Here is a 66074-nt window from a genome sequence, read left to right as displayed (position 1 = left end):
ATCATGGTTTTGATGTTCATTTCTCTAGTGGTTAGTGATGCTGAGCACATTTCATGTACCTGTTGGCCATTTGAACACATGCTTTGGAAAAGTGCCGATTCATGTCCTTTGCTCATCTTTTAAATGGATTATTTGATTTTTTTATTTTTGCTATTGAGCTGTATGAGTTCCTTATATATTTTGGATATTAACCCCTTATCAGATGTGTGATTTGAAAATATTTTCTCCCGTTCTGTGGGTTGTCTTTTACTTTGTTGATCATTACCTTTGTTGTGAAGAAGCTTTTTCGTTTGATGGAGTCCCACTTGTTTATTTGTTATTTTATGCTTGTGTGTTAGGTGTCTTTCCACAAAATCATTGCCGAGACGTATGTGAAGATGCTTTCTCCTCACATTTTGTTTTAAGAGGTCTATGGTTTCAAGTTTTACATTTAAATCTTTGATTTCAAGTTATTTTTTGAATCATGTAGCTTAATTTTTTTAACGTGATTTGAAGAGGCTGTCTTTTTTCCATGTAAAATATTAGTTGACAGTACATGCATGAACTTATTTCTGGGCTCTTGATTCTGTTCCATTGGTTTCAGTGCCTGTTTTTATGCCACTACCATACTGTTTTGATTGCTATAGTTTGAAAATGTAGTTTAAAATCAGAAAGTGTGAGACTTCCAGCATTTTTCTTTCTCAGCATTACCTTGGTTGTTTGGGGTCTTTTGTAGCATCATGCAAATTTTGAAATTGTTTTTTCTGTTTTATTTTTTAATGCCATTGGCAATTAGAATATTACCCTTTTGCAACCCTTGGTGGATTAATGTATCTAGGCATTGAGTATCAACAGTAACCAAAACACAAAAAAGAGAAACAACTGGATAGTATGAGCCTCCTGATGAAAAGACACAGGAAAACCTATAGTCCTGCTAAAGGGGTTGAACTGGAGTCTGATCAAGCCTCTCAATCCAGCTGCCAGTTTTCAGAACATATGAGCACAGAGCTGCGAGTCAGACTGTACCATGAGCGGGTGCACAGTCAGGAAACTCCGGGTTCAGGGTGCTTCTGCAGGTACAGCGTCCTCAGTTCTTCAACAGATAAATGGTCAAGGAGCATGAGGGAGAACAGGTGGAGAAAGAGAGGCCGAAAAGGTCTATCAAATGAAAATGGGCAGGATGAAACTTCAGCTTATGAGGGTGCACAATGGGTGATAAAAGGGTGAAGAGATTTACGGACATGATTCCAGTAGAAGTCAGTGGGGGTAACCTGGAGAGAATGACTGGGGTGGAGGAGCATGGAGGGTGACTGCAGAGTGTAATTTCGTGACCTTGGTGGTGTTTACTACGGGGTTAACCTTACAATAATGCGTGAAGCTCCACATTTGTTCTGTGTGTTTTTTGTATATGTACGATATATTTTATTTTATGTATTTCTTTTTTAAGGTCACGCACATATACTTTATTTGTTTTAAAGAGTTTCATTTTATTATTATTATTATTTTTAAATTTTATTTATTTATCTTTAGAGGGGAAGGGAAGGAGAGGGGGAGAGAAATACCAATGTATGGTTACCTCTTGTGTATCCCATGCTGGGAACTGGCCTGCAACCCAGGGATGTGCCCCGACTGGGAATCAAACTGTGATCCTTTGGTTCTCAGGCCCGTGCTCAATCCACTGAGCCACATCAGCCAGGCTTTGTTATTATTTTTGAATGTTATTTCAGAAATTTTCTACGTATCCTCATTTTCATTTATTTTTATTTTATTTTATTTTTTAAAAATATTTTATTTATTTTTCGAGAGAGGGGAAGGGAAGGAGAAAGAGTGGGAGAGAAATATCAATGTATGCCTCTCATGTGTCCTCTGCTGGGAACTGGCCTGCAACCCAGGCACGTGCCCTGACTGGGAATCGAACCGTGATACTCTGGTTTTCAGGCCTGGGCTCAATCCACTGAGCTACGCCAGCCAGGGCTATTTTTATTTTTAATTGTAGTTTACATTCAATATTATTCTGTATTACTTTCAGATGCACAGCATAGTAGTTAGACAATTGGGTACTTTACTGAGTGGCCCTCCTAGGATTTTAGGTACCCGCCTGGTCCCACACATAGTCATTACAATGTTGTTGACTGTATTCCCTATGTTGTAATTTACTCTGTGACTCTTCTGTGACATATGTTTTACTATAAAGTTATGTGTATGTATGTGTTTATATATATATATATATATATATATATATATATATATATATATACATATATATATATAATTGATTTATTTTTAGAGAGAGGGAAGGGAGGGAAAAGATGGAGAGAAACGCCGATGCGTGAGACACATCGATCAGTTGCTTCTCGCACGCCCCTCAACTGGGGACCTGGTCTGCAACCCAGGCATTCACCTTGACTGGGAATTGAACCCGTGACCTTTTGGTTCACAGGCCTATGCTCAATCCACTGAGCCACACCAGACAGGGCAAACTTTATATACATATTTTAAAGAGGAGACTACTGACAAAGCAATGTGCCTTGTAAGAAGGGCAAAGCCAGACGCATGCAGAGGAAGACACTGTGACGACACAGGGAGAACAGCACCTACAAGCCGTGGCATTCCCGAGGCCACCAGAGGCCAGGAGACAGGACAAATCCTTCCCTCGCAGCCGCCAGAAGGAAGCAACTTTTCAGACACCTTGCCTCCAGCACTGTGGGACAATACACTTCTGTTTTTTTCAAGCTGCCCAGTTTGTAGTATTTTATTATGGCAGCCTTAGGGAACTAATACAGTGTCCAAGAAAAAAAATTGGATTTGATTAATATATGATTCACATGAGTCAAGTGGAGGAAGCAAATATTAAATCAAGAAAAACAAACACAGGGGCATAGAATTCTAATATATGCTAATAATGAAGAAAGGGTCCTGTAAGAGAAATGAACAAGGGGGAATATAGTTTAAGTGGGAAGCGATCAAGAAAATTCACACTGGGGAAGCGGTGGAAACCAAGTGTTTGACTGAGCCAGCGTTAAGGGAAGGCAGGTGGAGGGTGATGCAGGTTTTCAGGATGTGCACACCCCGTGTGTAAAAGCTCTGGGGTGGGCGTGTTTGAGGAACGTAATCAAGTAGCGTGAAACCCTGAGAGGGAGGGGACTGATGAGAAGAGCTGGGCTGGGAGAGGCAACCAGGTGCCCGAGGGGGCTGAGCCTTGTCACCCAAATAAGCAGGTCTTCATGTTAGTCCAGTAGGAAGCCAGTGAAAGGTTTTACGAAGGACAAATGCATGACCCAAGTTTATTTATTTATTTTTAGAGAAAGGGGAAGGGAGGGGGAAAGAAAGGGAGAGAAACATTGATGTGTGAGCGATACATCAATTGGTTGCCTCTTGCATGCCCCCAACTGGGGATCTGGCCTGCAATCCAGGCATGTGCTCAGACTGGGAATTGAACCTGTGACCTTTCAGTTCACAGGCCGGCAGTCAGTCTACTGGGCCACACTAGTCAGGGCCCCAGTTTATTTTATAAAGGTCATTGCGGGTACTGCATGAAGGATGAATGGCAAATATGTAAAAATGATGTAGGAGATGAGTTAGAAAGTCATTTAATTAATGACAGATGGTGACGCCTTGCATTGCATGGTGACAGTGGAGATGAGACATGCATGAGCTGTGTGTAGCAGGCAGAACTGGTAAGATTTAATGGTCAATTCAGTGTGGTTGGGGTGAGGGAAAGGAGGTGTTGGGATCATGTCTGGTGTTGTTCTGGAAACAGCATGGAGATTGGTAAATGCTGCTTGCCTGCCCCATGGTTTTTGGAAGCAGTATTCTCAGAGGCGAACTCAGCATTCCACCAGGACACGGAGGTAGAAAAGTTTGTTTGGGGGAGAATATGAAGTCCAAGGAACTGGGGTTCTGAAGACACAGTGGAACGAGCAGATTCGGAGGCCAGGGAGGTTCACTGGAGGAGAGGGTCCCGAGCCAGAGCGGGTGAGAGAATTCAGGTCTGGCTGTACTTAACACTCCAGCGTAGAGAGTGTCCCTCAGGGCCACTTGGTACATTTGTACTCACTTGACCGTTTCCCTTCTGGGTCTTCCAAACTCATGTCTTCCATTCTTTTTTTTTTTAGGGACTTTTTTTTTTTTTTTTTTTGCTCTGAGCTTCTCATATGAGTCTTTCTTTCCATACTTGTAATCTTGGTCACATCACAGATTTCCTGAAGCTAGAAAACCAGTTTCCACCAAGGTAATTGAGTTATACCTAAGTACATATACTGTTATCTATGCAGTTAATGTGGTGAAAAACACACAGGACGGAGTGATGGAAGAGTTGGTTCCTGCTCTAGCCCTTCCACTCTCTACCTGGAGCACTGTCTCTGCCATCTCCAGTTTTAAATTCCTTCTCCTGTTATATGGGTCTGATGGCCGCTTAACTGTACATTTTTTAAAAGGCTGGTTATAAGAATTGCCTTATTTGGCCTCACAACAAGCCTCGGTGATAGGTAGCACTGAAGATGCACAACCAGTTTTACAGGAGAGAGAGCTGATACCTGGAGAAGTGAAGTAAGTGCCTCGCAGAAAGCCCATCAAGCTGAGCCCCGATCAGAAGTCAGGTTGTCTGATTCTGGGTTCTGTTGATATAGTCTTCATATGATATCAGACGGGGCTTTTATGAAGCTTAAAACAGTTTGTAAAGTGTCAAACTGTTGATCTTTGGTTCCTCAAAACAAGAGGTCTGTCATAAATTCCTGGTACATCCCACATTACCTGGCAAGCAGCATGCGTTCCATGCGGATCTGTACCAGGCTTACGTGGTGGTGTTACAGGGGTTTCCCATGCTCCGTGGGGAGCTCTTTTTTTCCCTGGATAGATTGTAGCTACACTGGAATGGGGCTGGGCCGTCCTTTACCTCTGTACTCAGGAGTTAGGCAAACGTGCGTGTAAGGCATGCTGCTGCCGTTTACAATTCATGGCAACTTGGGAAAAGTCATTGCTTTCACCCGAGCTTCATGTTCTTTGCTTTTCAAATGGGAGGATAATATCTACCTGTGCTTTTTAAAAAAATGTTTCTGTGTGAGATTGAAAACAACTATTGAAAACACTTTGTCAACTCTATAAGGTAGCCTCACGGTTCCTTGTACACTATATGCATTTGTTAAATGGATGTACAGTGAAGATGCAAAGACAGCTACACAGTATCCTATTAGGGCTTAGAATAGGGCTGTTGACTCAGTGTGGGTTCAGTTGCTAGCATAGAAGTGGCACTCAGAAAGTGTGTTTTGATGGAAAGATGTCATGTTCAAAGTCAGACCTTTACTTTATTGAACTGCTCAGTGAAGCAAGCAGATGTTCTTGTTCTTGAAGGGTTCACTAACCAGGCATGTCCCCCACCCAACTGCCAACTCTTGGAGCTACATATAGAGTGACTCTCCTTTGTCTCTCAGCTGTCTCTTTGCCGATTGGCTCAACCATGAGGAGCTTATTCTTGGTCTTTGCGGTCCTTGTCTTGCTCTCCCATGTTCCACCAGGTAAAATGCAATCGTCTCCCTGTGGAATTCTAAAGAGTGACGGGAAAGAGGATGTGAGGTTCTAGAAGAATCAGAAGAAAGCAGGATTTGGATGAGAAAAGCAGGAACAGGGAGAGATGGATGCTCTGGGCTGTTCCGAGGAAGGAAGAGAAGGTGATGAGGACACATACTAGGAGGTGGCTCTCTTCAGAGAAGAAATGGTTCTGGATTTGGTCTGGGGACTTTGTAAAGTTTTGGGGGGAAGTTGGACTGATGGTATTGGCAGAGGTGGAGCAGAGCGAAAGCATGAGACCTTTAGAGCACAGGTAGGATTGGCCGGGGCAGGGGGGAAGGAAGCTGTTCCTTTAGGATGCACAGAACTGATGCTCCCATGTCAATTTCCTGTATGATTTCTCACAGATTTAGAAAGAAGACAAATATGATGCTGAGCAGAACCAGCATGCAGAGCTGGTTGTTCAAATATACTCACTCACAGCATCATGGTACCCTATGGAACATCAGTTTGAGGGCTCAGAATTTTCATTTTCTGCACAGAAAGCCAGTGACTTGATAATCTATGTAAGTCACTGAAGTGGAAGGCCTCAGAGCTGCTTTGCTTCTGGTTTGCGGGGGTCTGAAGAAAGCTTTTGCCCTTGGCCCTTAACCTCTATAGTAAAAAGGTGACACTTAAGGGCCAAGTGTGATGTGTATTCCAAAGACAGGCACAGATGAGGGTGGCATTGAGACTGCAGCTGCTGTGCTGTATGGCAGGACCTCTGGACACTTAGGGTTGTGTCTCCACTGGTCTCCTTTGTCCCCAGAGTGGCGTCCCAGGGCTTGTTGCAAATTTGCTTGCCAGTGGCTTTTGGTCATACCACACTGATTATCCTCACACCCAGAAGATGGTCCCCTGGACCAGCTGGGTGGAGAGACTGGTAGGGCTTAGCATGCAGAATGGATGACTCAGTAGGATGACTCTGAGCCACCCAGACCTTCTTAAACTGTCTTCCTTGCCTTCCTCCCCTGCCCCTCAGCTCCAGAGGCACCCACATCTTAAGTTTAGGAAAAATACTAGCAATAGATTTAGATCTGTGCTTTAGCTATTCAAACCACTTCATACTCACTATCCATGGGGACACGTTCACTGGTACCCCAAGATTAAGCCAAGGCAAACAGTAAAGCACTTGGCGAAAAGTCACCAAGAGTGTTACTGGGAATGCAGGGCCAGGAACCCCGACTTGTAACCTAGGTCAGTGATCATTCCTTCTTCAGGCAAACACTGTGACAGTCTCATACTGCCTTGACTGTCCCAGGCTCTGCGTGTCTCCTGGAATGGGGCCTCTGAAGACGCCTGGGAGAACTCTCAGGCCTAAATGATCTTTCCACTGCAAATTGTCACAAACAGGGTCCACCGCTGGGCCCTGTGACCTATACGTGTAGGTGTGGGCCATGAGAACTAAAGATATATAATAGGGTCTCTTAAAATAACTTAAAAGCAACTGAAAAAACAGAATCCAGCCATAACATGGCTGGGATGACTTAATCCTATGCAATTTAACATTAAAAAGTTCTAAAGGACAGCTTTTATTTTACAATCTAATTTCCCCGTGAGACCGTGACCCTAGAGGATACCATGCATTTACGTTTCTTTCTGTTGGCAGTTAGAAGTGGAGCGAATGCCGTCATAAGGAAATACTTTTCTACATGCTGGCGAACGAAAGGTGTTTGCAGGAAATCTTGTTTAAAAAAAGAAATGTTTTATCTTTTGTGTGACGGCATAAATCTGTGCTGCGTAACCAAGGTCTATTTACCTGAAATGGTATAGTGGTGTCTGAGGCTCCGGTCGCTTTCCTCTGGGGATCCAGATCCTTCTCAGAGCACCACCCCATTAAAACAACGGCTTTAGCTCCGTTTCTGTGTCTGCTGCATTTCTCTTAAGGTCACTCATTGCGTCTCTGATGGAAGTGGTCTCTTAGTTAAAGTCCCTGTCTGCTGTAATTTTTTTCATTGCTTAGGCATGCAAACAGCGCTGTGCATGGTCTCAGGTCCCACAGAGTCGGTTATGAGGACCATATCTACTGCTGCCTCCTCTGCCATCTTTCTTCGCACGGAAACTCAGGCAGATGCTCACATGGTCAGAAAGAGAAGAGATAACGTTTGGTGGAGTCCATATTCCTCTCTCCTTCCAGGAATTTTTTTTTAAAGATTTTATTTATTTATCTTTAGAGGGAAAGGGAAGGAGAAAGGGAGAGAAACATCAATGTATGGTTGCTTTTTGTGTGTCCCCTGCTGGGAATTAGCCTGCAGGGAATTGGCCTGCAACCCAGGAATGTGCCCTGACCGGGAATCGAACTGCGATTGTCTGGTTCACAGGCCCGTGCTCAATCTACTGAGCTACACCAGCCAGGGCTCCTTCCAGGAATTTTTGCAAAAATCGTCCTCCTTAAGTCCATCCCCTTCTTCACATACAATTGAACTTATGCCAGTAGATTAAGACCAGTATCAGCTCTGCAACCCAGACAAAGAGCTCAGTGGTGTGGGTGCAAAAAATAGGTATGCCACATTCCACCTGCCTGTTTGGATGCATTTCAAGGTAAGATACAAACATCAGTATGCTTGTTCCCAAATGCTTCAAAATGATATTATTGACACTACTTAGGGTTTAATAGTACTTTTAATATATATTTTTAAATAAAATTTACATACAATGAAATGCAAAAGATCTTAGGTGGACTATCCTAAGAGCTTTGACAAATGCATATACCTACGCAGTTTAAACCTTATCAAGATCTCAGACGTTTACATCACTCCAGAAGTTCCCTAATTCCCCTTCCTACTTGATATCTGCCACCAACTTTGTATTTTCTGAGCAGCAACTACTGTTATGTTTTATATTAACCATGTTTAAGTTTGCCTATTCTAGACCTTTATATGTATGATATCACTAAGGTACATACTCTCTTGTGTAAGGATTTTACCTTCACTTAGATAATATTTTTGTGTTTTCCATGATGTTGCTTATACCTTGAGCCCACCCCATTTTATTGCTGTGTAGTATTCTATTATACGATTTCACTGCAGTTTGTTTATTCTCCTCTTGAGGCACATCTGAGACATTTCCACATTTTTGGCTATTGCAATAAAGCTGCAATGAACATTCTTGTGCAAATAACTTTGTAAAAATAAGCTTTTATTTCTCTTGGGTCAATACCTATGAGTGGAACTTCTCAGACATAGGTTAGTTGTATGTTCTCTTTTTAAGCAGCTTTACTGAGCTATAATTCACAATCTATAATTCCATAAAATCCATGCCCTTAAAGTGTCTAATTCAGTGGTTTTTAGGTTTACAGAATTGTGCAAACATCACTACGATCGACTTTAGAATTTTTTAAATCACTCCCCAAACAAACTCTAGCAATTACTCCCTGTATTAATGCGCCAGGGCTGCCATAACACAGTAGCACAAACCAGGGGGCTTAAACAATGGAAATCTATTGTACTATTGTTCTGATGGCTATAAAGTGCAAGAGCAAGATGTCAGCAGAGTTGGCTCTTTCTGAAGGCTGTGGGGGAGAATGTGTTTCATGCATCTCACACAGCTTCTGGTGGTTTTCTGGCCTTCCTTGGTTTATGGGAGCACCACCCCAATATATAGCATTACCTTCACATGGTGTTCTCCTAGTTTGCATGTGCCTGTGTCCAGTTTTCCCTTCCTATAAGGACATCAGTCATATTGGATCAGGGGCCATCTTAATGACCTCATCTTAACATCTGCAACAACGCTGTTCTTAAGTAAGCTCACATTTCTGAGAAACTGGGGTTGAAATGTCAACATACATTTTGTGGGATCACACAACCCAGTCCACATCAGTCTGCCTTATAGTCTTCTGCAATTCAGGGTGTTCTCGCAGGTAAAAATGTTCATCTCCTCCCAATGTACTCCAAAGCCATTATTCATTTCAGCACTAACTTTTTAAGTCAGAAATTGCATCTAAATACCACCTGCAGTGAGGACAGGTGAGACTTGCAGTGTAGTTTGTCCTGAGGCAAAATTTTTCTCCAGCTGTGAACTTGTGAAGCTAGACAACAAGTTATCTGCTTCCCCAATACAATGGTGTACAGGTAAGTGAGAGACAAAGAGGGAAATTAAAAGGAGAGGAGTCATGGGAGGTGAAGGAGAGCCCGTCTCATGGCCGCCCAGCACAACAAGAACGGCAAGGTCAGACTCAGGCAAGACTCCAGACTGGCCCTGACTGGTGTGGCTCAGGCGGTTGGAGCATCGTCCCACAAAGTGAAAGGTTACTAGCTCGATTCCTGGTCAGGGCACATGGCTGCACTGCAGGTTCTGTCCCTGGTTGGGGCCGTGTAAGAGAGGCGATCGATGAATGTTTCTCTCTCACATCGGTGTTTCTCTCCCCTGTTCCCTTCCCCTCTGTCTAAAAATAAAAGAAATAAAATATTAAAAAAAAAACACTGAAGCCATACTTCCTAAGGCAGTTAAGCCTTGCCTATGGGTTAATGAGAGAGATATACCAGGTCATCAGAGGGCCAGGGCAGATCTGTTCCTCTGCGTGTGGGAGGCTCAAAGGAAAGGTAAGTGGGGAGCTGAAGGGATGGTAAAGCCTAGGTATATAAAATGGCTTTATAATTTGAAGCCTCTATGAATAATTACAGACGTCTTTTCTATGAATATAGAGGTAAATAGGCTGAGGAGAGCACAGATATCACTTTGAGGTGAGAAAATGTATTCTAAGTTGTTTTTAGGAGAAGCAGCTTAGCTACCTGTTTTTTTAAAATTTTATTTTAATTGTCGTTCAAGTACAGTTTTCTGCCCTTTACCCCCATCCCAGCCCACCCCTCCAGCCCTCTCCACCTCCCTCCTGTTTCCACCCCCCTTGTTATTTTCCATGTGTTCTTTATACTCGTTTCTTCAAACTCTTCCCCCCCTTCCCCTGAAATTCCCTCCCCCTCCCCTCTGGTCACTGTCCACTGCTTAGCTGTTTTTTTTTTAAAGATTTTATTTATTTATCTTTAGAGCAGAAGGGAAGGAGAGAGGGAGAGAAATATCAATGTATGGTTGTCTCTTGTGCGTCCCCTGCTGGGAACTAGCCTGCAACTCAGGTATGTGCCCTGACTGGGAATTAAACAGTGATCCTTTGGTTCACAGGCCCGTGCTCAATCCACTGAGCTACACCAGCCAGGACTGCTTAGCTGTTTTTAAGAAGGCTGCAGCCCAGCCTTTAAAATCCAAAATCAGAAGACTCCAAAGACTTATAAAAATGCTAAAAACCAACAGTTTGGTTTGGGCACATCACAGCACCAGAGTTTAATCTAAATTCCTTGGCTGTGTGAAAGATGATGGGGGCTGGTCAAGGACTTCCAAGTTCATTGGCATTCCCCGGCTTCTCACGTCAGGGCTCAGGATTTCCTTTGACACAGCACTCCAGCTGAAACATACAGTAAGCAACTAACATTTCACTTCCGTAGCACTCAAGTCTGCAGGTGCCATTTCCATAGCATTTCTTGTACATTTCTGATGATAGTGGATTCAAGCCTGGAAAGAAAGTGAATGGAGAGATAAGTCAACACAGGCCTTTTTAGACTATAAAAGGATGAATTCCTCCATTTTTTAGAATATCACACCGGATTCCAAGGAGACTAGGTAAAAATGATTGCTTCTAATTGATTCTGATTGAAAAAAATGAACTTGAGCTATGGATTGAATTGCAGCAACCCCCACCCCTGTCCCCCTGACTCTGCCAGTTCGTATGTGAAACCTTGATCCTTAGTGTGACTGTGTTTGGGGATAGGGACTTTAGCAGATAATTAAAGTTAAATGAGGTCATAAGGGTGAGGCCCTAAGGCATTAGGATTGGTGGCCTTATTGGTGGAAGACACGGAAAGAGGACCACCGTCTGTAAGCCAGAGATGTAACTCTCATCGGAAGCCAAGTCAACCTGCACTGACTGGATCTTGGACTTTCTAGCCTCTAGAACTGTGAGAAAATAGATGTTATTTAAGCCATGCAGTGTGCGGTATTTTGTTATGGCAGTCTGAGCTGACACACAATTGGTGATTTGGAAACTTTTCCAAACTGGTCAATTAATATACTAGAGAAAATTAAGTTTTTATAAAACCAGGTACTATTGGACTGAAGATTTGAGTGTGATATGGAACTTAGTCTCAGAAATGCTCAGTGGATTGAGTGCCAGCCTGTGAACCAAAGGGTCGCCAGTTTGATTCCCAGTCAGGGCACATGCCTGGGTTGCGGGCTGGGTCCCCAATGGGGGCCACGTGAGAGGCAATCACACACTGATGTTTCTCTCCCTCTCTTTCTCCCTCCCTTTCCCTCTCTCTAAAAATGAATAAATAAATTCTTAAAAAAAAAGAATTTTTAGTCTAGATAAAAAGAGAAGAAACACAAAATACCTGCTCGAGAGGAGAAAATATGTCAAGTCCAGTGAAACATTTGCAACCTGGAATGGTGTTGTGAGTTCAGAGATAGATACAATCAGGTTTGAAGATTTGGGGTTTCTTATTAGAGCCCAAGGCATTTGAACTGAGCTTACAGTCTTGCAGACGCGTGACTTCACAGAATCATCAAGACAGGAATGTTTCTTTATGTTCATAGAAGAGGGTGTTAAGAGGATGTTAAAGGGACCAGAGTGCCAGTGTTGGCCATTTGTGGATATTTTGAGCCAGCACATACCCTACCTAAGTCATCATGCTCTGGAGCATAATTGTCCTGTAGGGAAAAAGCAGGGATCAGGGTTACTTAGCTGGCAAGAGGGAAGCCCAAGAAGAGGAAGTGTAATGGTCTACATATGAGACAAGACTAAGTATGGGGTTGTGTAAGCCCCTAAACAGAATGTTGTAGACTATATGCAATTGCTGACTGTTTAGCGACCATAACCCATTGCTATAAACCATAGTGCAATTGGTGTCATCAACACCTCTAGGAGGCCTGGATCCTGTGGATTCTTAAATGTAGTCTGTTGAGTCACATGATCTGAAAATGTGGTGCACTTGCCTACAGATTATTTTAGGAAGGGTGAGAAATTAAGTGGGACCCTATAGCATATGGATTTGAATTGATTCAATAACATCGAGTGAAGAGAGTATTCAGGATGAGACCACAGAGTCAGAACATGAGGTTCGTCAGTGTTTTCCCTCCTGTCTCTCTAGCTGTTACCTCATCTAATCAGACATTTCTTGTGTCAAATAGAGCCCATTCATCCTCTTGAAACAGTGAGGTCCAAATCTGTTCCCCTATGTACCTAAGGAATCTACAAATAATAACACTGTTTGCAGGTTTTGGTTAGTATGACTAGATATGTTCCCGAATTAGAGACAAAAGAGTGGCAAAACAGAATGGGTACTGCTAATAACAAATATAATGATGCTTCTCACAAGTAAGGTGCTGTAGATATTATGTATAGACACATTCTATACATTATCTCATTTAATTCTTGCAAGACTCAAAGGTCAGCTGTATTATTTATGTATTGTAAACGAAGAGACCAAGATTCAGAGAAGCTGAGACTTTTGACTACAGCGGTATAGCTAATCAGTTGGAGAGCCAAGGTTCAAGCTCAGACCTTGCTGACATCAAAGCAGCTTGATGCTTTTTCCACTTTGAAAATTAAAGGGTCAGGACATCCGGTCAAGATGAAGGTGTAGGTAGATACACTGTGCCTCCTTGCACAACCAAAATAAGGACAACAACAATTTAAAAGAAAATAACAAGCAGAACTGACAGAAAATTAAACTGCATGGAAGTCCGACAACCAAGGAGTTAAAATAAGACACATTCATCCAGACGAGTAGGAGGGGTGGAGTCCCGTGGCTGGGCGGAGAGGGGTTGCTGCAAAAAAGAGCGGTGGTACCTGGCGTGCGAGGCAGCAATTGACAAACCCCAGACACACAAGTTGGCAGACCCTGAGGCGGTGGCTGGTAGACCCCAGGCGCGGGATGGCAATGGGCAGACCCAGTGAGGCGGCGATTGTGAAGCAGGCCACTGCTCGCAAGGCAGCTGGCTGACCAGGGGTCCCATATTTGCATGCAGATAAACCAGGAAAAACTGGGGAGTGCAACCCAGTACAGGGAAATGAAGCCTCAAACCACTGAGTGAAAACATCTGTGGGAGTCGAGGTGCCAGGAGAGACTCCCAGCCTCATGGGAGAGTTTGTTGGAGAGACCTAATAGGTCCTAGAATGTACACAAGTCCACCCACATGGGAATCAGCACCAGAAAGGCTCAGTTTGCTTGGGGGAAGCAGGGGAAGTGACTGAAATTTGAGGGAGAGCGGAGCAAGCACCATTGTTCCCTCTCTGACCCCACCCCCACATACAGAGTAACAACCCAGCAACTGGGTTGCTCCACCCTGGTGAACACCTAAAGCTCTGCCCCTCACTATGTAACAGGTGCGATAAGACAAAAAAAAAATGGCCCAAATGAAAGAACAGATCAAAGATCCAGAGCAAATACAACTAAGCAATGAAGAGATAGCCAACTTATCAGATGCACAGTTCAAAGCACTGGTGATCAGGATGCTCACAGAATTGGTTGAATTTGGTTCCAAATAAGATGAAAAAATGAAGGCTACACTAAGTGAAATGAAGAAAAATGTACAGGGAACCAATAGTGATGGAAAGAAAACTAGGACTCAAATCAATGGAGTGGACCAGAAGGAAGAAAGAAACAACCAAACAGAAAAGAATAAAGAAATGAGGAGAGGCTTAGGAACCTCCAGGACATCTTTAAATGTTCCAACATCTGAATTATTGGGGTACCAGAAGGGGAAGAGGTAGAGCAACAAGTAGAAAACTTATTTGAACAATTAATAAAGGAGAACTTTCCTAATCTGGCAAAAGAAATAAACTTTCAGGAAATCCAGGAAGCTCAGAGAGTACCAAAGAAGTTGGACCCAAGGAGGAACACATTAAGGCACATCATAATTACATTAGCCAAGATTAAAATGAAGGAGAGAATCCTAGAAGCAGCAAGAGATAAGGAGACAGTAACCTGAAAAGGAGTTCCCATCACACTGTCAGCTGATTTCTCAAAAGAGACTTTGCAGGCAAGAAGGGGCTGGAAAGAAGTATTCTAACTCATGAAAGACAAGGACCAACATCCAAGATTACTCTATCCAGCAAAGTTTTCATTTAGAATGGAAGGGCAGATAAAGTGCTTCTCAGAGAAAATCAAGTTCAAGGAGTTCATCAGCACCAAGCCCTTATATGAAATGTTAAAGGGACTTATCTAAGAAAAAGAAGATAAAAACATGTATAGTAAAATGACAACAAACTCACAATTATACAACCACACCTAAAAGAAAAACAAAAGCAAACTAAGCAAACAATTAGAACAGGAACAGAACCACAGAAATGGAGATCACATGGAGGGTTAGCAACAGGGGAGTGAGAGAAGGAGAGAGGGGGAAAAAGGTACAGAGAATGAGTAGCATAGATGGTAGGTAGAAAATAGACAGGAGGAGGGCAAGAATAATATGGGAAATTTAGAGGCTAAAGAACTTATGACACATGAACATGAACTGAAGGGGGGAGTGAGGGTGGGAGAGAGTGTATAGGGTGGAGGAGAATAAAAGGGGGAAATGGAACAACTGTAATAGCATAATCAATTAAATATATTTAAAAAATAAAAAAAAGAATGAAATAAAAAAAGAAAATTAAAGGGTCCATTGTGGGAGGACATTCACAGGTTTGCTTAGTGGAATTGATCTTCTTAGACAAAGGAGCCCACTTCAGGAAGATTTGCATTTTACCTGCCAGCACTGGGTTCCAAGAGAGGAGAAAGACAAATACTATGAGAGGCTTCATGGCTAAATCTTCTGTCGAGGAGGCTGGTGGCAGGTTCTGGTCTTGGCTGTCAGCAGAAAGGGAAGATGGGACACACCCTCCCATACAAAGAGCTCAGGTCTGGGGTATGTCCTGCCCCAGGTGGATATGCTACACTGATCTCTCCTGAGGCAGCTGAGTTGGCAATGCTTGTAGGAGGGAAAAACTGACAGCCATTCCTGTTTGACAGCTTTTCCTTCTGACAAGGGCACCGGTCCCCAACCTGTGGGTTTTCCAAAAGCACCAACAGAGACCCAAAAACGACAGACATTTAATTTTTTAAATACATGAAATTTATTTTGCTTTTTCTTTATGCCAGAACACAAAGGAACACAAGTAAATGCTAATTTTAGAAAATTTAGACAGTATTAAAAATTACAGGGGACGAAAAGTTATACTTGAGCCCTACCTCTCAGAGACAATGTGTGTTTCTTAAGAAAGTTTGATTTATGCCTCACTTATTGTTTAATAGATTTTAATAGTTGTAACCACTTAATATACTTGTAATTAGGTATCCTTTTTACAAGGACATAACATTTTTACTTTTGTAAAATGCTATATACCAAAAGTATTTTCTGTGTCGTCATACACTCTTTAAGTAGTGGTTTTTAAAGCTGCATATTATTCTCTCAAGGATATTTTGTTTTATAACTGTCACTACTTAAAACCATCTTTACTAGATATAAATGGCATATCGACTGCAAATGTTAAAGTGTACAAGTTGGTAAGTTGTGACACAGAGCTGCTTTTTTGAAAACATCGTCACATTCAAGAAAATGAAAATAGTGTATCACCCCCCACAATCAGTCTTCATCTCTTTCTCCTCCGCAGCTTTACTGTGGTGTGACTAAAAAATAAAAATTGTGTGTGTGTAAAGAATAAAATGTGATGATTTGAAGAGCATACACATTGGGAAATGATGATCACAACCAAGCTAATTGACATGCCCTTCACCTCAAATAGTATTATTTGACTTTGGGGGGTGGACACACAATGCGATATACAGGTCATGTATCATAGAAATGTACACTTGAAGCCTATATAATCTTATTAACCAATGCTATCCCAATAAATTTAGCTAAAAATAAATGAAAGTAAAGAAGATACAAAAGAAGTATGGTGTATTAACTCCCTAGAGCTGCCATAATAAATAGCGCAGACTGGGTGGCTTAAACAAAAGAAATGTACTGTCTCAGAGTTCTGGAGGCTGGAAGTCTGAGACCAGGGTCCTGGCAGCACTGTTTTGCTTCTGAAAGTTGTGAGGGAGGATCTGTTCTGTGCCTTCCTTCCAGCTTCTGGTGGTTTGTGGTGCACCTTTCTCCTCCAAAAAAGGGAAACCAAGAGCAGGTTTCTGCATCTCAAGACTATGTTCTCTTAGGCACTGGCAGGAACTCTTGATTCTGATTTTATGATAGATTTTGGAGAATGGAGATGAATTAAGGGCACGGTTTCTTTCCTAAACCAAATCCTGAATAAGGGAGAGGCAGGAGAGTATAGGAGTGAAAAAAGAACAGCTTAAATTGTGATGGGTCACTGTTCCTATCTCCAGAACTAGGATTTATACAATGGGGGAGGAGGGAAGTGGGGTAATGGGGGACCAGATCAAGTCTGGGAGCACGATGCGCTAGTGTTTCCTTATGCAAGTGCAGCTCAGAGAGGTGGCAAGAGCATAGCTTAGCACTGGTTGCATGGTTCCCTCCAGCAGCCTCACAGCATTGGCTCCCTATCCCTCCCAAGGCTCCCCCATGAGAAGCGAGCAGTAGCGTAATCCCTCAGTGATCCCTGAGGTCAACTTGGAAGTGGTCATGTCATAGTCCCATCTAAACTGAGGGAATGATGCTTGAGTAGCAGAATTATTTTATGCAGGAAGAGATGAGCCTCACCCAAATGGTTGTAAGAATTTTATTAAGAATAAGAGGCAACTCAGCAGCTATAACTAGACTAGTGACAAGTGACCACATCAGGAGGACGTTTTCATCAAGAATCTTTCAGGTGCTCCACCACTGCTCAACTCTATGTTTCAGTTTCTGTGGCCAGGAAGAATGAGGTTCATAACAGGAATTAAGTTCACTTATTAAAAAAATAAAGTTATACTTTTTGCAAATGTTCCCACTGACCTGATATTCATATCCTTGTATGCCAGAACACCTCTTTATTGAGTTTCCCTGCACTTCCAACCTACTTTCTGTCTGGACTCTAGTTTAGTGAGCTATACTGTTAACCATCTCTTTGCCAGCTTCGAAATCTCAGGATCACCTTTTATACTTTCTTCTCTTTATATTATGTGGCCATTAGATTCTGTCGGTTCTCCTGAAATGTGTCTGAGTCTCTTCTTTCCTCTTACTCCTTGCTATCAGGGCTTCAGTCTTGGATTACCAAAATATGATTGTGTTGCATAAATGTGTTGTATTTGTGTAAGATTACATTATCTCAGAAACAGAAAATATGCCTTATTTTCAAAATCACAGGAAATTTGAACTAATAACAATTTTATCTTAGATCACAAAAAATGATTTAATAGATTCTGAAATGCTGTACGGCAGACCACATTCTCTGGTCCATGAAATTATAACTAACACATATAGAGCTTACGTTGAGATTAAGTACTGATCAGAAATTTATGTATAGCCTTGACCAGTGTGGCTCAGTGGGTTAGGCATTGTCCCACACACCAAAAGGTCACCAGTTCGATTCCCAGTCAGGTCACATGCCTGAGTTGTAGTCAGTTCCCTGTTGGGGGATTGTGGGCTGGTCCCCTATTGGGGGGAATATGGGAGGCAACCAATTGATGGTTCTCTCTCACGCCGATATTTTTCTTTCTCTCTTTCCTTCTCCCTTACCCTCTCTCTAATAGTAAATACATAAAATCTTTAAAAAAGAATTTATATATATATCAATGCCTGATAACACCACAATATTATCTCACTTCATAAATAAGGAAACTGAGGTAGAGAAAGACTGAAGAATTCGCCCAAGCTTATAAAGTTAGTAAGTGGTGGGGCTGGGGTATCATACTATTGATGAAACAACAATGCAGTTGTGGATGTCAATTGGGAAAATTAATGAACCAGTGCACAGATGAAAATAGAAAGTGAGCTTTCATAAAATTTATATTTACTTCAACTTGGCCATCTCCACATAATTGTCATAAATTTCCATTACCCATCACAGTCATTCCTTTTATTAGACAAGGTGATCTCATTCATTTTTAGTTTCTTTTCTTGGAGTCTGAAGAAGGTGGAGTTGGTTTTTCACCACTTCCTCTTTTTCTTAACCTCAATTTTCTTCATTCTGCAGCAGATGCTCCAGTCAGGGCAGTATCTAATTGCATATTCCTCGGGGTTGCACTTCATTCTGCAGTTGTAGTTGGCTGAAGAACATCTGTCATTAATAATTGTGCTTCTGGCTTTGAAGAGAGAAAACATTATATGGTACTGTGTTACTTATTTGTATACTGCTGAAAGTGTTTCATAATAAATGAAAACAGCAACAATAAAGAACTCGCTTAATAAAAACAACAAAGAGCATTGCAGTAGAGAAAAGTGGAGATATTGAATAAAGATAAAGGACTATTTCTTCTATAAGAGAGTAGATAGATGAGGCAGTAGTTGAAAAGTGAAAGGGTTTTTGATGAGAACTATTACAGCACTTCTGTCTCAAAGGGAACATCCATTTAGGGGTGAGGATTCATGATACAAGAAAGAATGTTTCATTTGAAGAGCAGATTTTTTTAAGGAAGGTTTTTAAAAAATAGATTATATTTATTTATTTTTAGAGAGGGGAAGGGAAGGAAAGAAACATCAACGTGTGGTTGCCTCTCACGTGCATCCCACTGGGGACCTGGCCTGCAACTCAGGCGTGTGCCCTGACTGGGAAGTGAACTGGAGACCCTTTGGTTAGCACAGGTCAGCACTGAATCCACTGAGCCACAGCAGCCAGGAGGGCCAAGAGCGAAGTTCTTAAAAAGTGAGTGGGGATGACATTCAGTGTATAAATAAGAAAAAGACTTACCTTAAAGCAGAGAATTAAGGGGAGGCAGAGCAAGCTAAAAGCAGAAGTTTCATGGTCATTGAAAAGGTAGGAAAATTGTCTCTTGTTCCCCTTACTTTCTTGGTTTATTAAAAAAAATCGCCAATTGAGGAGAAGGGGGCAGAGGGCACTGAGCCTTGGTTTCAATTTTCCTGTGGATTCACTGAGGATGTTTCTGAGATCCGCACGAGATCTCCTAAGCCATAACCTCTCACTTTGGTTCCCAGATGTGCCTGTCTCTTATCAAGGAAGGGTCAGAAGAAGGTTCATTGCCTTCTGGGCATGGGTTGGTGGGCACCACATGAATGTTGAAGTAAGCTTATCTCCAGAGAGCTCAGGGCCTCAGTGAAGGAAGATACAGCACTTTGACAAATGCCTTTCCTTAAAAGAACTCAGTGAGAAAAATCAGATAGTTATCAAGCTCTTGAAGTACAAATTGTCACAGCAGAAGGACCAGGCATTAATTTAAAATGAGATAGTAAATTGGACCTAGAGATTATTGGGCATTATTGAACGTAGCTCTCCAGAGAGGGACTAGATACTCAGAAAAGAATTTGTCATCATGTGTGTGTTTGTAAGGTGACATGGTGAAGAGGTTGGAAAGGCAAAATCTGTAAACAGAAAATATTTGTGAAACAGTGAAGCACTTGCATCCAGAATTTATAACAAAACCCGGTTGATCACTAAGCAAATAACAAAATACCAATGGGAAAATGGGCACAATCCTTGAAAGGTTCTTGTAGAATTGATATTAAAATGGTCATGTGGCAATCCTGAATCTTGTTAGTAATGTATACATTTAAATGAAACTACACTCAGCTACTGCCATACAAATGTTTGAATGGCTTCCCAAATAAATTTGCTCAGTTGTTTGGGAGAGTGGCATTATTTCATATGCCCTATGACAAACACTTTCATTCAAATATAGGCACAATAATTATGCATTCACATATGCAACAAGAATCATTTAATGAAATTTTTAACAGTAATAGTCTTCATAGCAGCCCCAACTTGGAAACAGCCTAAATGCTCATCAATGGTAAAGTGAATAAATGCATTCATATATCTGGCATATTTCTCTGATGGAATATTATATAGGAATAAAAATTAATGACCTATAGTTGCACATAGCAAGGGAGTTTAGTTTAATAAATATAATAACATGGAGTGAAGTAAGCTAGACACAGAAGTATTACTACACAGTTTCACTCATGCAAAATTTAAAGCAATGTCACAAAACTAACAGTAGTGTATAAATACACCATGTGTTTAGGTGCCAGAGTCCTAAGGCTGTTTCATTGTCTACACTCTTTCAGATAGTCTAGGCATAAAAAATCTATATTAGTCAGAGCCAATAGCATTGTTCTTCATTTGTTTCTCAGTGATTACTTTGGGGTGCGTATGTAACCCGCTTGGGGGGAATTTCTAGGAAAGTATTCCTTGCTGAAATAAGAAGAAATGCCCTCCTTTTTCTCTGGTTCAACTTGGAGGGTCTGGGTATGAAGTCACGAGCAATGGCAGCTTCTTGAGAGCTGGAGAGGAGCTGGTTGAGGACAAGTCTGGCCCTTTTCAGACACTGATGGAGGGGATGGGGTGATACATTAACTGACTTCAGAATTGTTCAACTTTTGGGCTTCTTGTTATGTGGAATAATGTATTTTATTTATTGTTTAAGTCAATTGAGTCTTAGTTGTTTGTAACTGGAAACTGAAATCATACTGGTACAGCATGCATGTCCTGTAAAAAATTTTTTAAAAGAAACAACCCACAGAATGGGAGAGATTATTTGCAAACTATTAGTTGATAAAGTTTAGTGTCCAGAATATGTAAGAAACTGACAACTCAACAATAACAGGCAACCTAATTAAAAATGAATAAAGAACCTTGAATAGATATTTCTACAAAGAAGACATACAAATGGCCAATAAACACATGAAGAGGTGCTCAACATCATTAATGCTGTAAATTAACTGCAAAGGAAAATGCAAATTAAAACTACAATGCAGTATCTCTTCCCACCAACTGGGATGACTTATAATAAAAAAGACAGAGAATTGCAAGTGTCAGTGAGTGTGTGGAGAAATTGGAAGCCCGTGCACTGCCTGTGGGACTGTAAAATAAGGCATGCAGCTGGGGAACATTGTTGGCAATTCCTCAGAAAGTCACCATAGAGGTACCTGGGTAACACAGCCGTTCTGTGGCCAGGTATATACCCAAGAGAACTGGCAATAGGTCCACACCCAAACTTGGACATAAATGTTCACACAGCATTGCTCATAATAGTCCCAGAGTAGAGACAATGCAAATGTCCATCGATGATGAATGGATAAATAAAATGTAGTGTATTTGTTTACTGGAATGCTGATCATCCATTGCTACAACATGGGTGAACTTTGAAAAAGATGCTGAGTGGGAGAAAACAGACACAAAGAGTCACATATTGTATGGTTATATTAAATTTGCAGAAAAGTTACATTGATAGAGACAGAAAGCAAGCAGAGCCCTGGCTGGTGTAGCTCAGTGGATTGAGCACAGGCCTGTGAAGCAAAGGGTTGTTGGTCTGATTCCCAGTCAGGGCACATGCCTTGGTTGCAAACCAGGTCCCCAGGAGGGGACACATGAGAGGCAACCACACACTGATGTTTCTCTCCCACTCTTTCTCTTTCCCTTCCTCTCTCTCTAAAAATAAATAATTATTTTTAAATAAATAAATATTTATATTTTAAATAAATATTTAAAAACCTTTAAAAATTAAAAAAAAGAAAGCAAGCAGATTTGTGGTTGCCAGGATGTGAGGGGAGGGGAGGGCAGGCTGGGGAATGACTGCTAATGAATATGGAGTGTCTGTTTGGAGTGATGAGGTGTTCTGGAATTAGGGAGTGGTGCTGGTCCCACAGCTTTGTGAATATACAGAAAACCACTGAAATGGTACACTTTAGAAGAGTGAATTTTATGGTGCATTTTATCTCAATAAAAATATTAAAAAACCAAGAATAATGAAGAACATTGTGAATTTCCAGGTATTAAACTGTGCTGTAAGAGAGTATATGCATCAGAAAAGATAAATAAGTCGATAGACAATAATATAAATCCTCATTATAAGTTCAAAGATTAATATGTATTTATTATATATTATTGGTGGATTTTAAAATTAATCTGAGAAAGTTGGATTGATTATTCAATAACTATGCCTGTGTACTTGGTTATTTGGGTGAGTGTTCAGGTGGAATCTTGGCTCTCCCCAAACACAAAGTCATTTCCATTTAGGTTTTTGCCCCTTACCTAGGGAAGGGATCCAAATGTTCTGTGAACCACAGATTATGCTGCAGTGGCCTCCTCTTTACCCCTGGCCCTTCTTGTAGTCACCAGTCTTTCCATTTTTTCAATACCTCTGCTATTTTGGTGTCTCTGTGTTCTGTGAACAACTTTCCACCACCTTTGGAGCAAGCACCATCTCAAGTTAGATTTCACAACAGGCTAAATCACTGACAGGCACCACCTCACAGCTGTGGCAGCATCAGCCTCTCCTTCCTGTAAGTGGCAAATACAGCAGCACCTGCTATTGTCTAATTTATTATCAAACACTTGGAAGACCTTGCATTCTCTTTCATTTATATTTTCATAGCTCTGGCAGAAAGGGTTGCATCTTACCTGGAGGAACTGCAGAAAACAAGGCGAGGACCCCAAGGATGCAAAGCAAGACCCTCATGGTTGAATAAGTGACTTAGAATCAGTAGCGAGGATGAAGAGAACTTCTTCATATAGTTAGTACTCAGGAGGTGAGTTGCTGTCTGATTATTGATCCTTTTGGTAGCAAGAACATCTCTGTGTTCCAGTGAACCTTCATATCAGGAGACACCATACAATGAACATGACTACCAGGCATTAAAAGTGAGCACATTCGTTAAATATTGACAGGGTGTGGGCAATGACAGTGGGGTGCAGGGCACTTACAGAGAAGGGGAGGCCATGGTGAAGGCAGCAGAGGTATTTTGTTGACAAGTCTTTGTTTTGTGGTCTTTGGAGGACCTGCAAAAGGCAATGTGACATTTATAGAGTAAAAGTATTCACTTTATTTCCCCAATAATAGGAAGACAAGCACTGGATATAAGAGCATTTCAAAAATATTAGTATATTGGGGAATATATATTAGCAGACTTGAACAATAAAATTATATTCAAAAGCGTGCAAGATTAAGGAGACATAGAAAAGCTTTTGTTTAATTCTCCTCCGTACAGCATACTGAATAAAAATAATTAATTTTTATATCTAAAGTTCGAGTGACACAAATTGTTTACACATCCCAGCTACATGTAATGGGAGAAGAACATAAAGGAAAAAAGGACGTATAGGCATTAGGTGAACCTCAGAAACCAAATAATATGGAAAACACGAGGCAATGAATTAGCTAGTAGACACCAAGGAAATGAGTATGAAATAACATGTAGCCTAGGGAATCCCTAAGGAAGACATGAGTAAGAATACCAATTTTTGAGGCTGTCAAGTGCATTGCCATTCATGACCTTACTTGCTTTTCACATCCTCTTTGACGGTCTCATTCCAGGTTAAGTAACTCTCTCAGTATCGTGAAGGAAGCTTCCTTCTGCCATGACTTTTTCTGAGAGGTGGTTTTTCTACCTCAATCAGCATTTCAAGCAGTGGAACATGCAGCTCTTTCCTGGCAGAGGCTTTGAAAATAATATCTTGAGCAGAATCAGGGATGGAGGATTGATGGAGGCTTATGGTATCATTATTAGAAGTCTTGAAAGAGGAAAACATCTTAAACACCACATTGGCCCTAGGGAGGGCCAGTGAGGGGCCTGAAAGCTGAGGGGACCATTCTCCTTAAGCCTGGCCTTCAGGCTTTTTCTCCTCCGAAGTTGCTGGGACAAGTGGTGTGTGGGAACAAGACTCTCCCAGCAGTGCAAAAACTCACAGGGGAGTCACAGGGTCACTGGGGCGTATGCTGGTTATTGATGACTACTCCATTTACTTAAATGCGACTGGTTTGGAATCTTTACCATCTCTGAGCATGAATCCAAAACTCACTGACTTTTCTCATGTGCCTTGGAGTTCTTGCCTTCTTGATCATGAGGAAGAGCTTTGGGAGTACGGTTGCCATGGCAGAGCAATCAAATTTATGGTCACAAACCCCTTAGGGAACCCTAAGGGCAGAATGTTTAGTGATGCTTTGACGTTTTCTATAAACATTTCTTTTCCATGCTGACATTATCTGGAGCCAGGAGGTGAGCTCAGAAGCTTGCCAGCAAAGCCCCAGAACATTGTGTAACCCAGGGGCCGGCAATGCGGGACATCAAGGGAAGGGCCAGAAGAAGGTTCAGCGCATCCTGGACATGGGTTCATGGGCACCAGGTGAATCTTGAAAGGTAGCTCATCTCGAGAAAACTTAGGGCCTCAGTGAAGAAAGATATGGCACTTTGAAACATGCCTTTCCTTCAAAAGAACACAGAGAAAAAATCAGGTAGTTGTCAATTTATCGTAATATGAATTGTCACAGCAGAAGGGGCAAGGCATTCATTCACAGTGAGGTAGTAAATTATAGGGTTTTGTTAAATGTAGCCCTCCAGAAAGGGACTAGACACTCAGAAAATAACTTATCATCAAATGTCATTGCCTACTTTCCTTCCATGTGATGAGCAGTGTTGGCAGCGTTGGAGTCCTGGCAGCTTCAGTTATTATTATTTTTCCTCCTTATTGCTTCAGTATTTCCAAATTCATTGTTCCTTTCCCTGTAGCATGTAGACATCCTCCAGCACCTGCACGTGAAAAAGAAAACATGAAATTACCTCCTTGTCCTTAGTTGATTTTACATAAGCTTCCCTTTTCCCTTCTCAGAAAAACAACAGTATGTGTTCTGCTTCTAGTCTTTCCATTTGCTTCTTACCTCACAGGTTTCTGACATCTTCCTTCATCTTTCTACTGAATATACTTTTGCTAACTTGGCAATAACTATTTTTCTGAGTAAAAACAAATATATATATACACATATGTATACATGTATGTATATAGATGCTTATACACTGTGTGTATATTTTCTTTTGTTGCTATTCCTAAATAATATATTTTTATTTTCAAGTTGGAAACCTCATAAAATTCATATAATAATAAATGTGATGCATTATTCTACTACCTAAAAGATTATTACTATTTGGGTTTACTTCTTTTCCATTGAAATAACAACCAGAGGAGAGTTAAAAGTTACAGAATATTTTAAACTTCCTAATGCTGAATGTTGGAATTTAATGGGCACTTTTAGGGAAACACAAGTTAGTAAAGTTGGCCAATATAACACATATTCAAGTAGTCAAAGTTCTGTCCTTTCACATTCAAAAGGGGCTCGAGTGAGCTAGATTTTAGGCACAAGCTCCAAGAAATAATTTCTATTGTATGAGGATAATTTAGAGGACAAAATAAACTAGATAGTACTCAACACATTTTATGAAATTGAATAACCAGAATATAGAAATGTCACGAGGGCAATGTATCAGCTGCATTTTATAGAGTAACAAGATCTGCGCCCCCCACCCCCGCCAAAATGTAGTGGCTAAAACCAACAATTAGTATCTCTCCATTTCTGTGGCTCAGGAATCTGAGTGTGGCTTAACTGGGTGCTTTGCATGTGGGTAGCCCATGAGATTGCAGGCAAAGCTGTGAACTCGGGCAGGTCTTCTGAATTCACTGACAGGCTTGTCGGCAGGCCACAGTCCCTCGCCACGTGGGCCTCTCTCTGGAACTACTTGATGACATGGCTGCTGGCTTGCCCAAGAGCTAGTGATATGAGAAAGAATGAGGGGATATACGCCAAACAACAGCCAGTGCCTTTTTATAATCTCATTTTGTAAATGGCTTCTTATCCCCTGTGACATACTCTATTGGCTCATTATATCTCAGTCAGTAGGTCCAGCCATACTTAGGGGGACAGGTTGAACCTAGGGGCAGGGATAATTGAGGGTTACCGTACAAGCAGCTTTCCACAGACAGCCACAATAGAAGGCCCCTCTAACTCATGAATGCAGGTGAGTGCTACCTAGACTATTACCAAATTGAATTTAATTTCAAAGTAAAAGATGAGGACATAGTGAGCAAGCAGCCTTCATCTGGGAATGACAGTTGGGCCAACATATTGTACACTATGTTATACCCTCCATTTTCTTGAGCACTTAATGTGCTTGGTCCTGATTTAAGTGGTGAGAATACAGTAGTGAACAAAATTCCTGTCTTTATGGATTATACATTGTAATGATGGGGAATATGTCCTGATAATTTTGGAAAGGATACCTTGTGATAGGGCTGTAAAATGGGAGAGTTTTCACAAATGAGGGATTAAAAAGTGGTTGATGTCATTGTCTTAGTTTTACCTGTGATGCAACATATCTTTGAGGAGGGTTTTCATGCCTGGCATTTTTTAGGGAGGTGACCCTAACAGACAGCAGAAGGGTGGGGGCTGTAAGGTGGAAGGTAGAAGACCCTTGCGAGTGATGTCCCTTGAAGGGTGAGGAGGCTGGGATGTTTACCCACACAACTTGTTGTTTACCACCTATTGAGTGCTGCTTCCAGAGGCACTGACTTCACTAGGCCCACCTGCTGCAGTTCCCCAGAAGCCTGAGTAAGAGTCCCAGGTCTTCGGGTGAAGCACCCCTCTCCACGTGGAGAAGAGCCAAGAGAGAAGAGCTGGGCAGCAGCGTGGGCGCAATGCCCATGCCTTGCTCTAGGCAGATTTTCTCATGGCCCATGTTCAACTTAGGTCATCTTGTCCCTGATAGTTTAAGATTCTGGCTACTTATGATTCAAAAAATAGTTAAGACACTAGGGTTAGGAGTTTTTCCAGGCCTTGCTATTTGCCTTTGGTCTTGGGGTCATGACAGATATGCATCGTTTTTCTTCTTCATTATCGTGACATCTCTGACCCCTGGGCAGCACTTTCATCGACCTATGCTTGCCCAGCAGTGTCAACCAGAGCTCAGTTCCTCTGCTGTCTGAGGCCCTGGGTACTGTGTCTTAGTCAGACTGTGATCACTGAAATTGTCACTTCATGGTCGTCACTGGGCATGGTGAAATAACAAGAAGGCACTCCACTGAGACCCCTAAGGTTTTATTTTCCTTCTTTATATAGTAGTACCTCTACCTTCCCATGATAATTAGGACCAGTTAACCCTACCAACACAGTAATTTTTTTTTTGTTGTTGCCCAGTGTCTGGTATCAGGAGTTCAAACAACTGGATGACACTCACAACATTAAGTTTGGCAGAACCCTGATTATGTCTCCTGATGGAAGCAACTCCATAGTAAAAACTTAAAACTTCACTGCAGTGGACTGTAAACATGTGGGGCTAGGAAGCACAAATTCCCCAAGTGGGTCCTAGTAGAGGGGCAATCCTATATCCACACCCTGTTTTTCTGAACCTTGTATCCTAGGTACTGGGGATACAGAATCATGTACTGCCCATTGGTTTAAAACATGTATTACATCTTGAAAGACGGTGCCGCAACACTGATGTGACACCTGCAAGACAGTTTCTTCATCTTTAAGGAACTTATATGATATTATATTTTACCCTACGACTGATCATTCTTTTTTTTTAAAGATTTTATTTAATTATTTTTAGAGAGAGGGAAAAGGAGAGAGAAAGAGAAGGAGAGAAACATCAATGTGTGGTTGCTTCTTGCATGCCCCCAACTGGGGACCTGGCCCACAGCCCAGGCATGTGCCCTGACTGGGAATTGAACAGGTGACCCTTTAGTTTGCTGGCTGGCACTCAATCCACTGAGCCACATAAGCCAGGGCTGGTCATTCTTTCTTTAATTTTAATTAATTATTTTTTAGAGATAATGGAAAAGAGAAGGAGAGAGACATTGATGCGAGAGAGAAACATCATTTGGCTGCCTTCCATGTGAACCCTAACTGGGCAGAGAACGCACAACCCGGGCGTGTGTTCTGAGCATGAACTGAACAAGTGACCTTTTGGGTTGGAGGACCACACTTCATGAACTGAGCCACAGTGGCAGGGCAGCACTGGTCCTTAATGATTTCATCTACTATTTTCAAATTTGTTGTAACTTCAATCTCTGAAAATAGCTTCAGACTCTCATAAAACTGTTACCTCTATGTACTGACCATGGTAATTCCTCCTTTTGACAATGAAGCTGCAATTAAAATGAAGTCAGTTAGACAGTTACTGAGTAATGGGGCTGGATTTGAACCAATTTTCAGTGCTTTTCCCATGGACATGTCCACAGGCATTGTTTAGCAGTTTAGTAGGGGACAGATTATGTGTTAACTTCAAGGCCACCATTTACCAAATATTTGTACTTAGAAGCATCATTAAAAAGAATCTTTTAGCCCAGGCTGGTGCAGCTGAATGGATTGAGCATGGGCCTGTGAGCCAAAGTGTTGCTGGTTTGATTCCCAGTCTGGGCACATGCCTGGGTTGTGGGCCAGGTCCCTACTGTGAGGTATTGGAGAGGAAGCCACGCATTGATGTTTCCCTCCTTCTCTTTCTTCATCCATTTCCATCTCTCTAAAAATTAAAAAAGATAAGAGAAAAAAATCTTTTAAAAACAGTTTTTATCTGTTTCTCTCTTTTTTATATCTTAAAATGGTCTAAGTAGGGAAGAGGTCAAGGACATTCATTGTATAGATGAAGGGGACACAAAGGGTTAAGGGACTGAATGAAATGGTGGTCTTAGTCTACTGTAACACTTTCTATGGAACTGCTGTCTAGTTAATGAAAGAACAACATTCAATTAAGCTATTGATATGTAAGGGACCTATGATGAGTTAGAACAGTTAAGAATAATTATGTTATCTAATGAGTTAGGGATTGTTTAGGGGGCTGTCCATGGACGGGGACTCTCTCCAAAAAGGTCAAGGTCGAGAAGAAATGTAGCAGAATTGCAAAATTATGACAGCCAAGACTATAGCAAAATTTTGATCAAAGGAGCACTCTTAAGCATTTGAGAATGGTATGGTAGTACTTTGCATAGCACATAGCAAATTTGTAGAATTTAGTATGCAAGGATGGTAGTAGAAACACAGTTGTTTTTTAAAAACTGGCATATAGTTATTAAACATTTAAAAAAGATTTTATTGACTTATTTTTAGAGAGAGGGAAAGGAATGGAAAAAGAGTGGGAGAGAAACATTGATGTGTGGTTGCCTCTGGCACGCCTGCAACTGGGGACTGAGCCTGCAACCCAGGCATATGCCCTACATGGTAAATTGAACTGGCAACACTTTGGTTGGCAGGCAGGCACTCAGTCCACTGAACCACACCAGCCAGCATGGCATGTAGTTTTCTTTTTATTTTTTAAAACTTATTTTATTGATTAGGCTATTAAGTTGTCCCATTTTCCCCTCTTCATTCCCCTATGCCCTGTACCTCCCCTTCCACCCTCTTTTCCAGCCCACCACCCCACCCCCTCATCATGTCCATGGGTTGTACATATGAATTGTTTGGCTTCTACATTTCCTATACTATTCTTAACCTCCTCCTGTCTATTTTCTACCTACCATTCATGCTACTTGTTCCCTGTACCTTTTCCTCTTTCTCCCCCTATGAGTCCCCTGCTGATAACCCCACATGATCTCCATTTCTGTGATTCTGTTCCTGCTCTAGTTGTTTGCTTAGTTTATTTATTTATTTAGGTTTGGTTGTTGATAATTGTGAATTTGTTGTATATTACTGTTCACATTTGTTGAGTTTCTATTTTAAAGAAGTCCCTTTAACATTTCACATAATAAGGATATGGTGATGATGAACTCCTTGAACTTGATCTTATCTGAGAAGCAAATAAAGCAAACTTTATTTGCCTTTCCATTTTAAATGACAGTTTGCTGGATAGAGTAATCTTGGATGTAGGTCCTTGCCTTTCATGACTTGGAATACTTCTTTCCAGTCTCTTCTTGCCTTCAAGGTTTCTTTTGAGAAATCAGCTGACAGTCTGATGGGCATTTCTTTGTAGGTAACTGTCTCCTTTTCTCTTGTTGCTTCTAGTATTCTCTTTTTCATTTTAATCTTTGGTAATGTAATTATGATGTGGCTTGGTGTGTGCTTCTTGGGTCCAGCTTCTTTGGGATTCTCTGAGCTTTCTGGACTTCCTGGAAGTCTATTTCCCTTGCCAGATTGGGAAAGTTCTCCTTCATTATGTTTTCAAATAAGTTTTCCATTTATTGCTCTTCCTCTTTTTTTTTTGGCACCTGTATGATTTGGATGTTGGAATGTTTAAAGTTGTCCTGGAGGTTCCTAAGCCTCTCCTCATTTTTTTGAATTCTTGTTTCTTCATTCTGTTCTGATTCATTGTTTATTTCTTCCCTCTGGTCAAATTGTTTATTTGAGTCCTGGTTTCTTTCCCATCACTATTGGTTCCACGTGCATTTTCCTTTATTTCATTTTACATAGCCTTAATTTTTTCCTGTGTTTTATGACCATACTCAGCCATTCTGTGAGCATCCTGATTACCAACGTTTCAAACTGAGCATCTGATAGGTTGGCTGTCTCTTTGTTGCTTAGTTGTATTTTTTCTGGAGCTTTGATTTGTCCTTTCATTTGGGCTATTTTTTTTTTTTGTCTCAGAGCACTTGTTGTTTATAGTGAGGGGTGGGATCTTAGGTGTTCACCAGGGCAGGGCAACCCATGTCACTCGTTGTGGCACTCTGTGTGGGGGAGGGTTTGAGAGGAAACAATGCTGCTTGCTTGGCTCTCTGCTCCCTTTCAGTCACTTCCACCCCTACCCACAATACAGTTGGGCCCTTCTGGTGCTGATTCCTGGGTGGGTGGGATTGAGTATGTTTTAGAACCCTGTGGGTCTCTCCAATAAACTCTCCTCTGAGGCTGGAAGTTTCTTTCACCACCTCAACCCTCACAGGTCTTTTCAATCAGAGGTTTGAGGCTTTATTTCACAGCTCTAGAACCCTGGGTTGTGTGGAGTGTCTCACTCCCCAGTTGTTTCTCCCAGTTTATCCACATGCAAATGTGGAACTGCCCGCTTTGCCAGACACTACCTTGTCCTGTCCCACAGCTGCCAGCTTGCCGAGAGTCCTCATCACCTGGCTGCTCATCTCCGCATCTCCTGCTGGTCTGGATGAATGTTTCTCTTAATAACTTCTTGGTTGTTGGACTTCCATACAGTTCAATTTTCTGGCAGTTCTGGTTGTTTTCATTTTTAAATTTGTGGTCCCTCTTTTGGTTGTGTGAGGAGTGTGTCTACCTATGCCTCCATCTTGGCTGGAAGTATCCTCAACACATGGTTTTTGAGTGTCAGAGACACACATAGATATCAATAAAGTTAGAATATATCTTACCTGCAGAACGAATGTTTAGGGAGGCCACTGTGACATTCCACAAGGCTGAAGTCCTGGAATAGATGGAATGTAAGTGTGAACATCAATTCCATACCCCTAAGATCAAGGCGAAAGTTTTAAACATCATCCAGTGATCCAGTGCAAACTAACCTCAATTATTTTTATGTCCTGGGAGCAGAATTTTTTTACCTTAGTTAATGATTCCTCCTGGGCAACTACAGCTGCCTTAACAGCCTGCTTCATTACTTCAGTTAGAGTTGATTTTGCCTCACAGGAAACAATAATTAAAGTTTCTTTTCCTTTTCTCAAGATTTAAGGAATAGTCAAGAAGTACACACAAATACAGAAAGTTCCATGCCAAGTAACCAGTGAGAAATATAACTCAAAATGATGCCTGCCTGCTAACAGTAAGTGCTTTGTTATATTCAAGATAAAATGACGCTACAGGTTCACAGTTGGTGAAGGCAGTGGTTTCTGAGATACCTAATCAGACCATTAGAGGGCACTGGAGACCTTCATTTTGAACAAGAGCCCCAAGTGATTCTTCGTTTTGATTAAATGTGTGGTTTGGTGGAGCAGTATTTCGAAAATTTTTTTCCATTTTTTGGATTCATTTGGAATTTTTTAAATTCTTTTTTAAAAATTACTTTATTTTTGTTCAATTATAGTTGTCTGCATTTCTCCCCCACCAGTCCCCACTACCCCAGCTAATCCTACCTCTCTCCCTTGCTTCCATCCTCTCCCTTGGTTTTGTCCATGCGTCCTTTATAGTACGTAGTTCCTGAAAACCCTCCCTTCCACTGTCTTCTCTTTCCTCCCCTTTGGCTATTGTTAGATTGTTCTTAATTTCAATGTCTCTGGTTATATTTTGTTCGCTTTTTTCTTTTGTTGATTAGGTTCCAGTTAAAGGTGAGATCATATGGGATTTATCCCTCACCACCTGGCTTAATTCACTTAGCATAATACTCTCCAGTTCCATCCATGTTGTCACAAAGGGTAGGAGCTCCTTCTTTCTTTCTGCTGCATAGAATTCCATTGTGTAAATGTACCATAGTTTTTTGATCCACTCAGTTACTGATGGGCACTTAGGTTGCTTCCAGCACTTGGTTATTGTAAATTATGCTTCTATGAACACTGGGGTGCATAGGTTTTTGGATTGGTGTTTCAGGGCTCTTAGGGTATAATGCCAGCAGTGAGATTGCTGGGTCAAAAGGCAGTTCCATTTTGAGTTCTCTGAGGAAATTCCATACTGTTTTCCATAGTGGCTGCACCAGTCTGCATTCCCACCAACACTGCACTAGGGTTCTCTTTTCTCCACATCCTCTCCAACACTTGTTTGTCGATTAGTTTATGATGGCTGTTCTGATGGGTGTAAAGTGTTATTTCATTGTGGTTTTAATTTGCGTCTCTCTGATGGCTAGTGATGCTGAGCATCTTTTCATATGACTCTGGGCCCTCTGTATGTTCTCCTTAAAGAAGTGCCTGTTTTTGCCCATTTTTAATTGTTTTTTTTTTTTGTCTTCCTGGAGTGGAGTTGTGTGAGTTCTTTATATATTTTGGAGATCAAACCCTTGTCTGAGGTATCATTGGCAAATATGTTTTCCCATATAGTTGGTTCTCTTTTCATTTTCATGCTGTTTTCTTTAGACATGCAGAAGCTTTTTAATTTGATGAGGTCCCATTTGTTTATTCTTTCCTTTATGTTCCTTGCTTTAGGGGACATATCAGTGAAGATGTTGCTGCATGGAATGTCTGGGATTTTCTTGCTGATGTTTTTCTTTAGGACTTTTATGATGTCACAGCTTATATTTAAGTCTTTTATCTACCTTGAATTTATTTTTGTATATGGTCTAAGTTGGTGGTTGAGTTTCATTTTTTTGCATGTAGCTGTCCAGCTCTCCCAACACCATTTGTTGAAAAGGCTATTTTACTCCATTTTATGCTTTTTTCCCCTTTGTCAAATATTGACCATAAAGACTTTGATTTATTTCTGGACTCTCTGTTCTGTTCCATTGGTCTATGTGTCTATTTTTATGCTAGTACCACACTGTTTTGACTACAGTGGCCTTGTAATACAGTTTTCTAAAAAATATATGTTATTGATTATGCTATTACAGTTGTCCCATTTTTCTCTTCATTTCCCTCCACCCTCTCTCATCTTTCCCCCTTTAGTTCACGTCCATGTGTCATAAGTTCTTTAGCTTTTACACTTCCCATACTATTCTTACCCTTCCCCTGTCTATTTTCTACCTACCATCTATGCTACTTATTCTCTGTACCTTGTCCCCCCTTCTTCTCCTCCCACTCCCCTGTTGCTAACCCTCCATGTGATTTCCATTTCTGTGGTTCTGTTTCTGTTCTAATTGTTTGCTTAGTTTGTTTTTGTTTTTATTTTAGGTGTGGTTGTTAATAATTGTGAGTTTGTTGTCATGTTACTGTTCATATTTTTATCTTATTTTTCTTACATAAGTCTCTTTAACATTTCATATAATAAGGGCTTGGTGATAACGAACTCCTTAACTTGACCTTATCTGAGAAGCACTTTATCTGCTCTTCTATAAATGAAAGCTTTGCTGGATAGATCAATCTTGGATGTAGGTCCTTTGGATTTCATGACTTGGAATACTTCTTTCCAGCCCCTTCTTGCCTGTAATTTCTCTTTTGAGAAATCCGCTGACAGTCTGATGGGAACACCTTTGTAGGTGACTGTCCCCTTATTTCTTGCTGCTTCTAGAATTCTCTCCTTCATTTTAATCTTGGCTAATGTAATGATGATGTGCCTTGCTGTGTTTCTTCTTGGGTTCACCTTCTTTTTGGGACTCTGAGCTTTCTGGATTTTCTGGAAATCTATTTTTTGCCAGATTGGGGAAGTTCTCCTTTATTATTTGTTCAAATAAGTTTTCCACTTGTTGCTGTTCCTCTTCCCTTTCTGGCACCCCTATAATTCAGATATTGGAATATTTAAAGATGTCCTGGAGGTTCCTAAGCCTCTCCTCATTTTTTGAATTTTTGTTTCTTCCTTCTTTTCTGTTTGGTTGTTTCTTTCTTCCTTCTGGTCCACTCCCTTGATTTGAGTCCCAGTTTCCTTCCCAGCATTATTGGTTCCCTGTACATTTTTCTTTATTTCACTTAGCATAGCTTTCATTTTTTCATCTAATTTGGGATGAAATTCAACCAATTCTGTGAGCATCTTGATCACCAGTGCTTTGAACTGTGCATCTGATAGGTTGGCTATCTCTTTGTCACTTAATTGTATTTGCTCTGGAGCTTTGATTTGTTCTTTCATTTGGGCTTTTTTTTTTTGTCTCAGAGCACCTGTTGCATAGTGAGGGGTGGAGCCTTAGATGTTCACCAGGGTGGGTCAACCCCGTCCTTAAGTTGTGATGTTGTATGTGGGGCTGGAGTCCAAGAGGGAACAATGGTGCTTGCTCCACTCTCTTTGGGATTTCAGTCACTTCCCCTGCTTCCCTCAAGCAAACTGGGTTCTTCTGGTTTGATTCCTGAGTGGATGGGTTTGTGTAACTTCTAGAACCCTGTGGGTCTCTCCAACAAAATCTTCTGTGAGGCTGGGAGTCTCTCCCAGCACCTCAAACCCCACAAGTGTTTTCAATTGGTGTTTTGAGACTTTATTTCTTCAAGCTAGAATCCTGGGTCGCATAACCTGTCTTGTTCCCCAGTTTTGCCTGGTTTATCTATGTGCAAATGTGGGACTTCCCAGTTCCAGAAGCCACCTTAGGCACTGTGCCCTTCCACAATCTGCTGCCTCGAAGGGTCTGCCTGCTGCTTCCTTCCTTCCTTCCTTCCTTCCTTCCTTCCTTCCTTCCTTCCTTCCTTCCTTCCTTCCTTCCTTTCTTTCATTTCTTTTTCTTTTTGGCTGTGACACCTCTGTGCCTGGCCACTGGCCTCCACCCCTCCCACAGGTCCTGAATGAATGTGTCTACTTTAACTCCTTGGTTGTCGGACTCCCATAGAGTTGAATTTTCTGTCAGTACTGGTTGTTATTTTGTTTCTAAGTTGTTGTCATCCTTATTTTGGTTGTGTAAGGAGGCACAGTGTGTCTACCTTGTAATACAGTTTGATATCAGGTATTGTGGTCCCTCCTGCTTTGTTCTTTCTCAAAATTGTTGCAGCTATTTGGGGTCGTTTATGGTTCCATATAAACTTCTGAAATGTTTATTCTACATTTGTGAAATAACTCATTGGTACTTTAATAGGGATTGCATTTAATCTATAAATGCTTTGGGTAGTAGGAATTTTTTTATTTCTGATGCTGTTACAGCACTTTTAACACTCATTGTGTGTCAGACGACATACATGTACACAATGAAATGAAAAGTAATGCAGTTGGAGAAAACATTTCCATCTATAAACTATTAATGGATACCTAAGTATAATCTTTTCAAGTGAAATCAGGTGTACGTAGTTGTATTCACAAAGATAAGGACACTAACAGAAGATTTACAGCAACGAGAAACCTTAACAACAGACCTCAGTACAAACACAGACAGTCCTCTGAATTCTGTGTTTCACCAAGCATCAGAACCCACCAATCTCTCAGTCCTCTCGTGTGTTATTCTGTATCCATATTCTCTGCATGGGATTGGATTCCCGAATTTTATTTTATTTTCTGAGTGATATTTTCCACAGATAGGTGTCATTGGCGGCTGCCTTGTGGGTCAAAAGTCCTGGGTGTCTGTCGTCATTCTCCATGGAACATGGAGAAACTTCTCACCCTGCACTTCCAAACCAATTTCTGGCTCACTGTTGTGTAGCCAATATATATGTACTTGTCATTATTGTAAATAATCTCCTCATCGCATTTCTCATATAAATACAATTGCAGGCATTCCCATCATGACTTTTGTCAAATTTGTGAAATTTCACACAATAAAGACCACAGAGGTATGTCAGGTATTTCAATATAATATTGAAAATCCAGTAATCTATAAAAAATTCTGTTCTTGGGAAGACAGTAGCAGAAAATTCCAGTTAAGCGTGTTTTGTTTTGAACATTTCTCTAAGCTCATGTGGCTACCAGTATATAAAGTGTATCTCTATGGTTTTTGTCATTGTTTGTTTTACAAAAGTAGGATTGTATTATACACACTTTCTGTATTTTACTTTTTAACTCAATAGTAATGTGCAAAATTTTCTGCACAAATAAAACATAAAAAAATCTAGTAAAATTTCTCTGGTCTCATTTGTGTTCCTTAGAGTCTTGTTCTAAATAATGGGTACAAAAAATTTGCATTTAAATTACTTTTACATGTTGATAACATCTCACGACTTTTGGACATTGAGGTAATAAAAAACCCCTCCATCTGATAGTCCTCTATATGGAGTCCTTTATTTTTATTTTTAGTTTTTAAAGATTTTATTTATTTATTTTTGGAGAGAAGGAAAGGGAGAGAGAAAGAGAAAGAGATACATCATTGTGTGGTTGCCTCTCATGTGCCCCCTACTAGGAACCTGGCCTGCAACCCAGGCATGTGCCCTGATGGGGAATTGAACTGGCAACCTTTTGGTTTGCAGGCCCACACTCAATCCACTGAGCCATGCCAGCTAGGGCTGGAGTCCTTTATTTTTTAGTGTTTATTTTATTATTTTTAACTTTTTAAAATTATTGCTCAAGTACAGTTGTCTTCATTCCCCTCCCACACTGTTCCCCCCACTCCTTGACCCTGGAGTCCTTAATAAGCAAATTATATAGCAGCCTATAGCTCACAGCAGAAATCCTTTTCTTTTTTATGTCAGTTGGTTAGTTGCTAAGGAAACTGGTTTGACATTGTTTATTCTCCCCTTTATCTCACTGACTGTGATGTGCTACAGTAAGGTATCAATATCAATTCTTTGTGTTTTCTGAGGATCACCCAGCCTTCTAGACATAGAAAACAGTCAGTTCCAATCAGTGATTTGTGTATTTGGTTATAGTAGAGTACATTTAAATTGGAATAAACATCTGCATTGTGACAATTTCTATTTTTCCCTTTTCATATTGAACAGTTTTGACTGCTTTTCAAAGGGCACAGAGCACTAGCCGTCCTTTCTTCTGCTGTGTCAAAATCGTTGCTGTCAGGATTAGACAGGTCACCAGCTCATTTTGTGTGTCAGAATTGGCACTAAAAGGCACACAGACTTGTAGTTCTAATTCTGTTAACAACAGTGTGCTGCCCTGGCCCGTGTGGCTCCATTGTTTGGAGCGTGGTCCAGTAAAAAAGGCTGCAGACTCGATTCCAGTCGAGGCACATGTGTAGTTTGTGGGTTCAGAACCATTTGGACACCTGGGAGCCGCAACTGATTGGTGTTTCTATCTCACATCGACAATTCTATCTCTCTAAAAAATCAGTAAGGTGAGGATTAAAAAAAGATTATGGGGATCCCTCTCTATCACCTAGAGGTTCACAGCCCAGCCCTCCAACCATTTGCCACATGCAGCACAATCAGATACATGCGTGATGGAGAGACAGTACAGATGCTTGAGATGCACCTCCTTTTCTTATGTCTTATGCTCAATACACACCATGATTTTAGGAAACTATGCTTTTGAGAAATTTCAGACTAGCTCACTAGCACTGTCAAAGCAGTGAAATTAAGCAAATGTGACTTGGGGAGAAAGAATTCAACTTAGAGGTGCCTCAATATCTAATTTATGAGCCAACCTAAGCCCATGTAGTAACTGCACACTTTGGGGATCTCCCTTTGCTGAATAGAAGTGCTGCAGCAGGGCCCAGGCAAAGACTCTGTTCACATGCAGTGACACCTTGAGCGTAGAGGGAAAAATGGCTGATTAGATCCAATGCTTTTCAGTAGGATTTCCCTGCCCGGAATTTCAGGCCCTCTATTTCCCATTGCTTCATTAGCACTGTGATATTCTTAAGTATGGTTCTTAAAATTGGGATATTCTGGGATTCTTTCCAGAGGAAAAAAATACTCACGTATACTAATACTTAATACTTGTATATGTTACATAGAATTGTAAGAATCTTCTTCATCCTGTTTAATGGTAAAGATGAGTGGTAAGTATTATTTTCTGTTTTTTTTTTTTAAATTTTTATTTGTTTATTTGTAGAGAGAGGAAAGGGGGGGAGAAAGAGAGTGAGGGAAACATGCAGGTGTGGTTATCTCTCATGTGGTTGTTACTGGGAATTGAGCCAGTGACCCTTTAGTTAGCAGCCAGTGCTCAATTCACTGAGCCACACCAGACAGGTATTTCCTGTTTTTTCCTTCAGATTTTGAGTGATGCTAAGAGTAATTTCATGCCCACAAGATGGTAAAGGCAGTGGTGTGCAAAATTCAAAGTTTCTGATGGCAGACTCCTTTCTGTGTTCTTGATTATACTAATACCATAACCATTGTTATTTGCCATGAAAGAGAACCACACTCACTGGGACAACCAGCAGTTATTAACAAGTAGATGTAGCTACTGCTCCTAGGACTTGGAGATCAAAGGGGAGAAATGGAACTATTGGAACCTATGCATTTGGAATGAGTCTTAGGGACACAGGACTCTGACCTCTGAGGAGGTTAGTGAATCTGCTGCTGGCACTTGAGGGACTTGGTATAGAACTCAAAGGCTGTTCACTCTAAACCCGGAGTTTACATGTTTGGTAGCTGTGCCAGTATATCTGAGGATGACAGTCTGTTGTCTCTAGGAGTTAGCAACAAACAAGCAAATATTATATAAGAATAAATTTTATCTACATATGAAATATGCAGAAGTAAACTCACTGTTGATGCCAAGGTGTAAGCTCTTAGTGAGGAAACAGTGATAGGAACACCAGTGCAAAATTCCCCGACATTCCCCTCTCCCTCTCTTTCCCACTACTGGCAGAAAGTGGTGGGGGAGGATGGCTAGAGAAGAGATGTGCTGTGCAGGTTACCATTTCCTGTGTGAATGCAGAATAAGGAAGGAAGGACGGAGGTCTGGAGGTGAGGTACCAATAAACCCAACCTGGGACCAGTCAGAAAGGATTGCACACACACACCATCCATGAGCTATATGCCTCTGCTCAAGATGCAGGAGACCCATTCAATGAACATTGACCACTTTTAAGGTAGTGGAAAGTTGAAATAGGCCCAGAATGAGTAAATTTGGCTAATTTTTTAATGGCTAATGTTCATGATCCTGGATGATAAGATGCCTCAGAAATAGTCTGTGGATGGTCTGCAGTGCTTGTCACCATAGTTCCACAGCCAGGAGACTGACAATGAATACATGGGGAAGATCAATTGGGATTTTCTTTTAATTGTCACTTTTTCTTCCTTCCTCACCTGAAGTTGGAACATTCTGCTGTTCGTTTCCTTTAAGTTCTTCTTGAGTAAAGGACCAAAATAACAAACATAATAATGATAGTAATATCAAAAAGAGAATAAACCAAAATAGTAGCAGGTAATGTATCCATTCTAAATTTTCATTCTCATCTCCCTCAGGCGGGGGGCCACTGTCGATACTTCCTCCATAACCCTTTTGCTGGCAGGTGGGAGGGTCCCACTCACGGTTGCAGTGGCAGTTGTTTCTGTTGTTGCAGACCCCGTTCATATTGCAGGTCTCAGGTGAACACCCATTTACCAGGGGGGACAGATGGACACACTTCCTTTTGATGCACACATGGTCTGCACCACACTCTGTACCATCTTTCACATCACCAATGTCAGGAATGGCCATCCCCAAGTGGTAGTCAGTACCCCAGCAGGGGATGCCATTGAAGTGAGTCCAATGCACAGTAGAGTGATCTCTCAGAAGGGGAATTTCTGTCACGTTCTCACACTGAACCCTCCCACACAGGACATCTGACATGTTACACCGCACATATTCAGAGCCTTTGATACCGCAGTTCCCAAATCGGTCACCACGGGTGTTCATTTTGGTGTAGCAACTCTGATCAGCACTCTTGGCCACTTTGCCAAAAATGTTCCTACACTGTGCTTCACGGTTATTGCATCTCTTCTCATAGCAGTAGCCACCATCCTCACATGGGATCCCATCCTGCACATACACATCTTCTGGACAAAGGTTGGACGTCCCATTGCACCACTCTGGGAGATCACATGTGTTTTCCTGTTGTCTGCACACTGTGCCTGTTGGCAGGATCTGGCAGTCTTGGCAACAAAGGCCAAAAGCACAAGCAGCCCCCAATCTCAGGGTGCAACTTAATTGACAACAGGGATCCTTTAAACACAACTGTAAAGTGCCACAGTCACACTCTTCTCCTTCTTCAACCACACCGTTCCCACACTGTGTAAGTGTGAAGGTGTTCCCTGTATTTGATGAAACATATAAACAATTTCGTTTTGCAATGGTGTTCATGAAATCAGCGTAACTGCAGTTGCTGAACCTAGTTGCATCTGCTTTTGATGGATACATTATGCAGAGCCTATGGGCACATTTGCAGGTGTTTTCATCATGTTTCATACCCAAATTATGACCAATCTCATGTGACACAATATATGCAAAATCATGCAAATCATCATTCATGAAACTATCAACTCCACAATTATAGCGAGCGCTACATACTCCTCCAACATAGGCTACGCCCAGAGTGATACCATAGTAATGCTTTACAAAAACATGTGCCGTATCATGGGGTAAGCGCGTATTGAAGCTGTATATCTTCCATATGCCAAATACTGACATGAGAGTATTTATGTTATCTACTGGAAGGAGGTTTCTTGCATTCCAGACCTCAATTCCCACTAAAACCACATCAACATCCAGTGGGCTCAAGAAGGTATTAATTCCATTGACAACAAGGAATACTTCATTCTGCACTTTTGTGGTGTTACTTCCGCGATGAACGTATCGATTGTAGTCCACCACCACTGCCAGCTCAAGAAACCGCTTGTGAGTCCACCAGCCTTCATACCCACTCTGCATCAAAGTGAAATTAACACTCCCTTGAAACTTCAATTGTTGAGCTATGTCTTCATCTGTCAATCCACACCTCATGGGTGGGAATTGTGTCTCCTTCCTGTCCACCTTATATATGAGATGTTCAAACGTGGTAGAATGCCTTTTGGGCTCTATTTCATACATAATGTCATTTGTCTGTAATATTCCTTGAAACCCTCCCAAACAGGTACTGAGGGTCACCATGGATTCTGGGTCCCCTTCCACATAGCCATGATAGTAGCAGTCATTCTGGATGAAAGGCTGGTCCTCTAGGAGGGCACCTTGATCACTGTAGGTGAACACTGGGAGGTGTCTGGACAGGAAATACTTGTTGACCTTCATGTGGATAATGTGTCTGTGGCCCCCAAAATGAAGGCTGTAAGTGAGCCAGCCTGGAAGCTTCCTGCTGCTGGCATGCCTCATGGGAATCACCACCTCTGCGGAACCATGGCGTTGAGAGTTTCCAATCTGGGGCCATCCAGAAAGAAACAGAAACATACCCTGACAGAGCAGCAAAAGAGTGATCTTCACATGCACCAAAGCCTCACCCCCCACCATTATGCAGGTGCCACATGCAGCCACTGCTGAGAGCATAGGAGGGCAGGGCAAGAAGCATCAGTGTCGTGTCTGCTTCATCTGAGCTGGCTGCATGCAGTGCCGACCTTTATTTGGACCTCTGGCAGAGTCACACCATCAGAGAAACAGCACTATAAAAACATGAAAAGAAGAGCAGAGACAGAGGTGGGCATTATAAGTAGGTCTAATTAGAGGAGAAGGAGAAGGTGTGGGTTAAAGTGAGTTAGTGTTTGGCTCAAGACAAGACATAGTTGACACGGTTGATACTTAATGAACCTAGACGAAGGACACGTATGGATTCATTATACTATTCTCTCATTATATGAATATATGAGAAACATTCCACAGTAAAGATGTGAAAGAGACATATATCATGTTTTGATGAAGGAATCTTAATTTATGCATATGAACTTGGTATAAGTATCAATGTATAGGTCTTCCTTTCACTATCAAAAGAAGAATTATGTAGTCACATTCCTTTGGAGAGATAAAAGCTATTCGCATGCATTATTGCTTCTCATTGTGATATATACATCCAACAGAGCAGCTTATTAGCTATATGCTTTCTGTTCTGAATTTCTCTAATCATTTAAACTTGTGAAATTGGGAGGGTCAAGACATCCAATTTCTCCAAATATTTGTATCTACTGTAACCACACCAAGTTCTATATTCAATGGAGAAGGGTAGCATTGGAGGGGAGCATATTGAGTGGGTGACAGATTATCTAAAAAGTTAATATTTGATTATATTCTTCAGGAGAACAACGTCTAAAAAATCCTGGCATTATGAAATGAAAGAATCAGACTGGTTGGTAGAGTAACACTTGGAGGTGGGAGTGTCCTGAAGGCAAAATAAAGCAGCTTCAGAAATGAATAAACCCTAAAGGAGGGAGGGCAGTACATGGGAAGGTAATATGTTGTCTTTCAGTGGTGAAGGCCTCAAAGTTTCTACATGTCTAAGATTGCAAGGTAACCAGTTCCCAAGTTCAACCTTAAAATGCATTTATTTTGTAAATACAAATACATATACATATCTTCTATGAAAAATAAAAACAAAAAGCTATCTCAATAATACAAATTCATTATCACATATTAGGGTGGACCCAAAAGAACCTGGAATGTGTTTTAAAAATTGTTTATTTTTTCTTACATGTTTAAACTTCAGCCACCTCCAAAGTGCTCTCCCCTGGATGTATTACCTCTACTGGGATGTTTTTTCCACTGCTCGAAACAGTTTTTAAACTCATCAGTTTGGATGCCTTTTAGTGCCTTTGATGTTTTTGGTTTCACCTCTTCCACATTGGCAAAATGTTTCTCTTTGAGGACTTCTTTCATCCAGGGAAACAAAAAAAATGTCACTTGGGGGCAAGATCATGTGAATAGGGAAGGTGGAACATAGAGGTCATGCTCTTTTGGTCAAAAACTGCTCAACACCTAGCATGGTGTGGGCATGTGTGCTCATAAATCACCCTTCATGAAATGAGCAAACATGTTGAAAGACTCTTCAAAGAGAAAATTCCTGAAGTCAAATGCAGCCTCTCACAACAATGCCAGCTGGCACATTGGTACAGATGGGTTTCTAGAACACCCACATAGGAGAGAACCTGTACTCCAAGGGGCCCACTGTCCACAAGATAATTCCATTTTGGGAGTGTCTCTTCTCATATTTGTTACAACGAAATCTGATACTAGTGCAGTGCCTGGCTGGCAATTCAACTTGCTGTTTTGTCCTTTGAGTAAAAGGTGTTAAGAAAAAGATACAATGTGCAGACCTAGGAATATCTACCCAAGATACATATGTCTAGAAAATTAAGTTGTGTGAAGTTCAAATTTGGACAGAGTGGTTGGGGTAACAATACAGATTGGGAGTTTGTAAAATGACATTCAATATTTTACATAAAAATACTCATTTTATTTATCTAGCAAAATACCACAGTCTTCTATCATGAAGATATCATTATTTAAATTTAGAACCGTTGGCATAATTGAAAAAACACAGGAAAATGAAGTCTTCTATGAGAGACCTAAAATGGACTAATCAAATCCACCTCTCCTGGTGTGTACTATAAAAATGGCAGGTGGCTGATTAAGGACCTATCATCTCCTAGACCCTGTACTCATTTCTGTTTAGTTCTTTATTATTGTTATTATTATCTTTATTCTATGTTCCTTAACCTCTTTCCTTGGTAATCATTTTCCTGTCGTTTATGGAATCTTCCTTTTAGGAAAGCAACAGCAATCTTCTCTCTACTCTCCTTTATGAAAAGTTTCTATTCCACTTGATTCTACTAAATCTACCTGTCAAGCATTGGGCACAACAGCATGGAAAGCACAGTAGAGAGAAGAACTTCCATTCTCAGAATCTTCAGGTGTCACTCAGACCAGATATCTGCTCTCAGTTTGCTTTGATTACCAAAGCCACTTCCAAACCACTCAACTGGTGGCCATCTTATTATACCACTACTGACCTTTCTTTCTGTTACACCAAGTCCTAAATCAGCCCCACACAAACCTCAAAGAACTGGGCATCTGATTTGCTAACACATTATCCATCAAAACCTGCATACTGGGTTTAGTGGGCATGTGGACATCCCATTCAACACCCAGTTGATTTCAGTTTTACTACTCGTTTGCAACCAACTTGCTAGTTGATCTATGACAAAGGTCTAGATCTTATTCTTGCTCTCTTTTGTCCTCTTATGTATTAAATAGTTAATCACAATGTTCATTCTTAATCAAAAATTACTCATCAATTTTTTAAAGAAGCTTATTTTTGTTACTTTTTAAAGAACAGAATGGAGGGAGAAAGAGAGGGAGAGAAACATCAATGTGTGGTTGCCTCTCACGTGTCCCCTATTGGGGACCTGGCCCACAATCTAGGCATGTGCCCTGACTGGGAACGGAACTGGAGACCCTTTGGTGGGCAGGCTGGCACTCAATCCACTGAGCCACACCAGCCAGGGATACTCCTCACATTTATAGAGGACAGAAATAATCCTTCTTTTCATTTATTCACACTTCTTATGTTCCCTTTATTTTACCCTTTACCAATATAGCCTAAGTCTAGACTCCATCGATTCGAACACTGTTGACTAAAATACTCAACCCAAAGTAAATTAGTGCTTTTCCTGCTTTTGCCACTGTTACAACTGACTGCCGAGACTGCTGTGGGGAAAACTCACAGAGCGTCTTTAGGGAAACGAATGCATAAGATGTGGAAACCATCAAATGGGATGAGACAGCTGCTGCTTCAGCCAGAAGAAGGAAATCATGGCCTGATATTTATCTCAACCACATTACACCTTTAAGAATTTGTACTTTGTTGCTCACATTGTTTCTGATTTTCTGCATTTCCTCATGAATATATAGGACACTCTGCTGAGTATATATTGTCTTTGTTTTCAGAAGTTTTCTTCAGTGAATTTCAATAGTGGTGGTTTAAATGATAAAACCAAGGTGTTTTCACATTTGGTGTGTTTAAGAAGGACCTGCCATTTTCTATGCTTTTGCTTTATTTTTGCAGAAAGTTGGCAGGGGACTTCTTTCAGGTCACATTGAAGTGACCTGAGATCCTAGGGTGGGTGGGCACTTTTCTAGAAGTAAAAAGGAGGAATATTTCCCCAAATGCAAAGATCCCAGAAGAAGAGAGTGAGATCCTTAGAGGAAATCTTTGAGAACACCACCTCTAAATAGTGAGTAGAAGGATAAAATTCTGATTGGCTCTCTATGTCTCTTGATCTGAATTTGGTAATTATTATGGAGTATGAATTGTTTTTGTGATGCAAAATAATTATTTGTGGATAATATAGTGCTATTAGGGTGACTGTAGCCAACATAAATCAGTCAAAATTTATTCCTAATACCTCAGTTTACAAGCAGGTAGTAGGAAAACAAACTCCAAAAATATACAAGCCAGGCTACTTTTGTCTTCATAGTATTGTTTTATCAAAGGACTAAAGAGACACACCTCCTGAGAGAATATAACACTTTTATGAATAACATGGGCAGTGTCATAATAGTATAGAAACTTCATAGTAGACTGTCATGCATCATCATTTGTAAATTCTTTATTATTTCCCCACAGCATCATTAAATTCAAGAATGTCTATATCTGAATGGCCATCTCCTCTCTGACTCTCCCGTGTAGCCAAATCCAGTAGTTTCCAAGCTGTGAGTTATAACCCATTAAATACCCAACTTTATGGCTCTCAAGCAAGTTAAAGAGAGTAGAATAAGCCCTAAGAAATAGGGCTTTTTCAGATCCTTAAGATCAGAAAAATTGTCAAAGGATCATGTCATGTTTGTGCTGATGTGAATATGTGCATATATATTTCTGTATACATAAATACTAGTGTTTCTCTTTTACAGCTAAGTTCTTGAGTTACTTACCAGCAGTAAAATGAATAGTTCCTGAGGTCTTTTCTAGCTATGGTCTTATCTCAGATAGTTTATATCACCAATTTCCATGAACAAGGAACTTAACATGACAAAGAAAACATCACTTCCCTTTCATCTCTCACTTGGTTATGTTCCAGATTTAACTGCTTATTAAGAAGACTCTCCCAATTCTAAATACCATGACAGAAAGTTACAGTTCCTCCTCATTCTAGAATTAACTGCTTAGCAACAAAATGCCTTAATTCTAAATACCAAGGCAACCAGTTAAAGGTCCTTCTCATTCTGGACCTGGAGAACTCTTGCCCACTAGTGGATTAGAAGATAAACCAAATCTTGGTAAGGACTGTGGATCCAAGGGAGTTGGTGAATCAGCCCCACCTGCACTTGTGTTTGTCAAGATAAAAAGTCTGGAGAGTACTGACCTGGGAAGACACACAGGGGAGAGAGAATGTGTAGAAACACAGCTAACCAGAAAGGAGATTCTAGCACAGCATTTGAGTTGGATGAGGACAAGTTTAGATGCAGTGGAAAATGCAAGGGCCACCCCTGTCCCCAGGGTGATATCATATGGGACTAATTTGTCTGGAAGCAATAGCAGTGATTATCCCTGCAGAAAAGTTCCAAGAGGTGACCTTTCCAGGGGTAGAGGTTGAAGGCAGTGAATGCCTATGTGGGGGTTGTGCTGGAGAAACCTTGTATAGCAGTGCCCTGATTTCTGAGGGTACCAATGAGCATGAAAGAAAAGTGGCTTTTGCTGTGGCTTCAGGAATTCAGTAGGAAGTCTTTTCCTGGTCCCTGTGAACACTCCACAATCTCTTGTGGACTGTAGGCATGCCCAAAAGCCCCATTGCTAAGTCTAACCCCCGCCCCTGTGGCAGGCACCCTGTGTGTGCCCTTATGTGTGGCAGTAAGAGCAAGTTGAGTAATTTGAGTGGCCTCAGAAAAGTGTTCCATGGTCTGTGGGCAAGGCAAAAACAGTCCCTGAATGTTCAATGCTACTTTTTTTAAAAAATAGATTTAATTTATTTATGTTTAGAGGGGAAAGGAAGGAGAGAGGGAGAGAAATATCAATGTATGGTTGCCTCTGGTGTGTCCCCTGCTGGGAACTGGCCTGCAACCCAGGCATGTGCCCTGACTGGGAATCGAACCGTAGTTGCTTGGTTCCCAGGCTCGCGCTCAATCAACTGAGCTATACCAGCCAGGGCTCAATGCTATTTTTTTTAAAAGAAAAATGGATTTTTTAAAAACCTGGTGTGTTATAGAAAGAAGAGAAAACAAGAGTTCAGAATATTTTCATAAATGGACCCAGAAGAGTGGAGCAGATCTATCCGTCATAAACCCAGGATCCCGAGAGAAATAGCAGCAATGCATCTACCCTGTCTGAAGAGAACAGGTAGAAGGCATTTCAAATGTGAAATCAGCCATGCAGAAGTAACAAGCATTTTAAAAATCTCTAGGAAATATGTGATCACCAAAAGATATCAGTAATTCTCTAACACCGGAGACCAGAGACATGGAATAATGCTAACGTAGCTTACTAGGAATCGATGATATTTGTACCGAAAATGTCACGCATGAGAAGAAAGACAGCTCAATAAAGCCAAGCAATAGATCAGTGAATGGGGTAGGTTAGTAGAAGAAAGATAGAAACCATAACAAAGAACCAAACTGAAAATTTGGAGCTGAGGAATTTAATGACTAAGTTTAAGAATACAATGCCCAGCTTTTGTAGTAGAGCTGAGCAGGTGAAATGGAGGAAAAATGATCTAGAAGATGATGACTTTGAAAAAAAGTAAGAGGACCTCAACTAAACCTGAGTCGGAAAGGCCTGTGAGGTTACTTTTAATGCCCTCCCACTGAGCAGAGACCTTAGTTACAGAGCCCAACAAGGAAGGAGAGACTACCTGGAATTCCCAGACAGGAAGTGCAACTACTTTACTTCCCCAGCAAGAGGAAGGAAGATTGTTTCCTATTTTTCCAATAATAAACCTAGGCCATAGAAATGTCACAGCTCAGTCAACAAAAAGCCATCACCACTTGAACTTTAAGTTTCCTCTAGTGGACTTTTATTTTTCTCTTGCTGTTGTTTGCCTTGTTCCATGTTCCTTCATATACAAACTTTGCATCTTGTATAAGCTCTTGGAATATCTTTCTGCTTGCTAGATGAGAAGCTTCCTGATTCAGTGTTCATTTAATAAAGCCAATTAGATTTTGAACTTATTTAATGAAATTTTTCTTATTAACAACAGTTAAAATGAAAGAGAAGTTAATTAAAGTAAGCAAAAAAAAAGCCTACATATTTATGACACTTAATCAAAAGGAGGAACAGCAAAATAATTGTGGTTCTGGAAGAGAGGGTGGATGAGGTAGAAAATTTAGTTCAAGGACTAATAGCTGAAACTTTCAATATCTGGGGGTGATTGGACATCCAAGTGCAAGTAGACAATTTATCACCCTATGATAAATACACATACACACTTCTCCAAAACACATTTTAATGAAATACTATCAAAATCAAAGATAAAAAATTGTAAAGACATCCAGGAAAAAAAAAGGGTAACTTAGAAAGGAACCCTCATTATTTTGTCATTGGATTTATAATGGAATAACATATCGAAAGTGCTAAAATATAAAAATTGCCAGTTGATAAACTCAATCAGTTAAATGAATTCTTCAGATTTGAGGGGCACATAAAGACTTTTCTAGATGCACAAAAATTGGAGAAATTTATCACTAGACATGACTGGCAAGGTTTGCTTAAAGAGATCTTTAAGCTGAAATGAAAACACTTGAAGTATCAACATAAAATACAAAAATATGCAACACCTTGACAATGGTGAAAATACATGTAGTCAGATTTAGAAAACTCCAATTGTGTAATAGGAAAGCGTATTCATTGCTTAACAATAAAGGTTAAAGAAAGCATCTAAATATCTATAGTTAGTATAATTTGTAAACAAATATACAACATAAAAAGAGGTAATTGTAATATCAGAGATATAAAAAGAGAGGAAAGAATGCTACCTTGTTATCAAAGATAAGTCTCTATCAGCAGAAAATGAACAATTTTATCTATGATATATTTTCTGTCATCTTCATGGTAACCAGAAGGCAAAATCCAGAGTAGATTCGTGAAACTTAAAAAAAAAAATGGGAGAAACAGAGGACAGTACTGAGGAAACAATAGATTTAAAAGGTAGCTAGAAGCCAAGTGTAAAAGAAACAATGGCAACACAAATCAAACAGAAGCAACCAATAAGATGGCAACGCTAAACACTTACCATATAAATCAGCAGTCTGTATTTAAATGGATTAACATCACCAATCAAAAAGCACACTGGCTGAATAAAAATAAAAACTAAATCCAACTTTATGCTGTCTATAACAGAGTTATTTTGGCTTTAAAAGTACACATAGTTTGAAAGTAGAAGGATGGAAGAAGATTGTTCATACAACTGGACCCCCTTCCCCGCCACCAAAAAAAAAGTAGGGATAGCCATACTTATAGAGGACAAAACAGACTTCAGCCAAAAATTGTAACTGGGGTCCAAGAAGGTCATAATATAATGATAGAGGGCTCACTACATTAGAAGTACATAACAATCAAATTTATGTGCACAAAGCATAGGGACACTTAAACATATTAAGCAAATACTAACAGAACTAGAGGGAGAAAGAGAGAATAATATAGTAAAAATAAAATAATTCAGTATTCACCGTTCAGAAATTGATAGATCACCCAAGCAGAAATTCATCAAGGAAATGTTGGAATTGAACCCTACTTTAGAGCAAAAGTTCCTAATAGACAAACATACAGCAGTCATTAATACATATTCAGTTGTATGTAGCAGTTGAATACATGTTTTTCTCAAGTGCAAAGAAACATTCTTCAAGAAATATCATATGATAGGGCACAAAGCAAGTCTTAGCAAATACAGGAGGATTGAAATCCCATTAACTACCTTCTCTGACCACACTGGTGTAAAACTAGAAACAACAAGGGGAAAGCTAGCAAATCTACATACAGATGGAAACTAAACAACACACTTCAGAGAAAACAATGGACCAATGAAAAGATCGTAAAATAATTTTTTTTAAATCTCAAGAAATGAAAATGGAAACACAACCTATCCAGATCTGTGGGATGTTATGAGCAACTCCAAGAGGGAAGTCCTTTGCGATAGATGAACATGTTAAGAGGGAGATCTCAAAAAACCTAAATTTACACCTCAAGGTATTAGGAAAAGAAGAAATTAAGCCAAAGGTCGCAGAAAGAAAGATATAATAAAAATCAGAGCAGAAATAAATGAAAGAGATAAAAAACACAACAGAAAAGATAACAAAACTAAGCTGGTTTTTCCCAAAGATAGAATTGACAAGCCATTAGCTGCTAGACTAAGAAGAAAAGAGAAGAAACTCAAAATTTGAATAAAAGAGATATTATAACTGATACTATAGAACTACATAAGATCATAATTGACAACTATAAACAAGTTTATGCCAACAAGTTAGATTAACAGTTTACTGAGGAAAACAGAAACTTAAGCAAAATTGAGATAGGAACATATAATAAATAGGTTGGATGGGGATCATGCTACTAAGAAAGTTAAGCAGAAAAGTGTTGGAAGGAGAGTTAAGGGCATTACATTGTAAATAGTGTGGGTAGAGAAGGCTGATCTCTGAAGCAAAAATATCAAGGTCCAAGGGCTCCAAATAGGAGAAAGTTGGGTGTTTTTGTACAGCCACACATGGAGCAAAGACATGAGATCCAGGTCTGTGACGAATTATGGAGCCAGACTGCAGGTCCTGATCATACACTTGTAAAAGGTTGACTACTATGTGCTTATTCTCAGTAAGATGACATCCTCAATAATGAGTTGTAATAAAGTCGATCTGAATTTTAACAGGGGCTTTATGGCTGTTATTATGAAAATAGAGAGAGGAAGAGAATAAGGAGACAACTGAAATAATCTGGAAAGGACACCATTAATTAAAAAGATGGGAAGGGGGAAGATGTTGTGTGTGTGTGTGTGTGTGTGTGTGTGTGTGTGTGTGTGTGCTTTAGTGTTGAGGCTTGGGTGCTGGTGTTCAGAAAAAGAGCTGAGTTAGGATACATACATATCAGATATCTGTTGGCTGCACAAGTAGTGATGTCTATTACAGATGCACACAGGAAACTGGAGTTCAGGGGAAGAGTCCTGGAACAAGGTGCAAGTTATTAATCTATAGGATAGTAAATGAAGCTGAAAAGAGAATGAGACCACCAAGAGCCTGAGTATAGACACAAAATGCAATGAGATTCAAACACTTTGTTGGAGGCACTGGGTTCAAGTGATTCAGAAAACTCAGATTGTGCTGAACTTGCAAAAACAACATTAAGGTTTTTCTAATGCTTAAATACCCATGTAGTGGTTATCATACTAATAGACAGCCTGTCCAGATTGTTGGGTACTAGCTGAGGGCAGAAGACAGGAAGGGCAGCTAGGGTAGATGGGGCTGGGCGTGGCAATGGAACCTGGGAGAGCAGCTTGGGCACCGAGCCGCGTCCATCACCCATCAGGAAGGAGGTCTGAGTTTAGAGCTCTGAGGGCATGGTGTGCAGCCAGTCCATGCCTTCGGAAGGCCAGGGACTGTAGCAAAGACAGCTTGAGTTTCTGATTGAGTGAGGCCACATTGCCTGGGTAACTGAGCGTGTGCCTTACAGACTATTCCCAGCCAGGTCCTGTTCCTGGCTGCAGATGCCTCGCCCCTCCTGCTGAGGCCTCCTGGCAAGTACCTCCTGGGTACTGCCTGAGAAGCCAGGGGAATTTCAAAGGTCCCTTTACTTAGGCTTTTGGTTTGGTCGCTGTCTTAGTGTGCAGTGTAAGATAAAGATACATCATTTTCACATGGATGCTAACTGACCATTAGAAGCTACTGAGAAGTCCATTCGACCTCTCTATTGAATATGACTAGTCATTCTCAACTAACTTAATTTCCATAACTTTATGACTGAATGTTAGTAGTATTTTCTTCTTCAGTCAGATGAGTGGGAGTTCTAGACTGATTTGTGTGTGGAGCTAGTAGACCCTCTCCTTAAGAACAACCAATTTACTGATATTTTAAAAAATTAATGTCTCTGGAAATTGTTCTAAGGTATACCGTTAAATATTGATAAATAAAACTGGAGAAACAGTTGTCCAAATTATGCCCTTTGAAATTGGTAAAAGCAGAAAGAAACTGTGGCATTTGGTTCATGACATAATCCCATTCCCTAGGTCAGTGTTGAATTCTGTTTTCTGTACTGATGTGGTCAAGACAGAGGGGGTTCACTGAGCTCTAAATTACTAATATATCCCTGTCATTCATCCAACGAGTACAGACCTCACACTTACCCACTGCTTCCCTAGAACCTGTTCTGGGAGTTCTATATTACATGGGAACAGCTGTCATTCAGAGAGTGAGAGTTCTGCCCAAGGCACACCAGGTCTAGAATACTGAGACCCCAGTTTTGCTTGGTCCATCTTGTTTGTAGAGTGACTGTTTCATGCCAGGAAGGGCAACCTAGAGAACCACAGTCTATTGCCTTTCTCCTACATCAACCTGTAGAGTGGGCATGTCAATGTGATGAAAAGTTATACTGTCTATGACTCTTATGCAGTGTCACTGATGTGCTGTTTGGGGAAATCCGTGTCATAGAAAGAGCTGTATCTGAGCAAATTAAAATCACACAAATACACATTACCCAGTAACTGTACCTTTGCTCACAAACACAAAGAGACTAATTCCATGAACAACTGAACACTAAAATGATTTAAAATAATACAAAGTAGAAATACCCTAGGAATTAGCATATTTAGCTAATTGTTTAATGGTGAATGTTTTATGATCCCAAATAATAAACTATTTCGGGGATTATGTCAGTGGCCTGCGGCACAATTCTGTAACATTTCTGAAGCAAGGAGACTAAAACTTAATACATGGGAAATTTGATAAGATTTGGTTTCTTTTTTGAAACTATAAATTGTTGCTTTTCTTTCTATGATGCAGTCAGAACATTTTGCTGTTCATCCTTTGGTGAAATTGAACATCTTGCTTTCTTCCTTAGGTAAAGGCTTGACATTTTGCTCTTCTTAGTCAGGTGCAGGTAGAACATTTTGCTCTGTTTCACTTGAAGATGGAACATTGGCTCTTCATTGTAATGTATTCTTTTGAATCTAATAAAACCCCAAATTAACAAGCATGATACAGGAACAAAGTTAATTAGCCCAAGTCGTGGCAGGTACATCATTTCCCCCCCCCCCCCAGTTTGTCACTTTTTTTCCCAGGGGGGCACTGTCGATACTACCCCCATGGTCCTTTTGCTGGCAGGTGGGAGGGTCCCACTCGCTGTTTTTCTTCCACTTGCAAAATTCCTCCAGGAGATCACTTATGTTATTTACTGGAAGGAGGTTTCTTGTAGTCCAGACTTCAATTCCTACTAAAACCACATCAACATCCAGTGGGCTCAAGAAGTTATCAATTCCACTGACAACAAGGAATACTTCATTCTGCACTTTTGTGGTGTTACTTTCGAGATGAAGATATCGATTGTGGTCCACCACCACTGCCAGCTCAAGAAACCGCTTGTGAGTCCATCAGCCTTCATACCCACTCTGCATCAAAGTGAAATTAACACTCTCTTGAAACTTCAATTGTTGAGCTATTTCTTCATCTGTCAATCCACATCTCATGGGTGGAAATTGTGTCTCCTTCCTGTCCACCTTATATATGAGATGTTCAAACATGATAGAATGCCTTTTGGGCTCTATTTCATACACAATGTCATTTGTCTGTAATATTCCTTGGAAACCCCCCAAACAGGTACTGAGGGTCACCATGGATTCTGGGTCCCCCACCACATAGCCATGATAGTAGCAGTCATTCTGGATGAAAGGCTGTTCCATAAGGAGGGCACCTTGGTCTTTGTAGGTGAACACTTGAAGCTGTCTGGATAGCAAATGCTTATTGACCTTCATGTGGATAATATGTTTCTGGCCCCCAAAATGCATACTGTATGAGAGCCAGCCTTCAGGCTTCATGCCCACACTGGTGACTATTACCTTCAGTGGAATCACCACCTCCAGGGGACCATGGCATTGGGAATGCCCAACCTGGGACCATTCATACAGGAACAGAAGCACCCCCAGCCAGAGTGGCAGGACAGTGTTCCTTACATGTACCAGGTCCTCACCCATTGCCATTATGGAGACAACATACACAGCCATTGTTGAGAACAAAATATGATGGGAGGAAGTGTCACTGGTCTGTGTTGTCTCTTTGAACTGGGTATTCAGCACAGACTTAAAATCTGTTCTCTGGCAAAGTCACACCATCAGAGTAGGACACTAAAAGAAAAAATAAAAAAGAAGAGTAGAAATAGGGTAGGGGTTTTGAACAGGCCAAGGTGGAAGGGGAAGAAAAATGATTTAGTGTTTGGCTCAAGACGTGACTCAGAATACTGCATGCATTTGCCCTTGTGGAATGGTAAGACTGTGAGACTGTGGATGTGTGAAAAATGGTGATTGGTCATAGACTGACACTTTTTGTATCTAGACGAATGGCACATAGTGATTAATGATACTGTTCTTTAAATACCTGAACATGTGTGAACATTTTCAGAATAAATATGTAAAATAAAGAGTTTTAATGGAAAGGTAAACATATGCTTTAAGAGGGAGTCTCTATACATATTGACTTGGTATAAATAATATATAGTTTTTCTTTCAATTTTCTTTTTCTTCCATTATTATTTTGAAACCATTTTTATTTTTCAAGTATAGTTGACATACAATATTATATTAGTTTCAGGCGTAAACCTCAGTTATCAGACCTTATATAACTTACTAGGTAATCATTCCAATAAATCTTATACTCATATGACACCATACAAAGTTATTAGAATATTATTGATTATTGGCACTGAGCTGTACTTTATATCCCAATGGCTGTTTCGTTACTACCAATTTATACTTTTTAATTTCTTTGCCTTTTTCACCTAACCCCCTCCCATCTGGCAACCATCAAAATGTTCTTTGTTTGGGGGAGGGTTTCAAGATGGTGGCAGAGTAGGAGGATCTTTCTCACAGCTCTTCCCAGAACCAAACTAGAAGTAAAAAAAAAAAAAAAAAGAGGGGAACAGCTACCTGAAGTGAGCAATGGAAAATTACCTGAAGAGGAGACTTAACCAAGGATGAGCGGAAACCACCTTGAGACCAGTAGGAAGAGCAGAGGTGCAAAAGGGGCTGGCCCATTCCCAGGGGTGGCAGGCTGAGCTTAAGACATGACTGTGGGAGCTTCCACCTGAGAAGAGTGAAGCCTGGACCCCAGACTGCGCTTCCTTCGTTGGAGAGCCACAGCTGGGATCAGCTGCCCACATAGCATCCAGTGGTGAAGGCCATGGGTTTTTCCGGGAGAGACAGAACCCTCTGGAAACAAAGCCACTTTTTTTTAAGGGTCCAAAGCACAGGTTTTTCATTTGCAGCCATTCACCTTGGGGTCTGGTGAAGAGAGGGCTGGAGTTGCTTGAGGAGGGTCTAGAGTAGGGAGCACTGGGGAAGGGTGGGAGGGGGTGGTTGCTGGGATCCCTGTGCTGGGACATCACCCAATATTGCAGCAGCCATTTCTTGAGAGGAGCAGGCCCCTATTATGGGAAAACAATTACTACACTCTCTGGGATACTGCTTGCTCCTACCCTTTGGAATCCTGCCCACCCCACCCAGCATATTTTAATTTCATTTTTCCTCCAACCTGCATCGTAACCCCTGATGAAGAGACAGAAATATAGGCAGAATCATGGAGTATCAGAGACTGGATTTAGGGCATGGCCATTCCATACACTTTCCTGGGAACTGAACTAGTGCTTCCCCCTCATGGGAGAGCCATGGAAATACTCTTCTGGGTTCTGGAGTCAGACTCAGTTGTGTGGTTCCAGGGGTAGAAGGAGACACCTGCCATCTTCCCTGAGGTCTGAACAGCACTTCCTCCCCCATGAGAGATTGAGGTGTCCTGTCAATTCTACCAGAAACCCTCTCAGAAACAGTTGGGTCAGTGACTAACACTGACAGGCAGAATGTTAGTGTTACAAGGTGGATCCTTGAGACATTTGCTGACCTATCCCCTGGGCTCCTGTGCTGGTAAAAGCAGACCTAGAAGCATAGCTAGGCCCATTCCATGTACAGTCAAGTCTGGAGGAGACAGCCACAGACTGTGGATCACCTGTAGCTTCAAACAGGCTGCCACAGGCTAGACAGGCTCAACATCTGACATTGGCTTACACCAGATTCAGGCAACATCAGAGCTGTATCCAAAGGGAGAACCCAGCAGGCAGGCACTAAACTCTGATGAGACAAATTCCACTTTGTTGTTTTTCATTATTTTTCTTTTTTGTAGCCTTTTAATATTTTTATTTTTTCCTAAGTTTTCTTCTCCACTTTTCTTTCATATCTTACTATTTTTTCTTATTCTATTTTTCCTCCTTTCTTTTTCTTACTTTTATTCTTTCTCTTACAATGGTTTTTTTTTTGCCATTTTCCTCTTTCCATTTCTTACTTTTATTGTTTCTCTTCCTTCTCTTCTCTCATAATTATTTTTCTTTGGTATTCTTGTGTTCTTTTAAAAATTTTACTATTCTATTTCTCTTTTCTTATTCTTTGCTCTTTTGTCATCGATTTTGCTGATGTTGGGGGGATTGCTTGTTTTTTGTGTGTGTGTTGTTTTGTTTTGTTCTGTCAACACCTGTAGAACAGTGTACAAGCTGTCATTGGGATTGAGCCTCTCAGTCAGCCAGCTGGAGGGGAGATCCCATCAACAAAATGGCCAACAATAATCAAGACCCAAATACAATAGGAGAGCCCACATAACCCACACAAGGGAGATTTCTAGAGCATCCAGCTCAGGAGATCAAGCTGACTGCATCAACTGGGTCCCATAGGACTGTTGTCACACTAGGCCACCACACAAAAACAGAGAGTCAAAGTGTAATACAGTTAAAATGGGGAGGCAAAGAAATAATCCCCCAACAACAACAACAAAAAGAATACCCAGAAAAAAATTGATGGAAGCAATTTATCAGACATAGAGTTCAAATAAATGATTATAAGAATGCTCAAGGAACTTATTGGAAACTGTATTAGCATGACAAAGGACATAGATAGTATGAATAAAAACCAGTGGGAAGTAAGAATGTAATATCTAAAGTGAAAACTACACTAGTTGGAATTTAGAGCAGTCATGATGAAGCAGAGAACTGAATCAACGATTTGGAAGACAAGGTAGAAAATAATGTTCTCTGAATGAGTTTGTTTTCCCATTCTGCTTCTTTTGTTTATTTTGTTCTTAAAAATTCACTTGTTGATAGATGTGTTTATTGCCACTTTATTGTTCATTTTTTAAAATGAACTATCTTTTTTTTCTTTTCTTCTTTTTCTTGAAGATGCTTTAACATTTCATGTAGTACTAGTTTGGTGGTGCTGAACTCATTTAGCTTTTTCATATCTGGGAAACTGTTTAGGTGTCCTTCAATTCTATATGAGAGCTTTGCCGAGTAATCTTGGTTGTAAGTCCTTTATTTTCATCTCTTTGAGTATTTCTTGCCAATCCCTTCTGGCCTGAAAAGTTTCTGTTGAGAAATCAGGTGACAGTCTTATGGGAGCTCCCTTAAGGTAAGTAACTGCTTTTCTCTTGTTGTTTTTAAGATTCTCTTTGTCTTTAACCTTTTGCATTTTACTTATGATGTGTCTCGGTGTGGGCCTCTTTGGGTTCATCTTGTTTAAGTTTCTCTGTGCTTCCTGGACTCATATGTCTATTTCCTTTACTAGGTTAAGAAAGTTTTCTGTCATTTTAAAAATGGTTTTCATGTTCTTGCTCTCTTCTCTGGGACTAGGGCCACTTAGCAAGAGATATGGGGCATGCCAATGTCAAATGTTGTTTGTCTGAGAGATTTTAGGGAAGTCTGAAGCATGAGCCAAGGCTGGTTATTTGTATAGAAAAACTACTGGAAACAGCTTGGGTGGGCCTGAAAGTTGTTGGAGTGGGGTCTCAGAGAATCACAGGGTAGGGTGAAGAGTGATAGCCAGGTAGATGAAGACTCAGACATGGCACCTGAATGCCAGCTCTGTGGGAGAAGGGCTCAGAAAAGGAATAGTGGCCTCTGTCAGGACTTCTGAGAGAAAGCTGCCCTGCTAGCTCTCACCGTGATGTCAGACACTTTAGTTCCTCCCCGTATATCCCTGGGCCTTTTGAACTGATGCCTTAGCTTTGGAATTTAGAGGGAGTAAGTTCAAGTAAGTCTATTTTCAGGCCTTTTGAGAGGAACTTCCTGGGACTCCAGAAGCCCTCCACTTCACTCAGCCACAATCTCCTCTGGTTTTACAACCATAAGGTAGGGGAGGTTCTCTTCCCAACACTGGGATCCTAGGTTAGCTAGGGGACCTGGTGTGGGTCTGGACCCTTCACTTTTCAGGGGTGAAGTCCACAGTTGAGATATTCTTCCCAATTTTAATGTCTCTACCCCTCCTACCAGTCTCATGTGGCTTCTTTATATCCTTAGTTGTATGACTTGCATTCAGCTAGATTTCAGGTGGTTCTGAATGATAGATGTTCCATAGTCAAGTGTATTTTTAAATTTTTTAAATTAAATTTTTTTATTGCTATTATATTATAGTTGTCCCAATCTTCTCCCCCCACACACTTTGCTCTCCTCCATCAAACCCAACCCTTACTCCTGAAGTCAATCCCCACACTGTTGTCCATGTCCATGGGTCATTCATACATGTCCTTTGATAGTCCCTTCCCCTTCTTTCCACCATTATGCCTCTCCAAAATTCCCTCTGTTCACCATCAGTCTGTTCCACGTTTCCATGCCTCTGGTTCTATTTTGCTCATTAGTTTATTTTGTTCATTAGATTCTTCTTATAGGTAAGACCACATAGTATTTGTCTTTTACTGACTGGCTTATTTCACTTAGCATAATATTCTCTAGTTCTATCCATGCTGTTGCAAAAGGTATGAATTCTTTCTTTCTACTGTGTAGTAGTCCATTGTGTAAATGTACCACAGTTTATTTATCCACTCTTTATTGATGAGCACTTAGACTGTTTCCAGCACTTGGTTATTGTAAATAGTGCTGCTATGAAGCACTATTTACATTATGAAGAACTTAAGCATAGGAGTGCTTAAGTTCTTTTGAATTGGTGTTTCAGGATTTTTAGAGTATAATTCCAGCAGGGAATCACTGGGTCAAAAGGCAGTTCCATTTTTAATTTTATGAGAAAATTTCATACTGTTTTCTACAGTGGCTGCACCAGTCTGCATTCCCACCAAGGGTGTACTAGGGTTCCCTTTTTTCCACATCTGTGCAAGGCCATATTATTTGTATTTTTGATGTAGTTGTGAGGGGATGCGAGTACTGCATTTATCTATGCCACCATCTTGACTGGGGCCTTGGTTTCAATTGTTTATTTGTAGAATGGGCTTTCCTGTCAATTTTATTTTTTTATTTAAAAAATATTTTATTGATTATGCCATTACAGTTGTCCCATTCCCCCCTTCATTCCCCTCCACCCTGCAATCCCCTCCCCCCACATGCCTCTACTTTAGTTCATGTCCATGTGTCATAAGTTCTTTAGCTTCTACATTTCCCACACTACTCTTGCCTTCCCCCAATTTTCTCTCCACTGTCTATGCTACTTATTCTCTGTACCTTCTCCCTGTCTCTCCTTCTCCCACTCCCCTGTTGCTAACCCTCCTTGTGCTCTCCATTTCTGTGGCTCTGCTCCTGATCTAGCTGTCCTCTTAGTTTGCTTTTACTTTAGGTGTGGTTGTTACTAACTGTGAGTTTGCTGTCCTTTCACTGTTCATATTTTTTATCTTCTTTTTCTTAGATAAGTCCCTTTAACATTTTATATAATAAGAGCTTGGTGATGATGAACTCCTTGAACTTGATCTTATCTGAGAAGCACTTTATCTGTCATTCCATTCTAAATGAAAGCTTAGCTGGATAGAGCAATCTTGGATGTAGGCCCATTGCCTTTCATGAGTTGGAACACTTCTTTCTAGCCCCTTCTTGCCTGCAAGGTTTCTTTTGAGAAATGAGGTGACAGTCTGATGGGAACTCCTGTGTAGGTGACTGTCCCCTTATCTCTTGCTACTTCTAGGATTCTCTCCTTCAATTTAATGTTGGCTAATGTAATTATGATGTGCCTTGGTGTGTTCCTCCTTGGGTCCAACTTCTTTGGGACTCTCTGAGCTTCTTGGAAGTCTATTGTCTTTGCCAGATTGGGGATGTTCTCCTTTATTATTTGTTCAAATAAGTTCTCCACTTGTTGCTGTTCCTCTTCCCCTTCTGGTACTCCTATAATTTGAATGTTGGAATGTTTAAAGATGTCCTGGAGGTTCCTAAACCTCTCCTCATTTTTTGAATTCTTGTTTCTTCCTTCTTTTCTGTTTGGTTGTTTCTTTCTTCCTTCTGGTCCACTCTATTGATTTGAATCCCAGTTTCCTTTCCATCACTATTGGATCCCTGTGCATTTTCCTTTATTCCACTTAGCATAGCCTTCATTTTTTAAATCTAATTTGTGACCAAAATCAACCAGTTCTGTGAGCATCCTGGTCACCAGTGCTTTGAACAGTGCATCTGATAGGTTGGCTATCTTTAGGGTTGGGCCTTACTGGGTCTGCTCATTTCCTCCCTGTGCCCGGGTCTGCCAACCACTGCTTTTTTTGCCCTGACCCCTCTCTGCCCTGCCACCCACCTCAGCCCTTCCTACCAGTCTGGATGAATGTGTCCTTGGTTGTCAGACTTCCATACAGTTCAATTTTCTGTCAGTTCTGGTTGTTATTTTGTTTCTAAATTGTTGTTGTCCTTATTTTGCTTGTGTGAGGAGTTACAGTGTGTCTACCTATCCCTCCATCTTGGCTGGAAGTCCCTATGTGAAGTTCTTGAGTGACTTAGTTGCAAAAGAATTGATGGTTCCCATGGTTATTTCTAGGTATAGCCATATTCATTGATGGTTTGTACTGCCCATGTCTTTAAACAATGATTTTCATTTAAGACCTCACATGATAACTGTAAATACCCTCCCTTTCTGTCTCTGAATTGAATTCTAGATGCGGCTCCTTAGCTGCAAGGCTCTTCCAGTTCTACAGACCACAGCAACTGGTTCAAGTTCCTCCTCATTGTGACACCATCATCTCCATCAACCTTCAATTCTAACTACTCTGCACTATGAATAAATTTGACTATATTCCTCATCTCCATCCTATGTGCTCTGTATACACAGTATACACACTTTAGTTTAGTAAATTGATTTAACTGCTGCCTTGATCCCAGATGATTTCCTCAACAATGAACCATACTGTGGAACATTTAAAGTATGTCAAGTTCCAGAAAAAGGTTTAAGCCAGTTTAATATATTTACCAGGAATCCAGACATGAGTAATCATCAGTAACTTTCTTTAGAAGGTCAATGAAACAGCACAGAGACATTTTATATTTGGACATAAATGTAAGTCATTTGTCAGGCAAACCGTTTTCAGTAAGAAAAGGAAAATAAAATTTAGAAAAAGAGAAAGGTGAGTAAAAAATAAAGCAGAGATAAACTTAACAGGTAAACTGACTAACAGGCACTTTAAAATTGCCAATATGGACAGAGCCATTTTTTGGTGTCTTTTTCAATGTATTCATTCAGTCTCATAGTTACATGTAATGTAGAGTTTTTTCATCTTTGTAGGTCCCTTTTAGAAATGAAACATTGCCCCTTGGGTATATAACTACGACTGATAATACTCTAGTTTTCTGAAAGTAAAAGATAAGAATGTACCAAGGTGGGATATGTCATGGGAGAAATAAAACCAAGAATTTGAGTCTTTTGTAACACTTTCATATAGCAAGCATTTATGGAGATTTTCAAGTGTTGATTGCTATTACAGATAATAATAGAACCTTAGACCAAGGGTAATTTAGGTCTTTCAAAATTTGGATAGTTTTGAATATAAAATGCCATTTTCTCTTTTAAAAATTACCTCAGATTTCTGGGGAATGATGTAGCTATTGAAGTTCATATTTAATGAGATTATTTTGCATGTGCATTGGTCGTTCAGTGGTAGAATTCTCGCCTGCCACACGAGATTATTTTGCATGTTCTCTAAAGTATTTTGCCCACAAAATATAATTTTTTCTCTCCTAAGAATATGAAAGATATTCTCCAGGTGTGAAAAACATAGTGTTAATTATTATAGCTATAGTTATTTTAATACTTTGATTCTTTAACTTTTGTAATAGTTAAAAGTGATTCATAGCCCACTATTACAGATTAAAATACTCTAAACTTGACTACAAATTTTTTGTTACTGGTATTATAATACATAGAAAAGTATTATAATTTTATTTGTTTTTGATTGTTACTTAGATTATTTAGCATCCTTTTGTTTCAGCTTGAAGAATTCCTTTTAGCATTATTTGTAAAGCAGTTTCAGTGATGATAAACTCCCTCAGCTCTTAATTTTTAGGATCTCTTCTTCATTTCTGAAGGACAGTTTTGCCAGGTATAATATTCATGGTTGGCAGTTTTTTTTCAGAACTTTTAATAAATCATTCCACTCCCTGGTCCCTGCAATATTTTCTGCTTAGAATCTGCAAATAACCTATGGGGGACATTCCTTGTATGTGATGAGTCACTTCTTTCAAAATTCTCCCTTTGTTTCTGACTTTTGATAAGTTGATTATAGTCTTTGACAAGTAGATAATCTTTGGGTTGATCTCATTTGGGGTCCTTTGAAGTGTCATGAAAATGAATGTTTGTATCCCTTCAAAAATATGGGCAGTTTCAGCCATTGTTTCTGTAAATAAACTTTCTGCTCCCATCTCTCTCTTCTCTTTCTGAGTCTCTCCTGGTGTATATTTTGTCCCAAAGGTCCTATATACTGTATTCACTCTTTTTTTATTTTACTTTTTCATTTTTTCCTTTTTGTTTCACTAGCTGGCTAATTATGTTTTTCATGATTAAGTGTGCTGCTTAAGCTCTACTGAATTTTTAGTTTTTTTTCATTGTATTCTTTAGCTCCAGGATTTCTGTTTGGTTCTTTTTTATGGTTTCTATTTCTTTCATTTAAAAAATTATTTATTTATTTAGAGAGAGGGGAAGGAAGGGAGAAACAGAGGGAGAGAGATATTAATTGGTTGCCTCTTGCACACCCCCAGCTGGGGACCTAGCCTCCAACCCAGGCATATGCCCTGACCAGGAATCAAACAAGTAACCTTTTGGCTTGCAGGCTGACCTTCAGTGTGCTGAACCAGACCAGTCAGGGTGATTTCTATTTCTTTATTAAACTTCTCATTTTGCTTATGTTTTGCTTTCTCGATCTCATTTAATTATTTATTTTTGGGGGTATCTCATTGAGCTTCTTTAATATTATTTTGAACTTATGCCAGGAAATTCTTAGGTCTCTGTTTATTTGGGGCAAGTTACTGGAACTTTACTAATTTCCTTCAGTGGTGCTTTGTTTGCCTAACTCTCATGATATGTGTGAACTCATACTGGTGTCTGTGCATTTGAAAGAATAAACGTACTTTCCAGCCCTAACAGACTGGTTTTGGCAGCTCATAACCTTCACCTGTCAGGTCCCTGGGCTGCTGCTATTGCCTCTAGAATCATAGTCAAGTGGAGTTTGAGCTGCATCATGTGGCTGCTGCTAAGTTTGCAGTGGGTTCCATGGTTGGGGGTCCTATTCCTAGAAAGTTGGGCATGTATGGGTCCCACCTTGTCCCTTGCTGAACAGTACTTCCTCTAGGATCTTAGCAGAGATGACACTGGGGCAGGATCCATTTCACAGTTCACAGGCAGTTGCATTTGCAATCAATGGTGGTCCTGGTACCTGGTGTCAGAAGGGTATAGCTTCTGCCTATCCCTGGAAGGCCTCTCACCATGCTACTGTATGGGTACTTGGGTGAGCAAAACTTTGCTCATACTGAGAGGGCTAAGATGGCCTGCAGCTAGGTTACAGAGCACTTCACTATTCACAGATGAACAGAAGTGGTCAAGTATGCCACCAGGGACACTGGTGTGTGTTGTCTCCCAATAGGTCCCTGGGTCAGCAGGGCTGCTCTTAGACCACAGCTGAGGGGAAGCACAGCTAAGAAGGGCTACCTTTGAATCACGGGGCATCTTCAAGATCCCAGGTCAGACCCATCATGGTTGGTGGGTGTGTCTCTGGGAGCATGGATGAGAATATATCCAAGTAGGTTTCTTGGTAGGCATACATGCTTCTGGACTGTAGCTAGGAGGTCACAGAGCTGAGTAAGAGAGCCATTCAAAATATTCAGTCTTGTGAAGGTTTGCAGGTCTGTTTCCAGGGGCATGGACAGGTATGTCTCTCAGTGGTTCTGTGGGGAGCAAGAACCAGGTTATAGGGTTTCTTCCAGATCTACAGTTGAGCTGAGGTCTGCAGGCCATCCATGGAGGGCTTGGACAGGCATGATTTCTGGAAGGTCACTTGAAAGGCAATACTACTACCAGACCACAGCTAAGAAAGTCTGGAGACAGTTACAGGGCTGCTTCAAGATTCACAGTTAGAATAAGGTCTATAGGCTAACTTCCAAAAACAGACAGATCAACTCTGCTCTGGTCTCTTGGAGAATGCTGCTGGTGTTAGGACCAAGACCAAGTTGAGCTATAGCCCAGTCCCCAAGGGGACAGGGGTATTTATGGGTTTGTAGCTGGGATCACTGTCCATGTGACTGCCATGTGGGCACAGAAATATTCTCAAAACATCACTTCTTAGTCTTGGACTCCACTGGGGTTTTGCAAGTTTCTGTCTGGATTCTTTTATAGGAATATATTGCTTGTAGATGGCTGACTAATTAATGATGCTACGGGGGATATAAAGAGGGGGGTTTCTATTTTTACCCTCTTTACTGACCTATAATAACTTTCAAAAGATGGGAAGGATTTCAAAAAGATAAGAAAAGTCATTCTAAGTGAACAAAATAGTGTACGAAAAGTTAGGATTTTAAGAAACATACTGCTCATGTGGTAACAGATTGAAGGGTTATACAAATATATTATAGTGTTTCCAGATAAGAGAGTTGAGTGGTACAAATGAAAGGAGGAACAGGATCATTGAGAATGTTATTAAGTGTCATATTAACCAGATTTTATTCTTTTGGCCATAGGTCCAGTAGCCACAAGCTAGGTAGTGTTCACAGAGTAGATACTAAGCTGAGGATTTCTCCCCTTGAAGGCAAGATGACTAAGTCATAGATCTCTTCCTGAAAGAAAAATAGTACAAAACTTAAGTGCATTTCCCTCATTACTAATACTCTGCACATCCTTTTGTAAGTTTACTGGCCATTAGATAGCTTCTCTTCAGAAGTGACAGTTCCAGTTCTTTTCTAGACTTCTATTAAGCTGCTTGTCTTTTGCACATGGATTTGAAGATCTGTCTGTCCTATCAGAAAGTTATACTCCTATGTTTTCTTTCAACAGCTTTTTTGATTAACCTTTGACACTTCTGTAT

The 66074-nt window shown here is 40.6% G+C and overlaps 4 protein-coding genes across 4 annotated transcripts; all 4 read right to left on the bottom strand.

Moving 5' to 3' along the window:
* Positions 1-10882: 10882 nt before the first annotated feature.
* DEFB134 (defensin beta 134) lies at positions 10883-15310 on the bottom strand. The gene is made up of 2 exons (XM_037144037.1): positions 15256-15310; positions 10883-11025 (listed from the first exon to the last, which is right to left on the bottom strand). Exons 1-2 carry the CDS (start codon positions 15308-15310, stop codon positions 10883-10885), a joined length of 198 nt encoding a protein of 65 aa, XP_036999932.1.
* A 3269-nt stretch (positions 15311-18579) lies between these two features.
* LOC119048351 (beta-defensin 43-like) lies at positions 18580-23066 on the bottom strand. Its single transcript, XM_037144027.2, has 2 exons — positions 23009-23066; positions 18580-18734 (listed from the first exon to the last, which is right to left on the bottom strand). Exons 1-2 carry the CDS (start codon positions 23064-23066, stop codon positions 18580-18582), a joined length of 213 nt encoding a protein of 70 aa, XP_036999922.1.
* A 16854-nt stretch (positions 23067-39920) lies between these two features.
* LOC119048356 (disintegrin and metalloproteinase domain-containing protein 20-like) lies at positions 39921-42145 on the bottom strand. Its single transcript, XM_037144029.2, has one exon. The coding sequence runs from the start codon at positions 42123-42125 to the stop codon at positions 39921-39923; it is 2205 nt and encodes a 734-aa protein (XP_036999924.2). The 5' UTR covers positions 42126-42145.
* An 11634-nt stretch (positions 42146-53779) lies between these two features.
* On the bottom strand, positions 53780-54787 carry LOC128626347 (disintegrin and metalloproteinase domain-containing protein 20-like). Its single transcript, XM_053658456.1, is given in 1 exon segment — positions 53780-54787. A coding segment is annotated over 1 exon segment (1008 nt).
* Positions 54788-66074: the final 11287 nt, after the last annotated feature.

This window comes from Artibeus jamaicensis, unplaced genomic scaffold, assembly GCF_021234435.1.
Source record: "Artibeus jamaicensis isolate MK-2021 breed Jamaican fruit bat unplaced genomic scaffold, CSHL_Jam_final scaffold_537, whole genome shotgun sequence".
Classification (NCBI taxonomy): Eukaryota; Metazoa; Chordata; class Mammalia; order Chiroptera; family Phyllostomidae; genus Artibeus; species Artibeus jamaicensis.
This window is presented reverse-complemented; position numbering and strand designations above follow the sequence as displayed.

Bases quoted from the DNA above. Each gene is read 5' to 3' on its own strand.
- DEFB134 (XM_037144037.1), bottom strand. From the start codon at position 15,310: ATGAAGCCTCTCATAGTATTTGTCTTTCTCCTCTCTTGGAACCCAGTG. The intron at 11,026-15,255 runs GTAAAATGCAAA...CTTTCTTTCCAG, and splicing joins TTGGAACCCAGTGCTGGCAG to GCTTGAATCCACTATCATCA.
- LOC119048351 (XM_037144027.2), bottom strand. From the start codon at position 23,066: ATGAGGGTCTTGCTTTGCATCCTTGGGGTCCTCGCCTTGTTTTCTGCA. The intron at 18,735-23,008 runs GTAAGATGCAAC...CTCTCTTCAAAG, and splicing joins GTTTTCTGCAGTTCCTCCAG to CCAGAAGCACAATTATTAAT.
- LOC119048356 (XM_037144029.2), bottom strand. From the start codon at position 42,125: ATGGTGGGGGGTGAGGCTTTGGTGCATGTGAAGATCACTCTTTTGCTG.